We start from the raw sequence: 72,089 nt of genomic DNA, 5'->3' as shown, positions 1-72,089 counted from the left end.
AGCATTCCAGCGACTAATGTACGCGGTGCTGGCCGGACTACTAGGGCTGAGATGTTTCGCCTATATCGACGACATCGTCATATATGGAGCGACACTAATGGAACATATCAAACGAATAATCGCGGTGCTAATCAGACTTCGAAAATACAACTTAAAGTTGAAACCGAGCAAATGTGCATTTCTACGCAAAGAAGTCGTATATCTGGGTCACGTGATTTCTGAAAAAGGGATCTCGCCGGATCCGTCGAAATTAATAGCCGTCAAAGAATTTCCGACCCCTAAAAGAGTGAAAGATATACAGTCATTTATAGGCCTAGCCGGGTACTATCGAAAATTCATAAAAAATTTTTCGAAGATAGCTAAGCCATTGACCAAGCTCACCAGAAAAGGAGAAAAGTTCACTTGGTCAGTAGAGCAACAGAACGCGTTTGAATTATTAAAGGAAAAATTAACAACCGCGCCAGTGTTGAATTATCCCGACTTTAATAAAGAATTTATAGTGACGACCGACGCGTCCGATTTCGCAATCGGAGCTGTCCTATCACAGGGAACAGTCGGCGAAGACCGACCGATAGCGTACGCCAGCCGAGTACTATGTAAAGCGGAACAGAATTACAACACAACGGAAAAAGAACTGCTAGCCATCGTACAGGCAGTAAAGCATTTTCGAAACTAACCTTATAGCGTCAAAGTTAAAATAATAACTGATCATAAGCCATTGATCTGGCTGTTCAATGTCACCGACCCCGGTTCAAGACTAATTAGATGGAGGCTTAAATTAGAAGAGTACGATTATGAAATCATACACAAGTCCGGCAAGAGTAATCTGAACGCCGACGCATTGAGTAGAAACCCGATAACAGAAGCGTCAGCTGTGCATGTGACACAGCAAGAAGAAGAAGATACACCTCGAGAATACTCGGAGGAGGAAAAGAAACAGATATTATATGAGTATCACGACTCGCCTATCGGAGGGCACCAAGGAGTCGTACGAACGTTAGACCGAATCCGACTACAACACGATTGGAAAGGTATAACGAGGGATGTCGAAAATTACATAGGCAGATGCGAACACTGCCAAAAAAACAAGCTAAGTAGAAAAACGAAGATGCCAATGGTAATCACAGACACGCCGGAACGACCGTTTGAAAAATGCGCCCTCGACATCGTCGGTCCGCTTACGGTCACAAATCAAGGAAACAAATATATTCTGACGTTTCAGGATAATTTAACGAAATTTAGTAAGGCGATACCGATCGAAAATCAAGAAGCCAGGACCATCGCCAAAGTATTCGTGACAAAAATCGTGTTAGAACACGGAATTCCAGAAAAGATTCTCACAGATCAGGGCACGAACTTTACAAGCGAAATATTCAAGAACACGTGCAAACTATTGAAAATTGAGAAGATACAAACAACGGCGTATCACCCTGAGAGTAACGGGGCACTGGAAAGATCGCACCGTACTCTAGCCGAATACTTGAGGCATTATATTAACGAAGATCAAACTGATTGGGACGAATGGCTCCCTTACGCGATGTTTACGTATAACACTACGCCACACTCTACTACCGGTTTCACGCCATTCGAATTAGTTTACGGGCACCGACCTGACCTACCAACGGCCCTAACAAAACCGCCGAAACTAACATATTCGTATAACGATTACGTAAAAGAACTACGCGAACGGATCCGCGCAACGAATCAAGTCGCGAGGGAAAATACGAAAGATGAAAAAGCAAAATCGAAATTACATTTCGATAAAAAGATCAATAAAGCAACTTTTAAAGTAGGCGATAAAGTGCTACTTTACGATGAAACAATACGACGAGGACGCTCAAAGAAGCTCGACTCGCAATGGGTAGGACCATATGTTATCTTAGAAAAGCATAACGACGTAAACTACACAATTAAAATCAAGCGAAAAATGCTACGTGTTCACGCGAACCGATTGAAAGCGCTAGTCGAAGAATAAAAGCACACACGGCAAAGCAAAAACAGGATAAGCAAAAAAAAAAAAGAGAGAGACGAAAGTTAACAGTACTCACCTAAGAATTATTCCGCCGCACGAGGGAGACCTCCCTCCGCCCGGTGGCCACGTCTAGGGTTATCCGTAAAAGAAAGATCAGCATGTACCCTTGAACCGCCTCCTCGTAAGTCGGAGGCGGCGAATCTGGCGACGCTGGCTCCTCAGTGGCGCGGGGAGCCTGAGCCACACGCAACCAATATGTGCGTAAACAGGCATCGCACGTGGACGGTGCGAAGAAACGATTGCACCTGAAGCACCTCATTTTAGCACTTATAATTTAACTTCACAATATAGGAGCGTTAGATACTGCACGAAGAATAGCAGTAGACTAACGCAAAAACGCGCTACGTAAAAAAGAAATGACACTTGCTGACAGATAAAGTCAGCATAAAATAAAAGATAAATAGAACACCTCCAGGAACATATTCATATTACAGGCTAGCTATCATCCTACACCTCGCAGAGGAAACGATATCGAAGCATCCACCGTACGAGATGACAGCGTTCACCGCCGAACCCGGCATATATTATGAGAAAATCGGACAACTACAGCAAACGAAGGCAACATGGAAAATGGCAATACGCATAGACGTAACCGCCTTAAACATAAGATATCAACAATTCCAGGAAAATTTAGCGCGCATCGAAGAAATTTGCAACCATGCCATCAGAAGCGTCAAAAACACATGCCAAATCACTCTCCAGACCATTAAACGAGAGAATAGTAAAACGACACGCAACCTAGAGCAACTACGAACCATTTACCGATCACCAGTAATTAAACGAGGCCTGATCGACGTTGTAGGTCAAATAAGTAAAACATTATTTGGCACTATGGACCCTGAAGACGCGAAAGTAATAAACGAACAAATACAATTACTAAATAATCAACAACAAACGTTGCAGCACGCAGCAAAAAATCAATTAAAAATCATTAATGCTACCATAGGTCATATGGAAAAACTAGAACAAACACTTTCATATAATGAAAATTTAATGGCTAACGTTACGAGAAAACTAGAGGAACAGCTCATATACCGAGAGGGAATAGACGAACAACTACTAGTATTAACTGCTATTTTAAATGACCTCACGACAGACATAAATGACATTACAGATTACCTGACTCACGCAAAACACAATATTTTATTAACGCGTCCCTTACAAAAAAGTATTACTGACTAAATACTTAAAATCTCAGTGATTTAATATTGTCAATATTTATTTGGGAAATACTGAGAAAATACTGGTAGTAATAAATATTATAGGTAGTGATTAATACTACACAGAACTACTGGTGCTTAGTATTGAATTACTCACCGATATTTCGATTTCCGATATTTACCCGGCATAAAAAAAATTATTTTTTTTTCGAAATTTTATTGCTATTTTATAACTAAATTTGTTTCTTAAGATGCAGTCTATAATTATAAATATTTTCTCGTATTTAAAAAACACTTACCTTGGTGGGATCGAACTCGGGACCTCTGGATCGTGAGCCAACTGCCTTACGTGGTAGACTACTTCTTAATTTGATGTAAGTGTTATATATAGTCTACATGTGTCATAACCAGCACAAATATATAATTTTTCAAAAATCATCTTAGGAAACAAATTCAGTTTAAAAAAGTAATAANATTTTGAATTGGATATTAAAATGATATCTTTAGTACTATTTCAAAACTTGTACACTTTTATCACGACGAATTAGTACAGACCTTCATATATTATAAAATGTATTTGTGCCTTACTTTTATCTCTTTTCCTTAATATTATCAGGAATTACACCCATTATAATGTTTCTATACAAATTGTAGTACTGGTCAGTGATTAATTTCACATGGAATATTCAGTTCAGTACTTGAGTATTAATATTAAAATACTGGCCAGTGATTTATTACACATGGAATCCTTGGTTCAGTACTTCAGTACTAACATTGAAATACTCATCAGTAATTCAACACAAGTATTTATTACACAAGTATTTTTCACCTAGTATTAAATGCTTTCTCATCAGAAATTTAATACTAAGTATTCAATACTCGTTCTGTATTAAATACTACTTTCATAAATTACTGACCAGTAATAAAATACTATGCAATACTTGGATCACAGTGATTCAAGTACTAATAAATACTTAATTTTAGTATTATTAATACACAGAATAAGTATTTATTACTAACCAGCTAGTAATACTTTTTTGTAAGGGGTGTACTCCCAACCGAAAAAATAATCGTAGAACTAAGAAAAGCGACCTCACACATAGATAGAAGATTAAACTTCCCATTTAAAATACAAGCCGAAAACTGGAACTCTATCCAAAAATATCTAGATGTAAACGCGTATTATGATAATTCGAACATATACACTATCCTAGCGTTCCCATTAATAGCGTATCCAATGTATGAAATAATAAAGATCACACCTGTACCAGTACACAATAGCCACAACGTTTTCACCTTCCTAGAACCCTCTCACACCCTATTAGGGATAAATCGAGAAAATCACAACTATGTAATATTAAAGGAAAACGATTTAAATAAATGTACACAAGAAAATACTAAGTTCACCTGCGCTCAGAACCTCCCTGTCTATTTTATAACGGCGAATGCACCGACCGAAATACAGCTCTTTGTAAAAACGTCTACACATATAGAAAATCGTAAGCAACGTCAGATTATATCAAATGTAACATTCTGGATTGCAGTATCCGAGCCTCAGACATGGTTATTTTCCACCCCAAAGACAATTGACATAGTAATTCAATGTAACGAATTGCCGGAAATTAAAATAAAAATAGAGAAAACCGGAAAAATAACATTACGCGACAGTTGTAAACTAACTACACCAGATATATATTTAGAGACAACAAATCGAGTTTACAATAAATATGTAAAAATGTATTTACCAGAGTTTAATATAACAGACATCATAGAAAAAAGTATAACGGTAAATAATAAAATAGAATCTGATAAAGAAATAAAACTGGAACCAATAATCAAAGATCCAACAGAATTAATGAAAATAAGTTTAAGTTTAGAAGAAATCCAAAAGGAGATGGAAAATAACCAACCCAGCATATTCACGAATAAAAATATTATATATTCCATAGGCTCCACGGTCACAATTGTAATAGTAATAAGTATCATAGCCGTAATCATTTATGTAATAAAAAAAAAAGAAGGGACCATTAAAACTTTGTAACAAAAAAAAAAGATCAAAAAAATCATGTAACAATAGCACATAAGAAAATCAGATTGTAACCTCTCAGGGAAAAAGAAGACGCATAAATAAACGAAAAACTACGTTTTTCTTTTTCCGCGGGGGGAAGGGTGTTGTGAGCGCACAACGCCCTTGGCAACCGAGTTGCCAAGCGTTAAAGAAACTCGACCCCAGCGACGAAACGTAGAGAGCAAAGTCCATCCACGAGGACCAATATCGCTGACGCGAAGGTCAGCGCCGAGCGCTGACCATAGAGGTTAATGCTACCACGGGCGATCCCGAGGTAGCAACCGGAAACCGATGTAAGACCGCCGAATCGAACAATCAGGCAGTCGGTCTGAAACCATCAAGCTGTCGCGTCGAGTCACCTGCGAGTTATCTATAAACGAAGCGCGAAGTGGAACTTGTAATAAGGACACTCGTGTAGGGCAACTCAATTTATTAAAGTGGTTCAATATAACGCCTTCCTTCATCCTTCATATCGCGAACGGAGCACGATCCCTTTTAGCCGACAAACGGCTAACAAAGTGCATTAAAAAATCTCTAACTTGTTAAATATCAGGGTTGGCATGTTTTAAACAATTTGTTTAAAACTGTCTGATTAAAACTGATTTAAAACAGTGGACACTGTTTTAAACATTTTTGTTTTAAACAGTTTTAAACTACTGTTTAAAACTGTTTAAAACACTGCAATTAAAAACATGTGATTATTTAAAAAAAATTGCAAAAAAAATAAAAACTAAACGTTTATTTAGTTTTTTATCTATATTATTTGTGTAGCATATAAATATAAAAATGTATATCAATCAATTAATCTTTATTTCACCCCCCTTCCGGGGTTGAAAAGGCGTTTTTTTCAGTAAAAACGTTTCCAAAAACCTTTACAAATTCTGCTATACAAATAAAATCATATACATTATATATTCAATCATTAATCGTATACATTTTATATCTATAATATAATTTTTCTTTTTCTTATATTGTTTTCCCCGACCTGGTCATTGAGCGACCTCATTGCACATCTCATTTCCCTTCCCTTCGTCTTCCATCCGGCACCCTTCTGGTCATCTTTTTCAGCTTCTTTTAATTCCGCACCCCTCTGACTTTCTCTTTTCTGTCGTTGCTCTTCCCTTTTCTTTCCGGCTTTCTCCCTCTTCTTGTTTGATGCCTTCCTTCTTTCTTATTCTACGTTCACTCTGCAAATAACTGCATTAAAGATTATTCTTACATTCTTACAATCTTACTTCCTTCTTCCCTTCTTCTCTTTTAATGCTTCTCTCTTTATCTCCTTTTATCTCTCTTTTCTATCCTAAATTTCTCCTATTTTTTTTCTTCCTATCTGCTTTGTCTTCGTCCGTATCCATAAAGAGATTCTCCTCCATCTTTTTCGCTCTTTCTTCCTCCATGATCTTTTTTGGCCTCCCGCTTTCCTCTTCTTTCCTCACTTTTCTCCTTTCTTTCTCCTCTCTTTCTCTTACCCTCGTTTCCACCGACTTGTTCTCGTCCATTTTCACCCTCAATCCGCTCTCTTCCTTTTTCTTTGAATCCAATACCTTCCGCTTATCCTCCTCAACAAAAATCATCTGTATTATTCTCTAATCTTTCTGACTAACTTGCCGCTGTATTAGCCTGCCTTCTTCTTCTCTTCTCTCCAGCTCTGCCATCCATTTATCTCCCTCTTCTTTATTATTCAGTATCCTTTTGATCTTTTCGCCAATTCCTTCTGGCTTCTCCTCCTCCTTTCCTCTTGTGCACCGCTCTAACCCACGCTCCCATGTCTCTAGTTCTGCACCACATATTCTACAGCTTTTTTTCTCTATTGGTTCCCAATATCTTCCACCTCTCATCTCATTACCCAGCCTAAATCTCGCTATCCTGATTATTAACTTCTCTTTCCCTTTTTTCTCTAGGTATTCTGGCCTTCTGATTTCTGCTATCTCCCTGTACCACCTGTTATAAATAGACTCTCTTACTCTTTTATTTCTCTCTTGACTCTGAATGTCTTTGTCTCTTCTTGTTATCTCCTCTATACTGCCTCAGCCATTTCCTCTTTTCCTTTCTATCTCCTCAGTTGCGTATCCTCTTTTTTCATATAAAAGCTCCTTCTATCTTTTTCCCAATTTGCCTTTTCCTTCCTGACATTCCCTTTTATTTCTTTCCAGCATTGTCTTGCAATCTCATTTCCCTCTCCCCTTTTCAATTTTTCCTCGTATTTCATCGCCCTTTTACCAGCACTTACTCTCTCATTCTGTCCCTTTTGATTTCCTCCCTTATCATGTATCCGGGTGTGCTCCAGTCTAGCCCTAATGTCCACCTTATATACCTTTCGTGCATTTTTTCTATTTTCTCTCTCTCTTTCCATCCCCACACATCTGCTCCATATAAAGCTATGCTTGTTACCAGTGAATCGTATAACTTAATTCTTCTTATCCAGTCTCCTCCAAATAACCTTTTTCCTATTCTCCAAACCTGTTTCATTGCTATGGTAGCTTTCCTTACTCTTTCGTTTATATGCGCCTTCTGTCCTCCGTTCTTTTGGAATGTGTAGCCTAGATAGCAGAACTCCTTTATCTCCTCTATTTCTTCTTCCATCTATTTCCATTCCATTTTCTTCATTCTACCTACTTCCTTCCTAAATCTCATTACCTTTGTTTTCCCTACATTCACTCTCAGCTTTTTTCTGTCGAAATATTTCTCCAGTCTTTTCATCGTCCTCTTCATCTCCTCTTCGTCCTCTGCTATAGCTACTATATCGTTTGCGTATGCTAACGTCCAAAATTTTATTCTCCCTACTACCACGTCTCCATCTTGCCCCCTCCTCATTGTTTCCTCTAAATCTGCCAGCAGTAGTATGAAGAGCATAGCGCTCAGCGGGCATCCCTGTCTGACTCCTTTGACCATGCAAAAGCATGATCCCTTTTCTCCTTTCACTCTTACCACGCTTCTTGTCTCTTCGTACAGATCTTCTATCCTAGTTCTCAGCTGTTTACTAATCCCTTCTCTTTTCAATGCCTCCCAAATTTTTTCTCTGTTCACGGAGTCGAATGCTGCTTTCAGATCAATAAATGCTGCCACTAGCTTCCCTCTTTTTTTGCTAACAGCCCTTCCAATTACATAATTCAGTGCGTATATATTCTCCATTGTACCCCTTTCTTTCCTGAACCCTGCCTGTGTTTCTGGTAATAATCTTCTTTCTTCCGCCTCTTTCTCCAATCTTTTCGCCAAAATTGCCGCGTATATTTTGTAGCTTGTGTTCATTAATGTCACCTCTCTGTAATCTTGTGCTTCTTTTTCTTCTCTTTTCTTTACTATTGGTACGATTATACCTTCTTTCCAGTCTTCTGCTATTTCTCCTGTCCTCCACGCTGTATCACATATCTCCAATATTTTTTCCTTCAATCTCTCTCCTCCATATATCCATACCTCATTTAGCAATCCATCCGTATCTGCTGCTTTTTTTTCTTTTATTTCTTTAATTATTTCTTCCACTTCTCTCTTCTCGATTCTTATTTCTTCCTGCTCCTCTTTGCTACCCATTCTTTCCTCTCCCTTCCTGTCTTTTTTACGCGGTTTTACAGTTACTCCTTCTAATAGCTCCATGAAGTGTTTATTCCATTGCTCCTCCGTTATTTCTACGCAAACCTCTTTTCTACCCTTCCTTTCTCTGTTTATAAATCTCTATACTTTCTTCTCGCTAGTTGCTTCCTCGCCTTTTTATAACTCTCCCTTTCTATCTTTTTCTTCTCTTTTTTCTCCTCATATTCTTTTTTCTTTAGAATGTACCTCTTTTTATCTACTTCTCCCTTTCTCTATTTAACTAGTTTCTCTCGTGCTTCTCTCCTTAGTCTTACACATTTACTATCCCACCATCTGCTGTTTTTCTTTGATCTCTGGTCTTCTCTTATTTCTTTCCAAACAGCAGCTTGTTTTACTGCGTTCTTTATTCCCTCCAATATTTCTTCTATGTTCGCACCCTCTATTCTTGCCTCTTTCATTCTCTTCTTGTAATTTTCCGTTCCTTCTTTTGACCAATTCATTATTTTTTTTACTCTTTTCTCCCCTTCTCTTTTCTCACCAGTTCCTTTCACCTTCAATATTACGGCTGGTGATTAGAATTAATAACATCTCCAATCATTATTTCCTCAGTTTTCCCCCAAATTTCCTGGTTTACAATTATATAATCTATTACCGATTCACCTCTCCCTCCTATAAAAGTGAACTCTCCGTCTTTGTCTCCATTTGTTCCGTTCATTATTCCTAATTCTTCTATACACAGAGAGGTTAGATTGACATGTAGACTGTGCGTGTGTTTTGCGCTTGCGTTTTGCGAACTGCGGCCTATGTAGACCGGTCTTAACGGCGCGCCTTATTTCTTACAGCCTCCGCCGTTAGCGTTTTCAATTTTTTCAATTTTGGCAACGTTATTTATATATTTACAGTTTAATGCTACGCTAGCGACAAATTTAATTGCCTGAGGTAGCATTTTTCTTTGGCAGAACTGGTGCGCACTCAGTGCACATTAAAGCCGTCGTACACAAATCAACGTAAAGTGTATGTTTAATATAAATGGGTTAAGTCACGAAAGCCTCTTTACTTTATTGTACTATTTGGTAAAATATGTATTGTGTGGGTATTTTATCAATCAAAATATTTGCTTTTCACTTTAAATATTAAAGATTAAATCAGTGTACAACGGCTTTAATGTGCACTGAGTGCGCACTAGTTCTGCCAATGAAAAACCCTTACTTATGGATGCTCCGTACATATTTTATTTTAAATCTTGCATAGATCAAAGCTATCAAGTGTTTTTTTTGCCTGTTTAAAACATGTTTTTTTATACCTTAGTTTAAAACACAAATAAAACATAAAACATTGTTTTAAACAAAAAAAACAATGTTTTTTGTTAAAAATAAAAAAAAACATGTTTTTTATATTCTCCAAAGTTAATCGATGAAAAATCTAAAAAAAAATCTTTACACGCCGATATTATTTATAGAAAGATAGAAAAGAGCTGATGCTTTAAAATTTGTGCAATTCGTAACATTTCTGATTCTCCTTACAACCCGTTTAAGCAAAAATACAGTAAATCATATTTTATCATGTCAGCAATTAAGAAAAAATTTAAAGAACGTAAACATTCATTTAAAAGAACGTAATTTATAAATCATTTAAAAAACGCAAATTTATTTTACATTATGCACTCATAATATTTCCATACATACGATTTTATTAGAGGATAAAAATAATTCTTTTCGTTAGCAAAAGAAGCGGCAGATTATCTCATTATTGTTCACTATTACGTCGTGAAAACATTTCTAAGTAGATGTTTACGATATTGCTGCATTTAAACTCGAAAAGTGCGAGAAGGCACAGTAAGAACTCAATAATTTTCCGAATGTCTTCGAACTTCGGGAAGACGTCGCGTTGGGGCGACCGATGCGGTCTATTTCTCAATGAATCCCCACTTGTTGCTTTCACCGTGTACCAGGTGAATTGCTTTTCTATTTAAAACTAACATTCACGCAATCGGATAGCGCTCTATTACTTGACCGCTTTAAAATTATTCCAGCACGTGAAAGAACAAATAATAACGATTAGAGAATGCAACAAGACAAGAGCGCTTGGTACTGAAAGTCGACCGAAAGACTTTGGTATCTAAATTTCGATGAGTCAAAATTTAGATACATTTAAAAACAAAAATCTAAATCCACCAAAATTATACCAGTATTTTTTGCTGGAGCATTCCTTGGCATCAAAATGTGAAAATGATTTTTATAACATATTTCTGAGCGTAAAAATAGCGAAATGACAATCGACGTAAGCTGCATTTTTCCTGTATCTAACATTAAATTCGGGACCAATCTCTCGGCTTGGTACTCACGTATATTCCTCGGCTTGATTGGTGTACCGTCACTAAATAATATATATATATATATATATATATATATATATAAATAATACACATATATATTAAATAGTTTGTTTCATATTTTTAACTAAATTTCACAGCTTTCCAGCATGTGTGCAGTCTTGATTTCCGGTTAATCTGAAAAAGCACATAAAAAATACAAATTAGTTTCTATCGCGTAAATAATACGTTAATTTTAGTCCAAATTAAATATAGCATTATAATTGAGATGTCTGGTTAATATTAGACGCTGCGCCTAGAAAGTCCTCACAGCGAGAATTTGATTGCTAATATGATCTAACATGTTTGTACAATGACAAACACAAATATTATACGAAAGTTATATTCATGACATCAAAATCTTAACAAGAATTAGCTTTGATAATTCATTATAGTTCTCAACAATATAATTGTAAATTCGGTATAGTTAAACGGCCTGACTGGCAAGTTTTATTAGTATATCACAACGCAATTTTTATATAATTGACGCACAATGATCCATGTAAGTCGTATTTATTGTTATTATCGTAAATCCGTTCAACGAGTAATGTTGTTTTTTTAAATTTCTTATATATTCTTTCATTCTCGTATTCTAGCATTGTTAAAATAACTTGAAAAGGACCCAAATTAGTGGTCGAAACGTCGTTGTGATATACTAATAAAACTTGCCAGTCAGGCCGTTTAACTATACCGAATTATTTCATCACTGGCGAATAATTCTTATTAAATAATTGTAAATTATATATTTTTCGATAACTTATAGTGTGTGTTCTTCTTCTCCACTATTTTCATAAGATTCTTCCGCGTTTTCATCGTTTATTGCATCGTTTATCGTTTCCGAATTGGATTCATTATTTTCGCTTCTGTTCAACGAATCGTCATCGCGGTTTTTTTCTGCCATATCCAATTGTTCGTGATCGCCATCTTTATCTGCCAATAGGTCAGTTTCACAGTAGTTGATGGCAACGCTACCGTCAGTAACACCTACTGATAATTAAAAATATAAGTAAAATGTTAACATTATTAAATTATTTCATAAGAATTTGGTATGTATTACCTTCTGTTACGTTTGGATGATCATGCACTGCGTTTTTATTACCACATATTCTATTTAATTCATGTATTTTATATGGCTTATATATATATATATATATATATATATATATATATATATATATGTGCGTGCCAACTTGTTGCAATTCGAATTCAATGGCTACCTCGTCATAACCCTTTTCATTGGTTAGCCAATATCGAAGAGTGTCTAATATGCAAATATATTTATTTTGTATATTTGTATAATATATAGTAAATGGATCATAATAAAATATACATATAAATAAAACGCAGGTTGCACCTTTTTTATTTATAATTGTAACAAGAATTTTTAGGACTGAATTTTATATTTATGACCTTTTATTAATAAGCGTATTAATATTATGTATACTAAAAAAATTACGAAAAAGATTATATTACCTTTTACAGCCAATAATTTAGCTGGATCAAGTTTTGGTCGGGGTTCTTTCTTCGTTTTGTTTTTTATCCTATTGGACTGTGTCCCTGTCACCGAACTGCATTTTAATACGGCTGTTCCAAAAACAGCAATTGCCATGTTTTTTACGAACATTGCACATGACTTACTGATTGCAGCAATGCTATCATATTGACAGTTTGTTATCCAAACTTCGTGACCGAGATACATCTAAACAAATGCAATAAACATAAAAATATGTTAATGGATTACCAGATAAAGTTTACTGAAAATAGATGTTGACGAAAAGGCATTGTTAAAGTACCAAATTTTTTTCTGCATTTCTGTACCCTACAGGTAGTTCACCGGGATTCGTATGTCCCTTCTCAGCATTTTTTTTGCATAAATCTACTACGATAGCTGCAATGTATACATATATACAAATAGAACTTGAAAGGCATAAATTTTTTTTATTATCACTAAAATAATAAACAATCTAGTATATGAATTTACCTTTTAGTTCGCCAAAATCGTCTATTATATGTTTCTGTGAGGACACATTTAATTGCATTACGTCATTTAAGACGTTTTCCTTATCTTTAATGTTTCTTTTCAATTTATTGTTTTCCGAGCGCAGTAAATTCATTTCAACGGTAAATGATCCAACTTCGCAATAGTCATGATTAAGAGTCATAAATAAAATATTTAATAATTTACCTGTTTCTTTAAATCTTCGACATGCAATTGATTTTCCTTTATTGTATTATTCTTATCGATCACTTTAGAACCCGTTACTTTCGTATAGTCTCGTTACATTTGTTTGTCTGTTACAAAAAAACATACAAACATAAGAATATAAACGTACATGTACGCGATATCTCTCATTTTAAGGTGGCTCTAAAGTGACATCGTTAGTCAATAATACAACTTACATAAAACTTGATAAAATACATTATGATATTTTTCCTAAACATCTTATCTAAATGAAAATTATTAATATTGATAATGTTTCCATTGATTTTTATAAGTAGTTTATAAATTTATAATAACTATAAAAGGTCGATTGATTATATGTTGTCTTGATTTTTTCGCGTCAGTGCGCAAGTACTGTGTAGATAGTGTAAATCTAGCAGCCGACTCGCCGTCTCCCCGCTGGCGTATATAACCTATAACCTCTTAGCGTGTCTATGACATTTTACTTCCGTGACACGCACATGCATCATCACTTTCTCGATCAAATATTTCTTAAAAATTTATGGCAACACACAACCTTTCATATACCACTGGTAAGCTTGTGATTTCATCTTTCAGTGTTCAGTTTTTTATTAACATCTCTAGTTTTTCTTAAAAGATATCATATCATTTCCGGTAAAAATTCAATAACCATAAGAGCTATGTTAAAAAGTGATTTTTTATATTGCTCGCTTGCAATAATTTACATGGCAACAGGGTCTCAAATTTTAAGAGATGGTTTATTATATGTTAAAGAACAACCTCCCAAAGTTTTATTTATATGGCTAGTCTTTTAGTTTACCTTAGAGCCACCTTAAATAATACACGCAGATATCTCGAGAAGTATGCAAGTAGTCTAATCGGCAAAATATTTGAGCTGGAATAAATTGTTATCTGACCATTTTTTCTGTCAACCTCTTCATCTTGACACTAGAAGTAACATACTTTCTTATCTCAGGCAAGGTGTGCTAGAAGTAGGAAAAATGTTTAAATGTGCGATTTTTTAAGTTATTCTAATATATCGCATCGTGTCGCTCGGATCAGAAAATATATCAAATAAAAGTTGTGCATAATTGCATTGTCATTTTGTGTTGCATATTTTAGAGAAAAATTGAGCCGATTTTCAACTTTATCATCAATTTTTAATGATTTTACTCATTTTTTTACAATTTCAAATATTTGTGTTTGTTTTTAATTTTGCAAGTTAACTATTCGATGTAAAATTAAGTTACAACTTAAGTAAGTTACAAATCAACTTTTGTAGACAATGCAATTATGCACAATTTTTATTTGACACATTCTTCGACCCGAGCGATATGTGTGTGATATATGCGATATATTAATTATAAAGTAAAAAGTCAAACCTTTAAACAATTTTCCTATCTCTAGCATACGTAGCTTGAGGTAAAAAACTTAATATATAGTATTTTAGTGCTAAAATAGTTAACAAAAAGAGGAGATTAAGACATGCAGGACTCCTGATGACCTTAATAATCACACAATAGTCTTGTATAAGGTTATCTTCAAAGAGCTTAAAAAGTTCCAAATTGTAAAATATAGTCACCAAATAATCTATTAAAAAAAAAAAAAAAAAAAAAAAAAAAAAAATTACTCGAAAGAGATATTAAACTGGTAATGACACTTGCTATCGGAATAAAGCCAAATCCGATCTAAAGAATGAGAAAGAAACATTTTTCCACCTCTGATTCAGTTTTAAGGCTCCTGAATACTTGCCGCGACCATTTTACATTATGACGTCAGAGGCGAAAAATGACACGTTGAAAATTTTTGCCATTTTTAAATAAAAAGATATCTGGATGAAAATACACTACGAGCCATCACTAGGTTAACACATTAACCATAAATTATGATAATGTTTCTGTACCACGAGTCGCAATGAAGCATTCAGAATCAGATTCGAATGATGAAACATTTCAGCTTTTATTTGCTGTCAATAAGTGCCTGATGTCTCGGAAAACTCGAGATCCCAAAAACCTTTAAAAAGATTATATTTATTATATATAATATATATAAAAAATGAGATAAAATATAAAGTATACCTGGTGGTGTATTTGGTCGCTCATATTTGTATCGATGTCGCGAGATTTGATTCTTTTGTTTTTGCAATTGTTCTTCCGACAATCCCAATTTGTTATAATACTAAAAATCGAATATCACGAATTACTTTTTTATGAAAAAAATATTTATTTATATTTATATTTATAATTTATTTATTTATATTTATTTATTTATATTTCTTTATTTATATCTTATATAACTATACACTGTTAATATTGTATTACTTCTTTGCATTCCCAGCATTCCGAACCTTTAACTTTTGCTCTGTCAGCTTTACATCGCATATTAAGATTTTTTGTAATGATCTTTCTTTTTGACCGTCTGTAAATAATGTTTTTATTAGATATGTAAAAGTAACTTACATTACCACAATTGTTAAATGATATTTACACATTAAACTTATTTAATAACATCTTCTTTTCAGGTAGCTTGTTTTCTGTGTCATCCATATCATTTATATTTGCAACTTGCTCTGCAGGCAGATAAAAAGTTTCGTCTTCGCAGGCAAAGTCATTTATATTACAACTTATGTTACTTTTATCTTTCAATGTATTAACTGCAGTATTAATCAAGGATTTATCACCTTCCATTTGCGTAGAAATATGTTTAGGCGAAGGACATCCAATATCTAAATGCTTTACAGGAATTTTCCTCTTGAGTTTTAGATACTCTTTCATTATTGACGCACGACTTATTTGCGTAGGACTGGCTTCTATCACATCTTTATCGGCACTGGTGTTGTTCACTAGTGTTGTAGCATTATTTTCAGCAACAGTTGCATTTGCTGCAGAAACGTATTGAATAAAAATATGTTCTACACTACGCAATATATTAGCTGCCTTCCCGGGAAAAAATATTCATATCTGACAATATATGAACATATATAAACATATATGATATATATATGATCATATATAAATGAGATATAAACATATATAAGTTTTACATGCCCATATATAAAGCATATATAATCATATATGGTTATCTATCGCCATATATGATCAGATCGTACATTATACATGACACAAGATCTGATCATATAAGTTCATATATGGTCAGACATATTATTATGTGTAGCAGATATGACACTATACATAATCGTATCTGGCCTCACATGGTCGTATATAAAGAATGTTCGGCCATGTATTATCAGATATAATTATATGTGGCCATACATAACTGTATCGACATTGTATATGATCATATATGACAAGACACGATGCTGTATATGATTGTATATATGTTCATATACGGCCGGAAATGATATGAAACATGATCAGATCTGTCTATATATGACGAGATTGGGATATAATGATATAAAATGTCCGGGAAAAATATTCTTATCTGACGGTATATGAACATATATAAATGAAATATGAACAGATATAAATTTTACATGCCCATGTATAGAGCATATATAATCATATATGGTTATCTATCGCCATATATGATCACATCGTACATTATACATGACACAAGATCTGATCATATATGGCGATAGATAATCATATATGATTATATATGCTCTATACATGGGCATGTAAAACTTATATCTGTTCATATCTCATTTATATGTATATGTTGATATACTGTCAGATATGAATATTTTTCCCGGACTTTTATATCCGCGAATAAAATATCCGGGAAAAATATTCATATCTGACAGTATATCAACATATATAAATGAGATATGAACAGATATAAGTTTTACATACCCATATATAGAGCATATATAATCATATATGGAACTATATAGTCATATAAGATTATATATGATCAGATCAGATGTCGCATCTCAAAAGTATTCGATAGATGGCATTCAATGGGACCTGTTTCTCGTATTTAAAATTTGACAAACAGTGTTATAAGAACGGTATCAATAGACACGACACTAGCTGTTTCGCACTATGGAGCGGCACAATTTTTGTATTAGTTGTATCGTGGAGTCTACCTTTATAATAAAGTGGCACACTTTTAAAAAATAATTTTTGAAAATATATATAACAATTTTTTGAAATTTAACTTACTCAAAAATATACCTGATAAATATATAGTTCGTACCTGATCATACCTGATCAGATATTAACATATACAATAATACCAGATCATATATCCTCAGATCTGGCCAATTTCCATATCTGACCATATATGGCCATTCATATATGATCATATATGATCAGATATGAATATTTTTTCCCGTATTTTGTCTACACTTGAGGACAGTACCTTTCTTTTCATTATTTTTGAATGCAAGTCTAGATTGTTTCAATCTCTTCCTTAGACTAAAATCGAGTAACGATGGACTTTTTGGGCAATTATTTTCTTCGATATTTTTGTGCAAAGATTCATCGAAATTATAATTAATATGACTTATATCTTGTGTATCTAATTCCAATATATTATTGCTTTCTTGCACATTTATTGCGTTATTCATCGCTTTATCCTTTGGTTTCGTACACGGTGAATTAACAGCAGTCATTTTTTGGGATGAAAAATGGAAACGAAATTACATATACATATATAATAATTAATCGCGATGTATTAAAATATGTTTACGCATAAATAATACCGAATTTTGCTTGTATTCCAAGGGGTCGATTGTGTATTTCAAAACTTTGTGAAAATTACAAAAGTGAGCGAATTCACCGGGTAAACCAATAAAATTATTAATATTCTAGTAAATTCGCTCACTTTTGTAATTTTCACTAAGTTTTTGTAGTACACAATCGACCCCCATGTAGAACAGAAAAAGTGATGATAGGTAAACGGTTTTGACATCATTTTGACTCTGTTTTCACTGGGCGTATCACATTCATATTACGGCTGTTTATTAACTGTCAAGGGAAAAGATTAATTTTCCGACTATTTTACAAGTGTGTGTTAAATTTGAAGTGTATTTTCATCCAAATATCTTTTTATTTAAAAATGACACGCAAGAATTTTCAGCGTATCATTTCTTGCCTCTGACGTCATAATCTAACATGGCCGCGGCGAGTACTCAGGAGCCTTAAAGATGAATTGAATATACAATACCAGCTAAAAGTGATCGAAATTTGAACTGCAGAAAACGACAAAAATCAAACAATCAACGACGAAAACTTTTGTCGTGAATACGCTCTGAAACCAACTTCAAATCAATGAAACGACGAAATGATACAGTAAAATTTACGGTCATTTCGTCGTTTCATTGATTTGAAGTTGGTTTCAGAGCGTATTCACGACAAAATTTTTTGTCGTTGATCGTTTGATTTTTGTCGTTTTCTGCAGTTTACATTTTGATCACTTTTAGCTTTTAGCTGGTATTGTATAGCCAATACATCCTTGAAGATATTCGCGAGTATTATATAAAATTGGATAGTTTACGTATATATACACTACCATCGCGAGAAGAGTTTTTTGATAGTTTTAAAACAATGTTTTTTCTAATTTAATGACGCGACTCACACACGATTGTGGTGATATTTATTTTGTATATAAATATATATATATATATATATATATATATATATATATAAATATATATGTGTGTATAGTGTCTGAGATGACAGAACAATCGGACAGAACAATGACAGAATTCTTCTCGCAACACTATATAATGTTTAAAATGATTTGAGAAAAATAGTGTAAGGTAGAAAAGTGTGGGTAACTTACGGTAATGTTCTTTTTTTCAATTGATGCAGCGGCTTTTGTTGCAGCAGGAACTTTCTGTGGAGAGAGAGAATAAACATATAACATTTAATATAGAAGTTATTTTGGATCAGAAAGGAATTTAAGGATGTATAGGTCGTACAGTCCTTGATAAAAGTTAATTTTTCAATAAAAGAAGACTTCGCATGTATGTCAAACTTTTACAGAGTATTTTTAATTTAATTTAAAAACTATTTAAAGCACTTTCTGAATATATTTGAAATACTTCCAATACATCCTTAATTACAATAACTTTTAAACCAGTAAGAGAATTGTGCTGAAATTTTACACAGATACTTAGACGTAATAATAGAACAATCTATGAAGTTTTTAGATTTTTGGTAATGCTTTGAGATGTCACCCATACATTCTTAAAAGTGTTAAAAGTAGAAATATGTATGTATGTACAATATATTGACATAACGTAATATATTGACTAGTATATTTATATACCTTCTTAGACTCATTTTTTTCTTCGATATTTTGATCCATCGGTCGCAAGATGTTATGACTATTATGACTATTATTTGTTTGTAAATAAATCCAAAATTATTATAATTATTATAAAAATATTGGTTCGTTATTAATGGTTAGTTCATCAGAAATGATATGGTGAGTGCCGTCAAAAAAATGTACATTCAACTATAATTATTGTCTATGTTTAAGGAATACATTTTGCTCTATAAAATGATTTTCAAAAACACTTTTCAAAATTCTTATAATGGAATATGTTAAAAAACATTCATTTTGACATGCTTCGCTATGCGGATTTCGGTTTGCAATATATATTCATCGTATACATTCCATATTTTAACGTTTTATTGAGTTACCTTATTAAACTTACAAGATGATCGTGTTTTTAAAGATTTCTTGGATGTCAGAGTTCCTATCAACACTGATGCACACATCTACTTTCAAAAACTATTTAACGGGATAGAGATGAGCTTCAAAATGTATGCTCCAAACATAAACAATAATTACGGTTCAATATCACTTTTTTTTTTAATTTGACGGCAGTTGTCATAAGATTGTCTAATAGAGTGATCTATTAATGACTTGCAACAACTGAAGGAGATTCAATCGCTACAACGAATTAACAGATAAAACAGATAAGATCCTTTTTCTTCGCCAGTGAGTAATAAAATGAACAAAATCCTTTACTTCGACTGAACTGGCAGTCTTTATTTAATAAGCACAACGCGTTTCAACCGAGATTCCGGTCCTTATCAAGTGCGTACATTACATTTAAACGCTTGCCAAACACTTCATTGTACACAATGTGGCAGCAATGAGTCTACAAACTAAAATACAAAAAGAGTATAATAATTAATGAATTTACGAAATAAAGTATAATACGGAAAGAGTATAATAAGAAGAATTGTAATAAAAAAGCAAAGAGAACACCGCTTACATGTTTTGTATGTCGAATGGTAATAAACTATAGAAGAGTCATATTAACAATGTGGTGTCCGGTGGTGCGTTCACTTCAGATGACAACGGACGACTGAGTGAGAAAAAAAGGCAAAGGTAACCGAAAGCGCTTACATTAAATTTATTATTTTGTCATATATAACCGGAAGGTTGTCGGTGTCCTTCTGTAAATTAATAGTGTTCTTTTTTAATAAGCACCGTTTATTACCATTCGACATACAAAACGTTGTGCCGGAGTGTTTACATTTATTCAAATCATCTTCTTTTAGTGTTACATAATTTCGGTTTTCTTTATCAATAGCTAGTAGGTCGTACGTAGTTTTCGGTATTACAAATATATTTTTACGGTCGTGTACCGGCAGGGGGTTTATTCTTATAATTTCGTACTTTGGATATGTGACAATAGGGAAGGTCAGGATTGTGTATACGTTGGGGTTATCGTAGTAAGCATTTATTTCCATAAACTCCTGAATTTTATTCCAATTTTTGGTTTGTATTTTAAAAGGAAAGTGAGCTCCTTGGGATAGGTGAGTTGTCGCTTCTCTCAGTTCGGTTATAATATTTTCGAGGGGAAGTAGTCGTACGAGTACTATTCCGCTCTTAGAGTAGGTGAGGTACGCAAAACGTCTTCTACATCGTTTATTAATTTGTTCATTATCGCAGTTATTGCTAACAGGTGTTCATCTATTTCCTCGCGGTGCGCTAAATTCGACACTCGTTCCTGTACTAGTCTGGTTACATTCGCTAGCAGGTTTTCGTTTTTGTTAATAGTTTGCTCTAGCGCTTCCATGTGTCCTAACGTCGCATTTATAATATTAATCTGACTTTTCGCCGCGTGTCGCATGACATTTTGTTGGTTTTGCATTAATTCTAACTGTTCTTGTATGTGTTTCTCATCGTCGGCGTCCATCGTTCCAAATAATGTTTTACTTATGGTTCCTATCGCGTCGTACTTTGTAAATAGTTTGCAGTCGTATATCAGTTGCGTCAGTTTCGTATTGTCGTCCTCGGTTATGCGGAGTATGTTATTACATATGACTCGGTTAGCGTCCTTTACGCGATCGCATAAATTTTTTATTCGTCCGAGGTAATGTTGAAGCTGGTGGTATCTTATTGCAAACGCCGCTACCTCGATTCGGATAGCAAATTTCCATGTATTTTCTTGTAGTTGCATTGTCCCGACTTTCTCAAAATAAATTCCTGGTTCGTCGCTAAATGACGTCACCTCGTACGGGGGCATCGGTTCGGATGACATTTCGCCTGCTAGGTGAAAGACGATGATCGGTGTCCTGTAACGGGAATACTATTTTGGACTTGGTATTATTTTTCGTCGCATTTTCTGCTGACTATATCTGTCCACGGATTTCTACTTTTATTGCTTTACGAGTCGCTTCAGTCTGAGTCTGTCACCGGTCTCGTCAATTTTTCAATTTTTTCGATATGCCCCCGCTTGAATATGTGCCGGTTCGGGCTGGCGCTGTGGACTCGAGTGAGATTCAGGATGGTGAGGAGGCTGAGGAAACCGGTGGTCCGGCTTTGGTGGTTTCCGACAGGTCGGGGGTTCCGGATCTTGTTCACGCTCGTGTGCGTTATGATGTTGGTACACGTGAATTCCTGGTGGGGCGTGATCAACGAACACCGCCTGATACCATGGTGTTATTCCTGACGCTGGTTGCGCTTCGTTCCCGCATGCTGGCTGATCTGGAGCGTGGTACCCCTCGCCATGATTAATTGTACGTTTTGTTTATATTCATTGTTCTCATGAAGTAGTATAAGGAGACATGGCACCGTAGTCACGAAGTGGTCACAAAAAATGTTCCGTATGGAGGAATGTTCGCTAAATGGAATAACTTGCAACATTTCGTCGCCATCTTGAAATTGTGACAGCTGTTGAGACACGAAAAGGTTAGAAACACATGATCACACGTGTATACGGTAATAAATGTAAAATATATCAGAAATGTGTTTTATAAAAGTAAATATAATATTTTATAAACGTATAAAAACGTTTTTCATTGGGCCTATACTAAAATAAATAATAATACGCGTAAGTATATATTATATAATTATAAATAAGCAAAAATAAATGTTAAAATTAAAATGAAATATATAATTTACATACGTTTACCTTAATTAAAATTAATATAATTAAATATATTTCAGAAAGACGAATCCCGGATACAAGTAGAGAAACATAAGGAACTTAAGAATAAAACACAATGAAACATAAGAATAGACATATATATTTTAAATATTTGCAAGATAATTTAAAGTTGATAACTCTTCCGTCTACAGAGTGGAGTTATTCAAGAGGAAATGAAAAGTTTTTTGGTTTCCAAAAAGTAGAAAGTGATTATAGTGTAAAAAAAAGAATTGCTTTTTTATCAAATAGACAGGTTAATATTTATATAAATGATGAAATTCATTCTCTTTCAAAATTTATTGTAATTGTAAATATTGAAGAATTAAATGAATTGTTACAAGTTGTTGATAAATTATAAGAAAAAAGAAACAATCGTGAAATTAAGATAGCTTAAATGTAAATTTAATTGTAATATGTAATATTTATTTCGATAGTTCAATTCATATTAGATACTGAAATTGTTATATTTGTACGATCATGAAAGATCAAAGAGTATCATATCAGGTATTATGTTATTTTAATGTAAATTATGTATACATATTTACGTGTATGTATATAATTATGTATATATATATATATCTTTATGGTTTGACACATACTAGGACCAACTATAAGTAACATATACATAAGTATACATTGATATACGTCAACATCTTAATGAACATTTTGTAATTATTTTTCATATGTATAAGCTATAAACAAAGATATATCAAAATTTAGTCCTTTTTTATGCTTTGTTATTTATCGGTACCACTAAAAAATGCATTAAAAACTGATTATACATGATATACATAACTCAAAATGCAGTATACATAGTTTTGTGATACTCATATACATTGTATTTCGTAATTAATTGTGGTTTGTATACATTATATTAAACATTACATCAAAAAAAGGAAGTTTCTTTTGTATGGTAATTTAATGGGACCGTAAAAATTCTAGTTTACTTCTTTAAACTGTGGATACGTAACGTAAAGAAATTACAAGTGAATTGCATTCCAAGATTTCTCTATGTGCTAAAGATATTCTTAAAATTATTTGTAAAATTCTACAATTCTTCTAAAAATTGTACAAGAAGAAAGTCGTCAAATGTATATTAGGATATTTGAAGAGCTTGTTGTTATAATGGGCTAACCCAAAGTTTGTGAAAACGGAGAAAATGAACTCTAAAGATACATTAAGAAGATAGACTAGATGATAGCATATATTCTAATAGGTACCGGTTATTGATACACTACAAATCCAAGTGTGTTATTTTTTCTGTCTAAAAATGACATATGAGACAGAAGTTCCTCTTTTATGTGTTTCTTTACATATTAAATTACGTCATTTAATACATTTAATCGTGTTGGATTAATTTTTTGTTTCGTATTTAGATGTATTTTTGACATATAATTTTAGACATAGTATTTGTAGTTATTAGATATGGAGATTAAAATAACACAATGCTCATATATTTATTGTTTTAATATATTTATGAATCCTTGTTTCCAAGCATAGATATAAACATTTGAAACGTTGTCTTCGATAATATTTAATTAGCCTATGAGGAGCTGGTGAATGTTTTAATTTACATAATAAAAATAATATGCCAATAAAACTTATAAATTTTGTTAAAAATTATTTAAAAATAACAGTGTAATCTGCCGGTTCTGCTTTTTGTCGTTACATCTAAGATATCGGACCCCATATTTGACGTTACGTTGATTGATAAAAATGCTTTACTTTTTTATACATGCTATACAAATATATATTTGTAAATCCTAGCTTCTGCAAAGGTATAGGATATATAAAAAAAAGCAAAACATTTTCATCAATCACATAATATCAAATATAGGATCCGACTTCTTTGATGTAACGACGAAAAGCAGATTCGGCAGATTAAACTATGGTTATTAGATAATTTTTAATAAAATGTATAAGATTCATTGGTATATCATTTTTATTATGTAAATTAAATTACAACATCCATCAGCTCTTTGTAGGCTAATTAAATATTATCGAAGACAACGTTTCAAATGATTATTTACGCTAAGAAGATAGAATTCACAAATATAATAAAACAATGAACAAATAATCATTGTATTATTTTAATCTCCATATCTGAATACTACAAATACTACGTTTAAAAGTATATGTGAGAATACATCATAAATACGGATGTAAGAAATTAATTCAAAATTTTCCATCAACGGCGTAACGTCATATATGGGGTCCAATTTCTTCGATGTAATGACAAAAATCAGGACCGGCCAATTAAACTATTACTATTATTAAATCTTGCCAAGATTTATGCGGTTCACATACATGAGCATACAGTTCTCATTATATAAATTAAAGAGTTTATCCTTTGGTCGTAGGCTAGTTAAAAATTTGAAGATAAGATTTTAAAAATTTGCACGAAAAATGTTGACTCCGCAAATTCTTAACTAGCCTACGGACAGACAATGAACGCTTCAGTTTATATAATGAGAACGAGACGTTCATGAGACGCATAAATCTTGGTCAAATTTAATAAAAATAATAATTCAATTAGTCGGTCCTGATTTTTGTCACTACATCGAAGAAATTGGATCCTATATATGGACGTTATGTCGTTGATGAAAATTTTTGAATTAGTTTCTTACATCCGTATTTATGATATATTCTCACATATACATTTAGACATAGTATTTGTACTATTCAGATATGGAGATTAAAATAATACAATGCTTATATGTTCATTGTTTTATTATATTTGTGAATTCTAGCTTCCAAGCATAGATAAATCATTTGAAACGTTGTATTCGATAACATTTAATTAGCGTATGAGAAGCTGATGAATGCTTTAATTTACATAATAAAAATAATATGCCAATAAAACTTATAAATTTTGTTAAAAATCATTTAAAAATAATAGTGTAATTTGCCGGTTCTGCTTTTTATCGTTACATCGAAGATATCGGACCTCACATTTAACGTTACGTGATTGATAAAAATGCTTTACTTTTTTATACATGCTATACAAATATATATTTGTGAATCCTAGCTTCTGCAAAGGTATAGCATATATAAAAAAAGCAAAACATTTTCATCAATCACATAATATCAAATATAGGATCCGATTTCTTTGATGTAACGACGAAAAGCAGATCCGGCAGATTAAACTATGGTTATTAGATAATTTTTAATAAAATGTATAAGTTTCATTGGCATATCATTTTTATTATGTAAATTAAAGCATTCATTAGCTTCGTAGGCTAATTAAATATTATTGAAGTTAACGATTCAAATGATTATTTACGCTTGGAAGTTAGAATTCACAAATATAATAAAACAATGAACATATAAGCATTGTATTATTTTAATCTCCATATCTGAATAGTACAAATACTATGTCTAAAAGTATATGTGAGAATACATCATAAATACGGATGTAAGAAATTAATTCAAAATTTTCCATCAACGACGTAACGTCATATATGGGGTCCGATTTCTTCGATGTAATGACAAAAATCAGGACCGGCCAATTAAATTATTGCTTTTATTAAATTTGACCGAGATTTATGCGTCTCATGAACGAATCGTTCTCATTATATGAATTGAAGCGTTCATTGTCTATTCGTAGGCTAGTTAAAAATTTGCAGTCAACATTTTTCATGTAAATTTTTAAAATCTTATCTTCAAATTTTTAACTAGCCTACCACCGGATAATGAACTCTTTAATTTATATAATAAGAACAATATGCTCATATGTGTAAACCACATAAATTTTGGCAAGATTTAAAATAGTAATAGTTTAATTGCCCGGTCCTGATTTTTGTTATTCGGAGAAATTGGACCCCATATATGACGTTACGTCGTTGATGGAAATTTTTGAATTAATATTCTTGCTTTCGTATTTATGATATATTCTGACATATACTTTTAGACAAAGTATATGTAGTATTTTTAGATATGGAAATTGAAATAATACAATTCTCATATATTCATTATTTTATTATATTTGTAAATTCTAGCTTCCAAGCGCGTAGATAATTCTTTGAAACATTGGGCGCGTTCAGCAGACACAACTGTTGAGTTTGTCTTATTGGTCACGTTCAGCAAACCAAGCCGCTGAGTAGCAGTCGAACGTGATTGGCTCTTACTTTTAGAACCAACCAATCAACACTTTGCGTTGGTTGGGTCGAAAATAAAACGACTTATTTTGATTAGTTGGTTCTAAAAGTAAGAGCCAATCACGTTCGACTGCTACTGAGCGGCTTGGTCTGCCGAAAGCGTCTAATGTTCTCTCTCTTTCTCTGTTAAATTAGGCGGTCCTACTATTTACCATTGCACCGATATAATCAGTTCTCGCATGTAATGATACATCTTAAAGTAAAAGTTTTGATTTATCTGTAGTCTTTTAATATTTCGCGGACAAACATTTTTACGTGTGAATCTCTAAATAATGCACCAAATAAAATATTGCCAGTAATTGACAATACAGATGAAATCAATCAACAAATAGTTTAATTGGGCGGTCCTACTATTTACAAATTGCAATGAGGAAAGTTCTTAAATGTAATGATGACACTGAGAAAAAAATTTTCTGCATTTTAATAAATATTAGTTTGCATACAACTGTTACTCTATTTATTAAAATAAAAAAAATTTTCCTTTTTATTTTAGTATGCTTTTCTCTCAGTAAATACACGTGTACTAATGTAAAAAAGGAAAATTTTCTTTATTTTAGTAAATGGGGTCACAATTGTATGCAAACCAATATTTACTAAAATGCAGAACATTTCTTTTCTCACAATCAGTGTATGTTGTACAGTAAAGGTTTGATTTGGCTGTAATCTGTCAGTATTTCGTGGGCCAACATTTTCGTGTGTTAATTCCTAAATAATGCACCGAGTAGAATATTGCAAGTTCTCAAATAATAACCAAACGTATAGATGAAATTAATTAAGAAATAGTTAAACTGGGCGGTCCTGCTATTTACCATTGCACCGAAGAAATCGGTCCTCGCATGTAACAATACGTCCTAGAGTAAAAGTTTTGATTTGGCTGTAGTTTGCCCGTATTTCGTGGGCCAACATTTTCGTGTGTTAATCCTTAAATAATGCACCGAGTAGAATATTGCAAGTTTTCAAATAATAACCGAACGTATAGATGAAATTAATTAAGAAATAGTTAAACTAGGCGGTCCTGCTATTTACCATTGCACCGAAAAAATCGGTCCTCGCATGTAACAATACGTCCTAAAGTAAAAGTTTTGATTTGGCTGTAGTTTGCCCGTATTTCGTGGGCCAACATTTTCGTGTGTTAATCCTTAAATAATGCACCGAGTAGAATATTGCAAGTTCTCAAATAATAACTGAATGTATAGATGAAATTAATTAAGAAATAGTTAAACCGGGCGGTCCTGCTATTTACCATTGCACCGAAGAAATCGGTCCTCGCATGTAACAATACGTCCTAGAATAAAAATTTTGATTTGGCTGTAGTTTGCCCGTATTTCGTGGGCCAACATCTTTCGTGTGTTAATCCTTAAATAATGCACCGAGTAGAATATTGCAAGTTTTCAAATAATAACCGAACGTATAGATGAAATTAATTAAGAAATAGTTAAACTAGGCGGTCCTGCTATTTACCATTGCACCGAAAAAATCGGTCCTCGCATGTAACAATACGTCCTAAAGTAAAGTTTTGATTTGGCTGTAGTTTGCCCGTATTTCGTGGGTTAACATTTTCGTGTGTTAATCCTTAAATAATGCACCGAGTAGAATATTGCAAGTTCTCAAATAATAACCGAACGTATAGATGAAATTAATTAAGAAATAGTTAAACCGGGCGGTCCTGCTATTTACCATTGCACCGAAGAAATCGGTCCTCGCATGTAACAATACGTCCTAGAATAAAAATTTTGATTTGGCTGATGTAGTTTGCCCGTATTTCGTGGGCCAACATTTTCGTGTGTTAATCCCTAAATAATGCACCGAGTAGAATATTGCAAGTTCTCAGATAATAACCGAACGTATAGATGAAATTAATTAAGAAATAGTTAATCTAGGCGGTCCTGCTATTTACCATTGCACCGAAGAAATCGGTCCTCGCATGTAACAATACGTCCTAGAGTAAAAATTCTAATTTGTCTGTAGTCTATCCGTATTTCGTGGGCCAACATTTTCGTGTGTTAAACCTTAAATAATGCACCAAGTAAAATATCGCAAGTTCTCGAGCAACTGAACGTACAGATGAAATTAATTGAGAAATATTTAAACTGAGCGGTCCTGCTATTTACCATTGCACCGAGGAAATCGGTCCTTGCATATAACAATACGTCCTAGAGTAAAAATTTTGATTTGGCTGTAGTTTGCCCGTATTTCATGGACCAACATTTTCGTGTGTTATTCCTTAAATAATGCACCGAGTAGATAATTGCAAGTTCTCAAATAATAACCGAACGTACAGATGAAATTAATTAAGAAATAGTTAAACTAGGCGGTCCTGTTTATCATTTTACCGAGGAAATCCGTCCTCGTATGTAACGATACGTCGTAGATTTGGCTGTAAGTTTTTGGTATTTCGCGGTGCATCGCGAAATATAAAAACTTACAGAGCCAAATCAAAATTTATACTCTACGATCTATCGTTACATGCGAGGACCGATTTCCTCGGTGCAATGATAAATAGCAGGACCGCGCAGTTTAAACATTTCCTAATTAATTTTATCTGTATGTTCGGTTACTTACAATATTTTACTCGGTGCATTATTTAAAGATTGAAACCGAATAAGTAACATTTACTATACCAATCAATAACTAACCTAATTAAGACTTTAATCGACTATACTGGCAACGATTATAATTGTCGTGTCACCTCGTTTCGACCATGGATTCTGCTCCTTCTAAAATTGATGCAATTGAGATGCTTATATTATAAGCATCCTATCTGAATAAATAAATTTAGGATGCTTATAATATATGCATCTAAATTACGTCTATTTTACAAGATCCAGAATTCATAGTCGAAACGGGGTGACGATTTGTCATGACGATTATAATCGTTGCCACGATTATGATCATTGCCATAGTATAGTCGATTAAAGTCTTAATAATTTAAGGATTAACTCGCGAAAATGTTGCATCGCGAAATATCAAGAACTTAGCCAGCCAAATCAAAATTTTTACTCTATATACGACGTATCGTTACATACAAGGACCAATTTCCTCGGTGCAATGGTAAATAGCAGGACCGCCCAGTTTAAATATTTTCTAAATATTTTCTAATTAATTTTATCTGCACGTACGGTTACTTGCAATATTTTATTTGGTGCATTATTTAAGGATTAACTCGCGAAAATATTGCACCGCAAAATACCAAAAACTAACAGCCAAATCAAAATTGTACTCTACGACGTATCGTTACATGTGAGGACTGATTTCCTCGGTGCAATGGTAAATAGCAGGACCGCCCAGTTTAAATATTTCCCATTAATTTCATCTGTACGTACGGTTACTTACTTGCAATATTTTACTCGGTGCATTATTTAAGGTTTAACTCGCGACAATGTTGCACTGCAAAATACCAAAAACTTACAGCCAAATCAAAATGTACACTCTACGACGTATGTAACGATACGTCCTAGAATAAGTTTTGATTTGGCTGTAATCTGTCGGTATTTTGTGGGCCAACATCGTGTGTTAATCCTTAAATAATGCACCGAGTAGAATATTGCAAGTTCTCAAATAATAACCGAACGTATAGATGAAATTAATTAAAAAATAGTTAAACTGGGCGGTCCTGCTATTTATCATTGCACCGATAAATACGCTCCTCGCATGTAACGATACGTCGTGTAACGATACGAGTATAACTTTTGATTTGGCTGTAATCTCTTGGTATCTCGCAGTCCATCATTTTCGCTTTTTAATCCCTAAATTATGTGTTGTATAAAATATTGCTTATGCGAAGTATACGTAAAATTTGTCGAAGAATAATTTAATTGGTCGGTCCTGCTATTATCCATTATATCGTGGAAATTGGTCCTTGCATGTGACGATACGTCTAGTAAAAGTTTCTTTTCAGTTATAATTTTTACTTATGTTTTCATTATTTTCGTGAGTTTTTTCTTAAATAATGCACTAAATATAATATTTGAAAATTTCAAGTAACCGAACATGAAATTATTCGAAAAGTATAACTGGTCTGAGTCCTGCTATTTGCTATTATATCAATGAAATCAGTGAAGAAAACTTTTTTCTGCAATGTATCATCGTAGAAGATTGTATGGAAATCAATTTCTTTACTGTAACAACAAAAAGTAGGACCTCGTAACATTTTAATTGTTTAGTTTATTTATTGATGTTAATTATTTAAATTCTAATTTTAATTAAATTGATTAATTTAAATTTATAATTACAACTTTATGAAGCAACACAGTAACAATGATTTAATTATTTTTAACATAATTTTTAGTAAAAGATAGCGTTTTAGAAAGCACACTGTACATTTAGTAGCTTGATGTATATTTCTTTTTAAATAGTAAAATATTGGTAGATGTTCTTTATTATGAATAAATAATTCATTATGTGCTAAATATACATAAATAAGTATATAAACAGCTTGATTGGACTCTCTAAACATTATGGATTTTATATATAAAAAAGAATACGCTCGAAGAATGATGTTACAACTTAATTCAGTAAAATTGTTCAGATAAAAAGGTCCCAGTATTTTACATTGCATGTATCTAATTACCGGTACCGGTCCTTATAATTCACAATGGTTAGGAAAGAAACACGGTCCTACTTTGTTACGTTTCATATCTTTGTATAAACTAGTACCGGGCCTGATAAGTTACCCTTCATATAGAAAATTACTGGGTCGGACCCAGCATGTGCCAAAAGTCCTGGTATGTGTTATTGCACCTCCGAAATGGTCCCGACATTATACAAACCATAAAGATATATATATATATATATATATACATATGATTTTTATAAAGAAATTGGAAATTAAATAAATGTTAAACAAATTATATGTATAATCGAAAATCTTTTCAATGCGTAAAGATTTCCTGGTTTCGAATACTGGAACGGTGCGAAATAAAAAGTCGTATTTTTGAGCCAAGGGAAATGATCCTTTATTGGCTCATGGGGAAAAGCCTGTTACGGCATAAAAACCCCTGAGAACGTGTACAATAACAATCAGGACACAGATTGATAACAAGACGAATACGTGTAATTATGGTGACACTCGGTGTCGTTAACGGGGCCCCGTATATTGAGACTCGGCTCAATAGCGCGTTAGGAAAAGAGACTCGGCTCTCTCGCGTGCTCGAGACTCGGCTCGATCGCGTGTACGAGGCACAGCTCGATCGTGTATTTGAGACTCGGCTCAATAGCGCGTTAGGAAAAGAGACTCGGCTCTCTCGCGTGCTCGAGACTCGGCTCGATCGCGTGTACGAGGCACAGCTCGATCGTGTATTCGAGGCTCGGCTCGATAATGTAATACCACGTCACTATATCACTATCACTTCGTCATTATAACGATAATATTATAATATACACAATACATTTGTAAGACCGAACATCTCCGCGTCGTTTCCAAGACTAATTAAACTTCGCCTTTTTTTTGACAAATACATCGCGCACGGCAATCTTGAAGCCGCTCGAAAAATGCCACTTCTTCTCCCTTCTCTTTTCTTGACGGTAACGCTGAATGCTGAAGTATGCGAAATTACGCGCGAATACAATATGTTGCGATCAATAAATTTACACATATTAATCCTTTCTTAAAAATAAAATGCAATAAATAAGTCCGCCTTTGATCCACGGAACATTATATTATAAAATAATTGTATTATAAAATAAAATTGTGTTTTTGTTTTTAAAATAAACATTTTGTTTAACTTGGTATTAAACTTACAAAAAAATATAGGTATAAAATATATGTATATTATAATTATAAACAATTAATGTTTTCAAAAAACAAGTTTTTATTATTTTTTTAGTTATATATTCTTTTTGTAAAAATGCATCTTTCTTAATAATATCTTCGGACTTGAAGTGCAACTCACAAATTCTACTACTTTTTTTTATTTGTACATTTTTTGTACATATAATATTGTACCATGAGATAAACATATCATTCTATTAAAAAAATTAAATTTTTGTTTTGAAATAAAATAAATAACATAAAAGGCATGTTTGTTTATTACTGACAGTTCATTGCCAGTACTGTAAATCTATAGTTTATGTCATGCACATTATAGATTTTCAGTACTGACAGTGTACTGTCAGTAATAAACGAATATGCTTAAAGTAAATATACTTTTAAGCTTACAGCACACAATGCTATTTTGTGTGCTTTATTACTTGCCGGCTCCTGTGCTAGCGAATCAATAGACAGAGTTGATAATCATTTTGTCTTCCAATTCGCTAGCACAAGAGCTTGCAAGCAATTTAGCAGGCAAAAAAGCATCGTGTGTGCTATATAGGCTTCACTGTGTTTTATTCTAACTGTAAAAAAAACTTGAAACAAAGTACTTTTTTGAATATAAATACTTACTGTACGAGGTGTAAACAAACTTTTCTTTTCGTCTCCTTTTCTGCCTCCTCTGCTGCTGCATCCTTTAACGCAACAGGCCATTTTTTTTCAGAATTTACTTTATCTATAATGTAATCAAAATTAAGAGCATTAAACTTGAGACATCTAAAGTAAAACATCTATTATGAGTAAAAAGTTGAAAATATTAATACAGAAAAAATATACTATTTATATTAATGTGTGTTTGGACTTAGAAAATATACAAAATCTAATTATTAATAACAAAAAAAAAATATTGCTCAAAATTAAATATTAATAAAACTTAATTTAATTTACATGAAAATAATTTTAGGTTATAAAAGCTTCTTCTTCCTTACCTCTTAACGAAGCTGGCACTTGATTTCTGTCACACAAGATGACACAATACGGCCTGATACGGCCACAATTTTTAAGTCCTTTTGGGACGAATTGACCAAATGCGATTGCATCAGAAACCTTTACAAATCAACAGATTCACACATTGCACATTGCACATTGCACATATAAAACCTGTTCGTTTTCGTTACACTTTTGAACTAGTGCAAGCAAGTGCAAGTGCAATAAGTTAGAATGAAACAAATATACTTTTCTCTCGTTCTAACTTATTGGTGGAAAGATGGCGACGAAATGTTGCAAGTTATTCCGTTCAGCGAACCTCCCCTCTACATGGAACATTTTTCGTGACCATCTTTTGCTTCTCGACACTATCTAGTCATGTCTCCTTATACTACTTCAAGATTGTTCTTATGCTACGTCTTTTGCTTATGCTTCCTATCTCTGCCTTTTATTTTTCGATAAGGGTTTCAAACGGTTAGCGTGGACGCGTAACGTTCTTTGTTTTATCGTATATATATATATTCTTTCATCGGATTGCGTTTTTGTTTGAAAGTCAGTTTTGCTGACGTCTGTCCGTGTCGGATTCTTTCGTTCGTTCTTTCGAGCAATTCTTTTGAGTTTGTTGCTACTTTCGAGCAATGTTGGGTGCATTTTATTTGCTGCTTTTTACTATGCGGTGCTTTTGGTGTACGCAACATTTTACACCCTCCTTCTGCGATGCTTGTCAGCGCGAGTATTGGAGAAGGGCTTTTCGGGCGGCGGCTGCTGCGGATCGCGAGGCGAGGGAGAGCGAGAGGGACGAGGCGCGTCCATCGCCCCCTCCTTCTTATGATGAGGTGGCCCGCCCTGTCACTGTGGTGCTCTTCCCCCCGTTGCGGGTGACGCTACACTCCGCAACAGGACAGAGGGACGCGGGCCAGGTTCGTCTTCGCCGGGAGTAAATCCTACTACTATATGACTGCTCTATATATTTTTTTTCTATTGCTTAGTTTTCTGTTGTGCGTGAGCCTTATTCCTCGATGAACGCTTTTAGCCTATTTGCATGTACGCGTATCGTCTTGCGTTTTACTTTAATGGTGTAGTTTACGTCGCTGTGTTTTTCCACGATCACGTACGGTCCTACCCATTGCGAATCGAGTTTTTTAGATCGTCCCCTTCGTACTGTTTCGTCGTGTAACAGTACCTTGTCTCCTATTTTGAATGTTTCCTTATTGCATTTTTGTCGAATTGTTGCTTTGCTTTTTCTTTCTCTTCTTTGGTATGCTTTCTCGCGACTTGATTCGTGGCGCTTATTCGTTCTCGTAATTCTTTCGCGTAATCTTCGTACGAATATGTTAGTTTTGGGGGCCTTGTTAGGGCTGTCGGTAGGTTCGCTTGGTGTCCGTAGACAAGTTCGAACGGTGTGAGTCCTGATGTCGTCGTATGAGGCGTCGTATTATACGTGAACATTGCGTAGGGTATCCACTCATCCTAGTCGGTTTGGTCCTTATTTATGTAATATCTTAGGTACTCTGCCAGAGTACGATGCGATCTTTCCAGCGCTCCATTATTTTCGGGATGATATGCTGTTGTCTGTACTTTTTCGATTTTCAGTAGCTTGCACATGTTCTTAAATATCTCGCTTGTGAAATTTGTTTCTTGGTCCGTGAAAATTTTCTCCGGTATTCCGTGTTCTAGGACTACTTTTGTTACAAAGGCTTTTGCTACTGTATTTGCCTCCTGATTTTCTACGGGTACTGCCTTGCTGAACTTCGTTAGATTGTCTTGGAACGTGAGGAGGTATTTATTTCCGCTATTCGTGACTGTTAGTGGGCCTACTATGTCGAGCGCGCATTTTTCGATCGCTCGGGCGTATCTGTAATAGTCATTGTCATTTTCGTCTTCCTACTCAATTTGTTCTTCTGGCAATACTCGCATTTATTTATGTAATCTTCTACATACGCCGTAATTCCACGCCAGCTGTGCTGTAATCGGATACGGTTTAGTGTCTGCGTGACTCCTTGGTGCCCCCCCGTAGGCGAGTCATGATACTCGTAGAGTATTTTCCGCTTTTCCTCCTCCGAGTACTCTCTCGGGGGGTCGTCGTCCTGTTGCGTTACATTTATCGCTGATGTTTCGGCTATCGGATTTCGGCTCAATGCATCGGCATTCACGTTGTTTTTTCCTGCTTTATGTACAATTTCGTAATCGTATTCCTCTAGTTTTAGCCTCCATCTTATTAGTTTGTAGCCGGGGTCGTTTACATTAAATAGCCAGATCAATGGTTTGTGATCGGTTATGATTTTAAATCTAACGCCATATAAATAGGGACGGAAATGTTTTACCGCCCAGACAATTGCTAATAGCTCTTTTTCTGTGGTATTATAATTTTGCTCTGCCTTGCATAATACTCGGCTGGCGTACGCTATCGGTCGGTCTTGGCCTACTGTTCCTTGTGAGAGCACGGCTCCGATGGCGTAATCTGACGCGTCGGTAGTCACCAAGAACTCTTTGCTAAAGTCAGGGTAGTTCAATACCGGAGCTGTCGTTAATTTCTCTTTAAGTAGATCAAACGCGTTCTGTTGTTTGATTGACCAATTGAATTTTTCTCCTTTCTTTGTGAACTTTGTTAGAAGCTTGGCTATCTTTGAGAAATTTTCGATAAATTTTCTGTAGTATCCGGCTAACCCGATAAAAGATTGTATATCTTTCACTTTTCTCGGGGTCGGAAATTCTTTTACTGCTTGTAATTTAGACGGGTCTGCACCTCAATGCGGTTTTTCATATGATCTGATTAATTAAGAGATGCGGGAGTCTTATTCGGAAATACGAGATGTGTATGGTAAATCTCACATAAGAAACGATAGACTCTATTGTGAAACTTTGATTCAAATACATAAGTATTAGGATTCGACTAAAGTTTGAAAAAAATGCCATACTTCATATTTTTAGATGAGAAAAGAAAAGCACCTCAAAGCGGTTTTTCATATGATCTGATTAATTAAGAGGGGAGTCTTATTCGGAAATACGAGATGTGTATGGTAAATCTCACATAAGAAACGATAGACTCTATCGTGAAACTTTGATTCAAATACATAAGTATCAAGATTCGACTAAAGTCTGCAAAAATATTCTAAACTTCATATTTTTCGGATAGAAAACGAAAGCACCTCAATGCGGTTTTTTCATATAATCTGATTAATTAAGAGATGCGGGAGTCTTATTCGGAAATACGAGATGTGTATGGTAAATCTCACATAAGAAACGATAGACTCTATCGTGAAACTTTGATTCAAATACATAAGTATCAGGATTCGACTGAAGTCTGCAAAAAAATTCTAAACTTCATATTTTTCTGATAGAAAACGAAAGCACCTGAATGCGATCTTTTTCATATAATCCGATTAATCTAGAGATGCGGGAGTCCTATTCGAAAATACGAGATGTGTATGGTAAATCTCACATAAGAAACGATAGACTCTATCGTGAAACTTTGATTCAAATACATAAGTATCAGGATTTGACTAAAGTCTGCAAAAAATTCTATATTTCATATTTTTTGGATAGAAAACGAAAGCACCTGAATGCGTTCTTTTTCATATAATCCGATTAATCCAGAGATGCGGGAGTCCTATTCGGAAATACGAGATGTGTATGGCAAATCTCACATAAGAAACGATAGACTCTATTGTGAAATTTTGATTCAAATACATAAGTATCAGGATTCGACTGAAATCTGCAAAAATATTCTAAACTTCATATTTTTCGGATAGAAAACGAAAGCACTTCAATACGTTCTTTTTCATATGAGCCGATTAATTAAGAGAAGCGAGATTCCTATCCGAAAGTACGCCATGTACATGATGAAACTCACATTAGAAACGATAGACTTTAATATTTGACATAACTATGATAGAATTTTATAAATAATCTTTGGGTAATTCTGTTTAAAATTAATCTTTGTATTTTTCACATGAAAAATGATAGCTCATCTATACATAATACTGCAAGCTATCCGATTATTATACAAGTATGTGATTCATATTTGGACACATAAAATGAGAATTATATTACATGTCTCGTTCTCGATGATAATATTGTAGTCATGCTTGTCATGCCTAACTTCACAACGTTTAACGCTAGTAACTTTTGAACAAGTGGCGCCCTCCTGCCATCTAGTTCCTGTTACTTAGCCCTCTAGGTTCATATTGTTTCGTTGTGCCGAAGCATCGAGACGTTTTTTCGCATAGCTTTAAAAAATAAAGTGTATTTTAATAATTGTATCGAGTAGAATTGATAATGTCAGGACACAGGAAGAAAAAGAGGTCGAGGTCGCGATCGAGAGAGGATCATCGTTCTAAACGTAGAAGTGATGAAAAATTCGACCAATTGCAGAAACGAATGGATAACCTAACAAAGGTTGTAGAGACGCTGGTGAATGTTCAAAAAGAGCAGGTCTCACCAATTCCGTCTACAAAAGAAAGACCATTTGATGACAAAATGATTGGTAAGATAAATCACTAACATAATTGTCCTTGATCAGTGAAAAATTCTCATCTTTCCACACGAAAGTTGAGAGGTAATGCCCACACGGCCTTACCATTGTCCATACGACTTAGATAGAGTATCATTGTGATTGAGTTCAATAAGAACGTGAATATCACAAACTGCACAATAAGTGCCACTCTCTATTCCAATACTGAAAAGTAATGCCCACACGGCGTTGTTAGAGTCCATACGACTTCAATAGGTTATTGTGATTGATTTCAACAAGAATATGAATATCACAAACGACATAATAAATGCCATTCTCTAATTTTTCCACTTTATATTTCATCAGATAACGAGGAAAATAAGGAGAATAATCCAGATCCAGAAAAAATCCCGGATACCGGAAATAAAGACGAAGAATTACCAAAAGATACCCCTGATCAAAAAACAGCGAAAGACAGTGTCCTAAAGGTATTGGGAATGGATCCTAATGACTGTAAATTTAAAGAGGTTAAATACCATCCAGAACTGAGCAATACTTGGCTGAAATGGAAAAATGAAGGCCTTCCAGAAAAGAATAAAAAAGAGATTCTGGAATCATACAACAGAAAAGGCGATTTCTACACCGAAACTCCTAAGTTGAATTTAGAAATAGTACCACTGCTTTCGGACATTGCCAAAAAGAGAGACCAACATTTTGTGGACACACAAAATTGTGTTGGTACAGCCATAGCTGCTCTGGGTGCTGCAGTCTCCATGTTAATAGACCCTCCAGAAGAAGGTTTGGATGAGGATGTATTTACGGATTATATAAGCCATTCAGGTCAGATTCTGACTGACGTCTTCTATCAACAGTCAATAGCAAGGAAATCTTTCATCACTCCACAGTTAAATAAGGGTATTAAACCAATAGTAGATACAATGATTTCTAAGGAATGGCTATATGGAGATGATCTCAAGGAAAAAGTTAAAGATGTGAAAGAAATTGAGAAGACCTGTGCAAACATCAAGGACAAGGCTCCACAAAGGCATAATATTAAATTTCGAGAACAGGGAAACTCGAAATACCCACCTGCGGCCTACCGTCGGGTGGGTCAACAGCAGAGACATCGACAGATGAAATTCAAGCCAAGATCGTACAAAACTCCTCAGAGCTCATCCAAGACAACATCTCAGACGACGAACCAGTCATCGTCGAAGAAATAGCCCGGGTACATAAACCATCAGGTCGTCTCCGCCACTTTGTGGAGAGATGGAAAAATATTACTTCAGACAAGTATATTTTAAGTTGTTTAAATGGATATAGAATTCCATTTACGGAAACACCGATTCAAAAAACTCCCTCTAAGGAAAGAATCTTTTCCATGGAAGAAACTGAAAAAATACAACTAGAAATTAATGAACTCTTTAGAAAAGGTGTTATCGAGGAATGTAGTGAATGTGAAGGACAGTTTATCTCTTCCTACTTCCTTGTTCCAAAACCTGATGGTACAAATCGTTTTATTTTGAATCTTAAAAAATTAAATAAGTTTATTAACCCTCCACATTTTAAATTAGAGGACATTCGATCCGCACTAAGTTTAGTATCGCGAGGGGATTTTCTGGGCTCCTTAGATCTTAAAGATGCTTATTTTCTGATTCCAATCTATGAAGGTCACAGAAAATTTCTAAGATTTGAGTTCAAAGGAAAAATTTTCCAATTTTTATGCCTACCTTTTGGTTTATGCACTAGCCCATACATTTTCACGAAGATAATGAAACCTGTTGTTAATAAACTGAGACTACAGGGAATAGTATTAGTGCTATACTTAGATGATTTTTTATTTATCCACAAGTTAAAGGTCGTATGTGAAGGAAATATAACAAAAACAGTAAAATTTTTGGAACATTTAGGTTTTATTATAAACTACCGAAAGAGTTCTCTAATTGCTAACCAAATATGTAAATATTTAGGTTTTATTATTAACACAGTTAATTTTTCCTTAGATTTGACAGAGAAAAAGAAAGATCAAATAGTAGGGCTCGTGAATGAGTTTAAAATCGGGAAAACATACAAAATCAGAAGATTTGCTGAATTCCTAGGTGTTTTGACATCAGCCTGCCCAGCAGTTGCTTATGGATTTATCCATTGCAAACGATTAGAAAGACAGAAGTTTCTAGCACTGAAATTTAACGGTGGAAATTATGAGGGTAACATTTTTATAATTGAATCTATGTTAGAAGATCTTAACTGGTGGAAACTAAATGCTGTCATTGGATCAAATCCTATCAGAACTCAAGTTTTTGCTATGGAAATCTTTTCTGATTCTTCCTTATCAGGTTGGGGCTGTTATTGCAATGGTTCGAGAGCCTTTGGGTTTTGGAACAAACAAGAAAGGAAAAATCATATTATATACCTTGAGCTACTGGCTGCTTTTTTCGCGGTAAAATGTTTTGCATCAGAGTTATCACAATGTGAGGTGTTACTTAGACTAGATAACAATACTGCGATCGCATATATTAATAGAGCTGGTGGTGTACAATTTCCACATCTGAGTGAACTTTCGAGAAAAATTTGGGAATGGTGCGAAGAAAGGGAAATATGGTTAAAAGCATCATATATTCATCAGCTGAAAATATAGAGGCCGACAGAGCATCGCGTAACGTTAATGCGGATTCTGAGTGGGAACTTTCTCAGACTATTTTTAAACAAATTGAGAAACATTTTGGTCCCTTTTCAGTAGATTTATTCGCATCTAGATTAAATACAAAATGTAGGAAATTCTATTCTAGATTTCCAGATCCAGAGGCAAGAGCTGTTGATGCTTTCACTATATCGTGGAAAAACGAAAATTTCTATGCCTTTCCTCCCTTCGCACTCATTCTGCGAACATTAAGAAAAATAATTAATGATAAAGCTATAGGTATTATCGTAGTACCATTATGGCCTACTCAACTGTGGTATCCGCTTTTTACATCACTCCTCATCGAACCCACCATCACATTCAAACCTAATAGTACTCTATTAACATCTCCCTACAGGAACAGGAGCCATCCACTAGCGTCCCACCTTTCATTTGTGGCAGGCAGGTTATTAGGTCAGCATATTTGAAAAGAGGATTAACAGAAGAAGCTGTGGAGGTGATGGTTAACTCCATTGCAAAAGCGACGTTGAGACAATATGAATGTAGTCTAAAACGCTGGTGGGAGTTCACTCATTTGAAGAAAGTAGATATGTTTAATCCAAATACGACATATATTATTAGTTTTTTGAATAATCTTTTTAAAAAAGGCGCAAGTTATAATACATTAAATACTGCTCGTTCCGCAATTTCCTTAATTTCAGTATATAATATTAATAAGGATAATTTGATTTCTCGTTTTTTAAAAGGAGTATTTAAGCAAAGACCAACTAAACCAAAATACTCCACAACATGGGATGTTACTCCAGTACTTAATTACCTTGAAAAGTTACATCCACTTAAACAACTGAAATTAAAGGATGCTGTGGAAAAAGTAGCAACTTTGTTAGCTCTAACAACGGCCCAGAGGTTACAAACCTTAGCGTTAATAAATATCGATAATATAGTAAGGTCTGACACGGGAATAAATATTAAGATTACGGAACTAATTAAAACATCAAAGCCTGGAGCTTTTCAACCAGAATTAATATTACCGTTTTTTAAAGAGAAGCCAGGTCTATGTGTAGCATCTGCGGTCTTAGATTATATAGATTACACCAAAGAATTGAGAGATAACGATACCAAAAATTTGTTTATTGCAACAATGAATCCTTTTGACGCAGTATCGTCACAAACTATTGGTCATTGGGTCAAAGCATTATTAGGTAAAGCTGGTATTGATATCAACCAGTTTACAGTGTATAGCACACGACACGCAGCGGTATCTATGGCTCATAAACGAGGAATAGATATCGCCACTATAAGACGAAGTGCTGGATGGGCGCCGGGTTCTCAAACCTTTTTTAAGTTCTATAACAAACCCATTCAGGCCCTCAATGACCAATTTGCGCGTGCAATCTTAGAATAAAAATAAAATAAATTAGAAATAAAAAAGAGAATTATCACTCAATCTCTAAAAACCTACAATATTATCATCGAGAACGAGACATGTAATATAATTGTACGATCAAACGAGAACGCCGAAGGCGGGCGAAGTTTGATCGAGATTATATGAAATGTCTCGTTCGAAGATGATAATCTCCCTCCCTTTTCTGACCCAATGAAAAGCACATAAAGAACAATTGATGAATACATAAAACTGAAAATATACCCATTATCATCTTCAAAAATACCGCGTGATAATTCTATGCACATTACACAAAACAATATGAACCTATATAGAGGGCTAAGTAACAGGAACTAGATGGCAGGAGGGCGCCACTTGTTCAAAAGTTACTAGCGTTAAACGTTGTGAAGTTAGGCATGACAAGCATGACTACAATATTATCATCTTCGAACGAGACATTTCATATAATCTCGATCAAACTTCGGCGGGCTCGTTTGATCGTACAATTATGTAAGTCACACAAGAAACGATAAACTCTGTCTTGAATTTCCGATTTAATGTCATAAGTATTAATGTTAAACAGAACTACGATAGAACATTATAAATAATCTTTTGTTAATGTCTTATAAAACAAAATGTCGTTTTTTTCAGATAGATAAGGTTAGCTCCCGATAGCACTATGAAACATTTAAAATCATAAGTGTTGGAAGTTATTATATAAAACTATTGATTCTCTGTCGTTTTATTTACATTAGGAAAATTTTTATAAGATTACATTTGTTATTATAAATATTCTTTCGTTATGAAAACACCCTTCACATAAGCCATATAGATTATCATACAATTTTTCGATAATCTTTATAATTTTTATTCGTTGTCTATCTGACTTTTTAAGCAGGGAATTGACTTGTCGATTCCTTCAACCGACATTGGGTCGCAGATGTCATAATGAATGAGCTCGGCAAGTTTTTTTGCTCGTTTAGTCGACTCCTTGAATGGCTTTCGCGACATCTTGCTCAACACGCAACCTTCGCACACTGAGTTGCTTCCACTCTTTGAATTCGAGTAACTTTTATACCGGTGACAGCGTCACTTCGAATCAATTTATTTATCATTCGGTAATTAGTGTGCCCGAAACGCTCGTGCCATACGATGGCCGGAACCGTTTTTGAGCTTGCGATGTTGGCTTCTGCACTCCAGAGCGCTCGCATTCTCATTCGATAAATGCTACTTCCCTGTCGATGACCCGTCGCGAGAACCCGATGTCCTTTCTTGAGCGTTATTTCAAATTTGCCGAATGTCGCGACCGCCCCGCGATCCGTCGACGAGCCGATACCGAACAAGTTCTTCCCTAGGTCAGGGACGTACAACACGTTAGCGAGTGTGTGTGTCATCGTCTCGTTACCGACATCGAAATCAGCGACGATCACTCCGCGTCCGCGCGCGTACACTTTGTACCACTTAGTTACCGACCGTGATTGGTACTGAGTCATCCGACTTGAGCGTTGGACACTCGGCCTTACGACGGCCAGTCTTGCCGCAATTGAAGCATTCACTACTAAACGGCTTCTTCTCGTTCTTCGATTTTGGTTTCTTCGATTTTTGCTTTCCGTCGCTCTTCTTTGCTGTTGTCTTTGCTTGCTGACTTTCGGTCTTTTTATAATACAGCGCCGCCGGCGCCGCACTGTCATCGATTGACGATCTTGACATTGAAGCCGACAATGCCTCAAACTTGAGCAAACGCGGGATGAGGTTTGTCATCGTCTGGCTTTCAGTACCCATCGAATCCCATGCCGCTATGACGTGCAAGTACTGCGGCGGCAGACTGTGCAACGTCTTCGTGACTAACGACGCGTCGTTCTGTTTTTCACCGAGATCTTCGAGCTGCCTTGCCATTTCTTCGATTCGCGCCACGTGCTGTCCGATGGTCGAATCTTCCGGCATTCTATAGTCGAAAAATCGCTGTAACGCTAAGTGCTTCGTGGTGGCGTCCTTGAGCTCGAATAGCGCCGACAACCGAGACCACACTTCGTGTGAGGTCTTAAAACTCATGACTTGACAAACAATATTCATTTCGAGGGCGCTGATAATGAAGAGTCGAGCCTTGCGATCTAATTTTGTTTAATCGGCGATCTTCTTCGCGTCTTCCTCGGGACACTTCAACGTTCCGTCCACGATCTGCACCAGATCGTGATACGCTAGATACGTTTCGATCTGACATCGCCACACGGCGAAATCATCACCACCGAACTTCGGTAGCACAGTCTTTTCCATTATTTCGATTTATTCGCGACACGAGTGATCACACTTCGCGAATGTCACACGAAATTAAGACTTGCTCGACACAATCACGTACGAACGGCCTGGGCCCATAACCTGTGGCAGAATTCGTAACGCAAGTGAAATTCGTGGTTAATTGAATCGTACCAAAAAAGACTCGTTCTTGCACGCATGCAAAGCCAAACGTAAGACTTGAACTGGTACGCGACGCGCGACAAACGACGAGCGTCGAGACAAAAGAGTTTTATCTAATATAAATAGGCTGATAATGGCGACAACTGTTTATAGTGTAAGGTCAGGAGCGCAACAACCAAGAAAAATCCCGACAAGTTTGTTAGCAGTTGTTTGCAAAACTTGTTTAGAAAAAAGACTAGAACTCGGTGGGGTAATTATAGTTTCTTGCGAGTTAGAGCCGTTTTTCTCTTCTTGGTCTTCCTAGATTGGATTACCCAATCATATTGTCCCTTAGGAGCTTCGGATTTCTCCTTCCGTGAGGTTGTGAATTCTTTCTCATCCGTGTGGTAAGACCCTCCTCCTGTTTCTCTAGGTTTGCAAGTCTAGCCTCGAGAGATTTCATTCTGTTATGCAATGTTTGGTTTTTTCAGTGAGCAGTGAGCATTTATTTCTAAAGTTCTCCAGCTCATTAAACGAGCTTATAAACAATCCCCCCAGAATACTGCGAATGTATCGCCAATGTTACGTGCCAATAAGTACACGGTATTGCGTATGCATTAGAAGTGTATTGGCCAACATTTCCCAATACAATGTGAATATTGATTGCAGAATAAGTGCGAATGTATCACCAATGTTACGTGCCAATAAGTACACGGAATTGCGTATACATTAATTGGAAGTGTATTGGCCAAGATTTGCCAATACAATGTGAATATTAATTTCAGATAAGTGCAAACGTATAGCCAATGTTACGTGCCAATGGCTGAATATTGGTTATATTGAATGTCTTAAATGGCTAATATATTTCCCAATGCAAAGCTAATATTGGTTATTAATGAAATGCAAGTGTACACTGCCAATATTGCAGTGCCCATGACAATACCATTTTAAAAAGACAGCGAGCGTTAGTAACGCGCACTGCCGCGACGCAGCTACATACACTAGTATCTTTTTCTAAGTAAAAATCCTCATGCGTTAGGATAAAAAGCGAGCATGTGATACACTTAGTCAGTTGCTGCGGATCAGCTTAAGTGATATCTTTGGTATTACACAGTGCATAAATTGCAAAATTTTGCAAAATATTGGCTTAACAAGAGAAGACATGTACTTTACAATACCGGTTTCACATTAGAATGCAATTAATATCCAATATAAGAACCTGTGTAAATATTATTACTTAACATTGGTTCCATGCAATTGGACCAATATTGATACTTAGACATTGGCTATGTAAGAGAAGGCGTCCACCTTACAATATCGGTTCAATATGGGAATCAATTCAGACCCAATATATAATATTGCATTTACATTATTTGCTAATATTGCGCCAATGCACTGTGCTACTAGGGAAGTGATTTCATCCAGAGATTTATTAGGTTTTGGTATTGTTATTACTTCGACTATTTTCCATTGTTTAAGAAAATATCTCAATCGTAAAGACTGTCGTGCCGCGCCGTGAATTAGGTCTCAAACCGGCACCGGGTTTTGTCGATCCGCCGGGATGGTGAAAGAACAACACTCGCGAGATTTGTTATCAGTGGTTTTTTAATAATAAAGATGAATCTCAGATACACTTGTTCCACTTAATTTAAATACCCTGACTTGCGGGTGGATTAACGAAGTAATATTACTAAACGGAATAACAATACGGACGACTCGCCGTGCGCGCTTTGATCTTAGACTGCCCGCCGCTTATCGGAACCCACGCAACAATCCGACGTCCCGTCTATCATGCATGGATATATCCACATGACGTACCGAACATGTTCCAAAGACGATGTTATTGGCCACATTGGTATTGAGATTCTGTAAACATCTGCGGAATTTGGCGTCGCAATCGCAATGCGAGGTAGTATATTGTGAATTATTGCATATGTGTGAATTATTGCCATATATGTATTGTTTCGGCGCTATCGTGAATGAGCAGTGGTCGTGTTCCCTGCAGCAAGCATCCTTAGTCGAAAATAGGCCCAAATCGTCGTAGGAATTGGCCACGTTGCCTGATCCACACCACTTGGTGCCCGGTAATATTAAACCACTGCTAGGCGCTTGATTCTGAAAAAAGGATTGTTGTAGTTGTAGTTGTAGAAATTTTTATCTATCGATTATCCCACACACATAAATTATCTTTCAGGAGGAAAAAACTTCAGGAGGAAGCCTTTTAAAAGAAATTAGTCCTTCTTTCTTTTTCTTTTTTTCTAAAAATGTCACATGATATTTTGTATCATAGAAGGGCGGGCTTTTTATTGCGCTCGGAATCATTTCCGCGTTGCCAACTCAACTGTCAGCGCTTTTGTTTCCGGGATTGGGTCAGTATAGTGATTTGGTGATGCTCCGAATGCTACCTCAGGCATATTTAGCAATTACTGAAACTTGCGCTGGCAGTTTGATGTTGCAATTAGGCCATTTCGACTTCCGCCTCACAACAAGACGCATTAAATAAGTGAGTCATTTTCATAATTTCTTTGTGCGGTAATTCCTTTAACATTTGAATAGTGATGAGATCGAAGCCGGGGGCTTTTTTTTCTCTGCGTGTGTGCGTGCGTGCGACCGTGCGTGCGTGCATACCATATAACGCCTCTATCCGAATATCTCGAAACTAATCTCCTGCTATTTTTCGCTCTACACTTATCCACAATACACGCATAATTACGTGTCGATCACGCGAGACTTTAACTGTACCAGTTAATCGGTCGTCGATCTGATGTCAATGAACGGGGGAGGGGGGGTACGAGACATATGTATATAATTTCTGCTCTTCACAACTATCAATCGCGCGCAACTAACAATTAGCAAAATATTTTATTTAAAAAGAAGCAGAAGAGAAAGAAAATAGATGAGATCTAATGATCCAAATGTACAAAGTCATAAATGGTATAAAGATATAAAAACAAAAGTCTTTTAACGATGTAATATACTTATATAGCTTAAAACAACTGATTTATGTAAATACATGTTATTCTATAATTATATTCATCAGTTGTTTTAATAGGCTTAATACTGGCGGGCGAACGATCGCTTTTTGCAGGCAGTCCTCGGGCGTACGGTGTGTGTGCGTTTGTTGACAGATAAAAGATGCCACGTGCTCTGTTAATTTTTTACATACACGCATCAACATTTTTTTCGACTTTGATAAAGTTAAACGTTATACATATTTGATATATAATCTCAATGCGTGTAATTTTCTTATTTTAAAATTAAAATTTAACATCAATTTATTGAGAATGAAAAGTGCACTTACAACACGTTACGCAATTTTGTAGCGAAATTTCGTAGCGGAATAACATTCTATCGTCTATCTCTATATCCTAATATTCTTAATTTTAATATATGGAATTCACTTACGTATGAGGTGTATCCTCCTCCATCAGGATGTATTTTTCTCTCTTGGAGTTGCACCATCCGATCAGGTAAAAGAATAGATTTGCGCAAGGGGCCACCCAAAATCCCTTCTTTGTCGTGATTGATTCTATGTAGTACGGCGTCACTCTTGTGTGATCGCACGAGATCGTTTCTACAGCTGAGGAAATTTTCAGTTTGCCGTCGGAAGAAAAAATTTATCACGCTTATATGTATATACGCGCACGGTATGACATGAAAGCAAAATATCTTTAGTTGCAATATTGCATTTTGCCATTGCATCTTGCCCCTGCCACCAATTCTCACTCGTTATACTTATGGAGTATAGAAAAAGTGGCGCACCCGGGCTGACTAAAGTCACCGTTTACGTAGAAATCCAGTCGTAAGTATGTTGGTTGCTGACATAATCTTAAAGCCTTTAATTACCAAGTCTGAAACTATGGCTCTCGGGTCTGTGGCAGGATCAAGTCCTTTTGCCATTACTTTGAAGGAGCGAGTATTTTTATCAGCAAAAGTGTGCCATTCAGTTTGTTGCCCAGATTCTTTTCTTTCATTTTTATTTTGGCAATTGATTATTTATATCACTAGACGGTAGGGTTGTTATTTTCCCTTTAAATCCTAGTTTTTGTAGTTTTGTTGTGCCCTTTTTGGAACACTAGGATTTTTTCGGTTTACAGGGGAGCGAGATGGAATCGATTAACGACACTTTTTAAATAAAACAACTTTTAATAACTTCTGTTTGACAATTGCTAATTATACGAAATCCCCGTCACTGCCTGACTCCAATTGCCCTCTCGGTTCTTCCTCTCGTTCTTTTTTATCGGCTCGTTCGTCCTTCATTACTGCTGAGATGCTCGACCGGATGTATGTTGAGTCACGCTGTCGAATTTTATGAACAAGGAGCTGGATGGATTGAGGATTGAGACAATGTCGGATATTCAAGTCGATGCACGTGTTATATTGAAGAGAACAATTTATTGACCGACTGTGCACATTGAATCGATCGACGAGACTGCTCGATACTGAAAATTGCTGGCGCCCCTGGCGGATAGAAGTAAAGCTCCGTCAGTGGCGTGGCAGTCTTTCCTGCGCGCACGATAGGTACGCGCTAAACTTGAATAGTACAGAAAGTACGAAAACCTTTATTTTACTCAACACTCTCACTGTTTGAGTACACTCTGTACATTCTTAAACTCAACATTTTACAAAGCTTACAAAAACGCTCGCCAGGCATAGCCTTGGTAAATATGTCAGTTCTTTGAGCTTCGATGGGTACGAACACTACTGAGATTTCGTGGCTCTTTACTTTTTCGCGTATGTAATTGTTAAGTTAAGAGTCCAGGATCGAAAGAAAAAATGTCCAAAGCACTGCAGTTTATATTCCGTAACAATACTTATATATGACTTTACTTATGCTTTGCTTTACATCTCCACGAACACGTCTGTATTTAGCTCTTATACTATTGGCACACGCTTTGGGTGGATGTATTGAGTCTTCTGTGTGCTTCTCGCTGTACGCAGCTCGGCTCTACCTGCTCACACTCTCCCGTCGTGCTGCGCACGCACACACACACGGCTTACATACGTGCTGCTCAGCAGCTAATCACGTGTAGCATGAGAATTATCTACATACTTTAACACACCTCCTTAATTTTCATATGCTACACATTTCAATACATTTGTTTTTATTCATTTGTCGTACCTACATTTTCAGAGTTTTCTTATAACCTAATTCCTTAATTCTGTTCGTTTCATTTTGTAGTAGATCAATATTTTTTTAGCTTTTACTTAAATTATTTTCAAGAGTAGTCTTAATTTCTCAAATTTATTTTTTTCCAAGGGTTTTCGTTAGAATATCTGCTAGATTAATTTCTGAGTCTACTTTTACAATTTTTATAATACCCTTTTCATAACATTCATTCACAAAATGATAATGTACTTCAATGTACTTTGAATTTTTTGTCAGATTTCCAAATTTTGCGATTGAAATGGCTCCAGAATTATCTTCGTAAATATTTACCGGCTTTTCAATTTTCACGTTAAAATTTTTCAACAAATTTATTACAACCTTAATTTCACTCACTAATTCTGATAAAATTCAGCGGCTGTTGACGATTTTGTCACACTGCCCTGTTTTTTCGATTTCCAATAAATCACATTTTCAAATATTCTTATAACATATCCAGTCGTGGATTTCCTATCTATCTTGTCGCCCGCCCAGTCAGCGTCAACGAAACAATCCATAATTTTTCCATTTAATTTCCTTTTGTATGTTAATTTAAGATTCATCGTTTGGTACAAATATTTTAAGATTCTTAAAGCGTATTTAAAGTGTGTTTCATCGTAACTGTTTTGAAATCGGCTTAAGTGATTTACACTGTAACTCACATCTAATCTGGTACATGTGCTTATGTACAACAGAGCTCCAATTAAATTTCTGTATTTAATATCACTTAAAGCTGACTGTGCGGGCTCTAAACTTAAGTTTTGTTCCATCGGTGTACAATATAATTTCAGTTGTTCAATACCATATTTTCTCGCTAACGACTCGATATAATCGCTTTGGTCTAATGTCATTGTAACTTTCTTATAATCATATTCAATATTTATTCCCAGATACGTTTTTACTTCACCTAAATCTTTCATAGAAAATTTACTCGACAATTTAATCTTGATTTCATCAATTTCTTTTTTATTTTTCCCGCAGATCAATAAATCATCTACAAATAAAATTAAATAGATCGTGTCACTCTTCTTATGTTTTATGTATAGACAATAATCATTTTTACTTCTTTCAAACCCTAATTTTTGTATGAAATCATCAAAACATTTGTACCAAGCTCTCGGGCTTTCTCTCAATCCATATAATGCCTTTTCTAATTTGTACACTTTTCCTGAGCTATCGTCATATCCTAGTGGTTGCTTCACAAATACTTCTGATTTTACAGCTCCATTTAGAAATGCTATTTCTACGTCCATCTGTATGATCATTAATCCAAATTGACAACAAAATGACAATAACAACTTTAATGTTTGAATTCTAGCCACTGGAGAATACAATCAAGTCTTCCAGTACTTCTTTTTGTTGGAAACCTCGTACTACTAATCTTGCTTTTTTTTTATTATTAGATTTATTTGTGAACACTCATTTTAAATCTAGAACTTTTTTATTTTGCGGCTTCTCAACCTATTTCCAAGTTTTATTTTTATTTAAGCAATCTATTTCTCTGTTCATTGCTTCATTCCATAAATCATAATCACTACTTTTCAAAGCTTCTTCATAAGTTAAAAGACTATCTGCACTAACCACGTTTACATAGATGCAATTAGAATTTACAAAATCACTATATCTCTCGGTTTTTTTTCTTTCTCTAGCTGACCTTCTTAGTTCATTTTTCTAATTCATCAACCGTATCATCTGATCTATTAACTCAAGTTTCTAGTCTTTTTACATTTATTCATTTTCCTTGTTTTGAATCTTAATATTACCATTCTCAATATTTTCACCTGATTCAAAGCTTTCATTAAAACATTTTTCAGATTCATCGTCACTTTCATCTATACCTTTAAATCCGATTAAATTTTCATGTTCTTCAACTATATCCACATGTCTTGTTACAATTATTTTGTTGTTAATCAAAACTCTGTATATCCAGCGTTTTCATATCCTAGAAGTATTCCTACATCAGCTTTTCTATCCCACTTTGAATTTCTTTTTATTTTGGGTACTCGTGCAAAAACTTTACTTCCATACAATCTTAAGTTTTTAATATTCGGTTTTTCTCTAAAGAAAATCTTAAAAGGTGTTTTATTTTTTACTGTGTTTGTTATTGTCCTATTTTTCAAATAAGCTGGCTTTAATAACTTCTGGCCAATATCTATTATGTACTTTAGATTCTGACAACAAACATCTAGCTGAATTCATAATTGATCTGTTGTATCTCTCAGCCGTTCCGTTCAGCTCATGTGTATAAGGTGGACACGGTTTCAAGAAAATTCCTTTATCTCTAACTAAGTTATACATTTCATTGTTCATATACTCTTTGCCGTTATCGTATCTCGGTCTTTTAATTCTTTTGCCAGTTAAATTTTCTACTCTATTCATGTAATCAACAAAGCAATTAGGAACTTTAGATTTAGCTTTTATAGTATACACTAACGCACATTTACTATAGTCATCAATAAACGTTAAGAAGTATTTTGATCCATCAAAACCTGTCGTATAATGTGGCCCATTTAAATCAGTATGAATTAGTTCTAAGACTTCTTTTGCTTTATTTCTGTTATTTTTAAATTTTAAATTGTGCATTTTATTTTGTAAGCAAGTTCCACACTTTAAAAATACTGGTTCTAATTCAGCTGGCATTCCCTCTACTAATTTATTTTTACACATATTATCCAAATATTGAAAATTTACATGTCCTAACAGTCTATGAAATCTCTCCTTTTGTGTCATTTTTTCTACATTTCCCGCGTAAGACTCCTTTCTTTCTATTAGACTACTTATTTTGTAAAGACCATTCTCTTTAAACGCAATCTCTATCAATTTTCCAAACTCATTATATATTTTTGATGTTTTTCCTATTGAGATAATTTTATTCACATCTGTTACTTTGGCATAACTAATTAAATTTTTATCCATCTCTTTGACATAAAATACATTGGATATTGTTATTTGTTTTCTTACTCCATTTACTATAAAATAAGTCAAGACTTTACCAACTTTTGTGCCCTTTAAAATTCTACCATCTCCTACTTTTACATTTATCGGTTTCTTTAGATCCATGTATTCGTAAAAGAATGAATCATTGTTTATAATGTGGTCCGAACAACCACTATCCAATATCCAATCAATTTTACCTGTGTCACTCGTGTAAACTATCGCATCGCTCGTAGTGAAATCATCTCGTTTTACTTGTGCCAAGAAGGTTCCGAAGTCGTCGTTGCGCTCGCTGTATGCATAGCGCGCATCGTAGTAGCCCGCTCCGTCGCTGTGCTGCTGCCATCCTCTGCCTCTGCCATGGCCTCGTCCATAGCCTCTGCCTCGGCCTCGAAACTGCTGCGGCTGCTGGCGGCGGTTGTCGCGCACCTCCTGGCCCTTGCGCTCCTCCGCCGGCTCCGCTCCTGCCGTATCCGGTCCGCCACGTGGTCCGACAATTTTTCACAAAATGTCCCGGCTTTCCGCATCCTCGGCATGTCATGTCCTTTTTTTCGGCCTTAAACACACTCGGCTTTTTCTTGCCACTGTCATTCTGGCTTCGCACTTCCCACATTATTATTTTATTTTTTAAAAATTCACAAGTGCGATCACTTTCTTTTACCGAGTCGATCAAATCTCCTACGTAGCTTAATGATTTTGGCAGCGTTCTCAGCATGTAGTCTAGTTTTTCTCGTTCAGTCACTTTTGCACCTGCGTTTTTCAGTTCATTTGTAACTTTTTCAAATTTATTAAAGAATGTACTTGAATTATCAAAGTTTTTTAGTTTCATTCGTTCCAGATTGTTTCAAATGCATATTTGTAGAGCTGTTGATTCTTTCGTGTATATTTGGTCAAATTTCGCTATTATTTTGAGAGCGGTATCTTGTTCACTCACAAATTCCAATTGTTCATTTGTTATACTACAGTAAGGCTGCGTTCGGGGAGCGCGCTATTAGCGCTATTTGCTTATTCTATCCTTGTTCTACACTTGATGAGCGATAAAGATAGAATGATGCAATAGCGCTAATAGCGCGCTCCCCGAACGCACCCTAAATGTAGTTCATAGCTTTCAGATTTTTTTCATCCCAATCGGCTTGTGCTTCTGTGGCCAACTTTTCTCGTACCGCCGGCTCATCGCACTTTTTCCATTTTAAATACAGCAGTATTCTCCTTTTCCACAATCTGTAATCTCGACCATCGAATACTTGAATTTTGACTTCCTCTTTTTTTGGCATTTTGTCTTTCTTTCTTTGTTCCTCAAAAATTACTTGCTTCAAAATCATTAATTTTTCGATCTCCTTCACAAATAACTTCCGTAAAGATCAATTTGATCGTCACAATAAAGTATATCATGCTTTATGTGAATTCTATCGTATACATGTTCTATATCTTATTGCGTTTCCTGCACTCGCGTAGTTATCATATTATATACGAGACGATCTATAGCAGTTCTATTGTTTTCTACCCGGACAATGCTACGCTCGTTTCTATAACGGTTTCCGGAACAATTACCTATTACATTCGATGAGAGCACAGTCAAACCTTAGTACCTATGTAAACGAATCACAACTTCACGATAAAGTCTATCGTTCCTTATATGAGACTTATCATACACATATACTATATTCTATTTTACTATATTTATATACGAGTCGACCTATATATACAGAGGTTCTATCGTTTTCTACCCGGACAATGCTACGCTCGTTTCTATAACGGTTTCCGGAACGATTACCTTTTACCTCCAAATTGTATTAAATCATTTTCACATTGTTTGAAATTTTTCTCTAAAATATTTTGAGAAAATAGAATATAAACACTTTGTACTCTAAACGTGTAAACGAAGCTAAGGCTTTATCATTTAGGATTTCTGTAAGACATGGCACACTATAAAATAAAAGCCAAGACCGCCATTCACTTGCTTTCAGTTTGCCTTCATTAAATGATCTAGGCAATATGTATTTCTTGTGTGGAGGCTTTATATTTAATAATCTTTTATCAATTTTTTGTCTTTGTTTTCGCGACAAATAAAACGGAGGACTGGGACAGTTCCACTCAGTCCACAGTTGGCGAACAACTAATATACAACGCAGGTAGTTTACAGGAAATCCCCATACGCAATCGAAATGTTTAAATTGTCGTGCCGCGCCTGGGGTTGCAGGGTCGGCACGGAGTTCTTTGGGATCCGCCGGGAGAGAGAAGACACACGAATCCAGATTCTTGTAGAATAGCTTTTAATAAACTTAGATATCTTATTACACAGGTGTTCTTAATCTACTGCCCTGACTTGCGGGCGTTCGTGTAGTCGATTACATTTGGTTGCGCGTGATCTAGTCTTTCGTTCCAGACTGCCCGCCGCTTCTCGAAAGGGCGGGCTTTTATCTCTCTCGCGTTAGCTTCCGCGGTGCTGACTTAGCTGTCAGCGCTTTTGCTTCTGGGCGAGTGACCTGGATGCCACTTGCGAAACCCGGAATGCCATCTCAGGTGAGTTTGGCAAGATCCGGAAGCAACGCTGACAGCTAGGTGTCGCAATTCGGGGTCGTTGACCTTTGCCGCACAACATCCCTCCCCCCGTGGAAAAAGAAAACTGAGGTATGAAGTTTTCGTTAGTGCTATCTTTTCCCATAGAGGTTACATTCTGTTTCAGCTTAATTTATACTATATTCGTTGTGCGTTGTCGGCGTCCATTGTCCCGAATAAGGTCTTACCTATTGGGCTTGTCGTTATTTTATACACGGTTCGTAGTCGTAGTAGCAGTTACGTTAGTTTTGTATTATCTTCGTCTGTCATCCGGAGAATGTTGTCATATGCGTCTTGGCTGTCATCGTCTGCGTCTTTTGCTTATGCTTCCTCTTCTTTGGTATGCTCTTTTGCGACTTGGTGTTATTTTTATCGCATTTTTTTGCTGATTATGACTGTTAGCTCTTATATAATTTAGCGAGTCGCTTTAGTTCGAGACTGTTTCTCTGTCGCGTAACGTCTTGCAATTTGTACGATTATGACTCCTCTCGAGCGGTTTGTACCCGTTAGAGGTGTCGTGACCCCGGAGGAACTCCGGGCTGTCGATGCGGGGGAGGAAACCACCCCTCCTGCGCTAGTAGTGCCCGACTGGTCGGAACCTGGGGCTTTACTTACGCGTCGGTCAGCACGAATTTTTGACGGGTCGTGATCGGCGTGGCCCGCCGAATACTAGACGTTGTTTCTGCTGTTGGCTGATTTCCGTTTCCGTCTGTTGACGGGTCGGGGGTATACTCTTCCCCGTGATGATTAATTGTAAGTTTTATTAATTTATATTACTGTTGTTATTATATTTTGGTCCTTGGTCGGGTACTCGCCGACCTGCGTCGATTTTTTGCTGACGCTTCTTCGCTTCAAGTTGCTTTTTTTACTTTTTCTGCGCGATCTCGTGTCAGTCGCTTGCTACCTCTGCTCAGGTGCTTTCGAATATTCCTGTGCTTTGATTAATTATGCGGTGCTTCCGTTGTGATCGTTATTTTGCACCCTCTACGTGTGATGGGTGTCAGCGTGTGTATTGGCTGGGGGGTGCGCGGCCAGCGGCTGCTGCTGATCGTGAGGCATCGCCCCCTCCCTCTTCCGAGGAAGCGGTCCGTCCTGGCGTTGTAACGCTTATCTTCCCGTTGCGAGTGACGCTACACACCGCAACGGGACAAATGGACGTAGTTTTATTCGTCCTCGTCAGGATTAGTATTTTGGTGAGTCGCTATCATTTTTATTATCTCTTGCTTATTTCTAATGCTTAATGTTCTGTTGCGCGTGAGCCTTATTCCTCGATGAATGCTTTTAGCCGATTTGCATGTACGCGTATCGTCTTGCGTTTTATTCGTATGGTGTAGTTTACGTCGCTGTATTTTTCCACGATCACGTACGGTCCTACTCATTTCGAATCGAGTTTTTTAGATCGTCCCCGTCGCACTGTTTCGTCGTGTAACAGTACCTTGTCTCCTACTTTGAATGTTTCCTTATTGCGTTTTTTGTCGAATTGCTGCTTTTCGTTGTTTAATTTCTCGAGCTGTAATTGATCGCGTAATTTCTCGCGTCGCCCGGTTTTTTCAGTGTCTTCTGTTTCACGTTGATATTGCGTTTTGGCTTAGTTGGCGTAGGTGTTTTATCGGAATCTTCAATTACAATTTTTTTTGTCTTTTGTTTGACTTTTCCATTTTTCATCAGAGCTAGATGTGTCTGTATAACCTTAAATATGATAAACAAAAGTTAAAAACATGAAGTAGTATAAGGAGACATGACTCCGTAGTCACGAAGTGGTCACAAAAAATGTTCCGTATGGAGGAATGTTCGCTAAATGGAATAACTTGCAACATTTCGTCGCCATCTTGAAATTGTGACAGCTGTTGAGACACGAAAAGGTTAGAAACACATGATCACACGTGTATACGGTAATAAATGTAAAATATATCAGAAATGTGTTTCATAAGTAAATATAATATTTTATAAACGTATAAAAACGTTTTTCATTGGGCCTATACTAAAATAAATAATAATACGCGTAAGTATATATTATATAATTATAAATAAGCAAAAATAAATGTTAAAATTAAAATGAAATATATAATTTACATACGTTTACCTTAATTAAAATTAATATAATTAAATATATTTCAGAAAGACGAATCCCGGATACAAGTAGAGAAACATAAGGAACTTAAGAATAAAACACAATGAAACATAAGAATAGACATATATATTTTAAATATTTGCAAGATAATTTAAAGTTGATAACTCTTCCGTCTACAGAGTGGAGTTATTCAAGAGGAAATGAAAAGTTTTTTGGTTTCCAAAAAGTAGAAAGTGATTATAGTGTAAAAAAAATTGCTTTTTTATCAAATGGACAGGTTAATATTTATATAAATGATGAAATTCATTCTCTTTCAAAATTTATTGTAATTGTAAATATTGAAGAATTAAATGAATTGTTACAAGTTGTTGATAAATTATAAGAAAAAAGAAACAATCGTGAAATTAAGATAGCTTAAATGTAAATTTAATTGTAATATGTAATATTTATTTCGATAGTTCAGTTCATATTAGATACTGAAATTGTTATATTTGTACGATCATGAAAGATCAAAGAGTATCATATCAGGTATTATGTTATTTTAATGTAAATTATGTATACATATTTACACGTGTATGTATATAATTATGTATATATATATATATATATATATATATATATACACATATGATTTTTATAAAGAAATTGGAAATTAAATAAATGTTAAACAAATTATATTATAAAATAATTGTATTATAAAATAAAATTGTGTTTTTGTTTTTAAAATAAACATTTTGTTTAACTTGGTATTAAACTTACAAAAAAATATAGGTATAAAATATATGTATATTATAATTATAAACAATTAATGTTTTCAAAAAACAAGTTTTTATTATTTTTTTAGTTTTATATTCTTTTTGTAAAAATGCATCTTCTTTAATAATATCTTTGGACTTGAAGTGCAACTCACAAATTCTACTACTTTTTTTTTATTTGTACATTTTTTGTACACAAAATATTGTACCATGAGATAAACATATTATTCTATAAAAAAAATTAAATTTTTGTTTTGAAATAAAATAAATAACATAAAAGGCATGTTTGTTTATTACTGACAGTTTATTGCCAGTACTGTAAATCTATAGTTTATGTCATGCACATTATAGATTTTCAGTACTGACAGTGAACTGTCAGTAATAAACGAATATGCTTAAAGTAAATATACTCTTAAGCTTACAGCACACAATGCTATTTTGTGTGCTTTATTACTTGCCGGCTCCTGTGCTAGCGAATCAATAGACAGAGTTGATAATCATTTTGTCTGCCAATTCGCTAGCACAAGAGCTTGCAAGCAATTTAGCAGGCAAAAAAGCATCGTGTGTGCTATAGGCTTCACTGTTTTTTATTCTAACTGTAGAAAAAACTTGAAACAAAGTACTTCTTTGAATATAAATACTTACTGTACGAGGTGTAAACAAACTTTTCTTTTCGTCTCCTTTTCTGCCTCCTCTGCTGCTGCATCCTTTAACGCAACAGGCCATTTTTTTCAGAATTTATTTTATCTATAATGTAATCAAAATTAAGAGCATTAAACTTGAGACATCTAAAGTAAAACATCTATTATGAGTGAAAAGTTGAAAATATTAATACAGAAAAAATATACTATTCATATTAATGTGTGTTTGGACTTAAAAAATATACAAAATCTAATTATTAATAACAAAAAAAATATTGCTCAAAATTAAATATTAATAAATATTTAATTTAACACAAAGAATTACAGAAGTAACAGTACAAAATAAAAATATTTTATTAAAATACATAAATTTTTCTTGTAAAAAAACTTGGCGCTGCTAGACCTCGAAATTTTAAATAAATAAATAAACTTATTTTATACTTAATTATAAGCCGCATTATCCGCCGTCCGCGTAGTCACGCACACCGATATCACTCACTCCCACATCCACGCTGATAATCATTTAATATTACTCCCATTGTATTCTTCTCTGTTTTATTTTTATTTATTGTTGTCCTTATTTGTTTAAAAGGTCTAGCAGCGCCAAGTTTTTTTACAAGAAAAATTTATGTATTTTAATAAAATATTTTTATTTTGTACTGTTACTTCTGTAATTCTTTGTGGCCATTAAAAAATACACATGTAAATAACTTTGTATTTAAATATCTTGTATTCCCTTGTTAAATTTAAATAAAATTTTTTAATCTTATAAAATTGTTATTATACATTTTTTTCTAATTGACACAATGTAAAGATTTTTCAATGTAGTGCAACAATTATTTTTTGAGGCAATATACATGTTCTCTCTGTAATTGGCGCTCTAACTTAAAGAGATATCATTTCTTTTTTGTAATTGTAATAGATCACTTGAAGCGCGACTCTTCTTTTTGATAAGGTAACATAATTTTGTGACGTGTATCACTTGGGTTATAATTTTTCGAAAATAAAGATACTACTGCTTAGATTTTTTCGAGATTTTTCGAGATATAAAGATCTACCACTTGTACCAACATATACACTACTATACGTGTACTTGGCGCCTTTTTTTACCTTTTTTTAAAAAAGTTTAATTTACATGAAAATAATTTTAGGTTATAAAAACTTCTTCTTCCTTACCTCTTAACGAAGCTGGCACTTGATTTCTGTCACACAAGATGACACAATACGGCCTGATACGGCCACAATTTTTAAGTCCTTTTGGGACGAATTGACCAAATGCGATTGCATCAGTAACCTTTACAAATCAACAGATTCACACATTGCACATTGCACATATAAAACCTGTTCGTTTTCGTTACACTTTTGAACTAGTGCAAGCAAGTGCAAGTGCAATAGGTTAGAATGAAACAAATATACTTTTCTCTCGTTCTAACTTATTGGTGGAAAGATGGCGACGAAATGTTGCAAGTTATTCCGTTCAGCGAACCTCCCCTCTACACGGAACATTTTTTGTGACCATCTTTTGCTTCTCGACACTATCTAGTCATGTCTCCTTATACTACTTCAAGGTTTAAAATATCATTAATACTTTTCTGCTAATTAATAATAGATCTATCTTCATTTTCCAAGTACTTGATTCAGATGATGACTCATTATTCTCTTTAGACAGCATTTTTTCAACATCTGCGCGAGATTTCAAACTTTCTATTGCTTTTTGAGCCTTCTCTATCCCTCGTGATTCAGAATCTGTCGTGTATGGTTGGACTTGAAGAATATTTAACTTACTCATTCCTTCTTTATATGAATCTGTAAACAAATTTCCTTTGTAGTTAATTCTGCAATCGTATACATGGGTCGTTTGCAAAAAACATTGAATGGTTATAAAACACTAAAAATATACAATATTTTAATATAACAAAATATTATTATTTTTTCATTTTTCTCATTTTTAAGTATTTATATTATACAAATTTTAAAAAAATTATTTATAATATTTTTTACGGATATTTCTGATAGATTGACTTAAAGCTTCTCTGCCTACTCGCCTCTTCTATCCTTGTTGGATGACGTCAGAAGCGAGAAATCGCATGCCAAAATTTCTTGCGGTTTTACGTTGAAATAAAAGGATATATTTATAAAACCCAATTGTAATTAATTTGCACATTTGTAAAATATACCGAACACTTTCCTTTGGCTTTAATAATCACTAAATAGCCGTAAAATTAATGCGACATGCAATCTACCTTTTTAACACAGTCTTTTTTCATTTTTTATTTTACAGCTATTTATTGATTATCAAAGCCAAAGGAAAGTGTTCGGTATATTTTACAAATGTGTTGAATCAATTACAATTGCGTTTTATGAATATATCTCTTTTTATTTCAACGTAAAACCGCAAGAATTTTTAGCATGCGAATTCTCGCTTCTGATGTCATCAAACAAGTATAGAAGAGGTGAGTAAGAGACAGAATCCTTAATATTAATAAAAATTAATTAACTCTTCATGAAATAAAGATAGAATTAAGTACGTGATATTACTGTTGTGCGGCGAAGGTCAACGACCCCGAAATGCGACACCTAGCTGTCAGCGTTGCTTCCGGATCTTGCCAAACTCACCTGAGGTGGCATTCCGGGTTTCGCAAGTGGCATCCAGGTCACTCGCCCGGAAGCAAAAGCGCTGACAGCTAAGTCAGCACCGCGGAAGCTAACGCAAGAGAGATAAAAGCCCGCCCTTCCGAGAGACGGCGGGCAGTCTGGAACGAAAGACTAGATCACGCGCAACCAAATGTAATCCACTACACGAACGCCCGCAAGTCAGGGCAGTAGATTAAGAAACACCTGTGTAATAAGATATCGAAGTTTATTAAAAGGCTATTCTACAAGAATCTGGATTCGTGTGTCTTCTCTTTCCCGGCGGATCCCAAAGAATTCCGTGCCGACCCTGCAACCCCAGGCGCGGCACGACAATTGGTGGCAGCGGTGGAATATCTGCCAACCGGACGAGAAGACATCCTGCCAGATCTACGGCATCCTGCAAAAGGGAACGGATCATAAAACTGCGGCAAAACACCCCGGAGAGAAACAGCCAGCCGGATCCCGAGTGAGCAACACGTGAGACAACGGTAGCAGCCGCCGAGTGTTATCAGCGACACCGGAGAGGCCCCGACCTACCGCACGGACTCGCCAGCCCGAGACAACGCCACAGGGACGCACCGAGCCAGCGAAGCAGCGCAGCAGGGATACAGCGAAGCAGAGACGACACAAAGCAGTGGAACGGCCCTGCAGGACTCCGACACAGCAGAAAGCGGACACCATGCGTTGCGCGACAGTACTGTAAGTCCGAAGCAATTTGTAAGCCGACTACGGCACGCACCGAGCGTAGAAACAGCGAACGTCCCTCGCGATCGAAAGTCGAAAGAAACTTCGCGATTACAGCAGCTACAACCGCGAAAGCCAAGGGAAGCTTCGCGATTACAAGAGACAAGTGTTAAGCGCTAATAGATGTCGGACGGCGTGTCCCGGCATCCCCCTATTAGTAACGCGTCTTTTGTGTTGAGCGAGCGCGCACAACAAGCAATCGAGAATAGCATCCAAAATCGTTTTCGCGCCGCACGACGTACAGACCACGACGAATTAGATCGCGTGCGAAGAAATTTAGACGCACAACTCGATGACGCGAGCTCGCCGGTGATCGAGCTACATCCTAACGTCATCGTAGAACGCGAATTTGAAATCTTAGACTTTTGTTGTGCCTCTTTTTTAGAAGAGGGACACCGCGGGGATCTTTTATTCCACGGAGGAGGCGGGAAGGATTATAACACACGACACGTTCAATAAACGATACTTTACTTAGATTCGTTTTACAGTTATTGCGTACTAGAATGCCCGTTACTGATCTGCTCCCTGACTCCGATTGCCCTCTCGTCTCCTGTTGTCGCTTCCTTTTGAATCCTCGTCCTGTCCTTCGATATTGCTGAGTTGCTCGATCGTATGTAGGCCGATCGCGCAACTTATATATCTCTTGCTGATTCGGCTTTGCGTAATTCTTACGAACTTTCGCGGTCGCGTTCCCTATTGTTATTCTCGGTCTTTCTTAATATTATTCTTATTTTATTATTACATTAATTGAGGCCGCAACATCCCTTCCCTTTTGAGAAAAGGAAACTACGGTCTGTAGTTTTCGCTACAATTTTTTGCTGCTTATCCTATTTCTATTTTTATTAGGGTGGTTTATTTTCTTTGTTTGTTTCGGAGGTTACATTCCTCTTATGTTCTAGTATAGTATCGCTGAGTCGCCCTGTACGTGCGGTCGGGCGCTTGCTGGTTTCTTATGTCTTTTTATTACATAGATGATTATTCCTACTATGCTTAATATAATTATTAACGTAAGTGTCGATCCTACGGGATATATGACATAGGGATTTTTTATTAGGGTGTCTTGGGGTTTTTCCAATTCTTTATTTATGTCGCTTATTTCTAGACTTAATTCCATTAATTCGTTCGGATTCCTAATTACAGGTTCTAATCTAATTTCTTTTTTCGCTTGTTCGTTAATTTTTTTTATTTTTGTTTGTTAGCGTTAAGTTGAAATCGGCTAAGTGCATTTCTATTTGTCACATAGTTGTTTGTCTTTTTGTTTTTATAATAATGTCGGATGTGGTTAGTTTACAATTTTCGAATATACTTAGTTTCCCTGTTCTTTCTATTTCTATTTTTTGTTCTGCCTGTTCATTACATTGAAAGCTGTTATTTTTTCGGCGTTGAGAATAGCCACGTTTGTGGTTCGCTTAATGTTATCCATGAGGTTACGTTTGACATTATTTGACGTTTCTCGCAGGTGTTTACATATCCTGGCGTTTTTACGTAAACTTGTACTTCGCATGGTGCGTCGGCTTTTACAAAATATACCGGGTAGTTTCGGTTACATACATATTTTACTCCGTTTCGTTTACAGTCGTTTAAATCGCGTTCCTCTAGCGTTATGTAATTACGATTCTCGCTAATATGTTGTGAGTACTTCTTAGGAATGTGAAAATATTCGCGTGGTTATGGACAGCCCGGACAGGTAATGGTGTCGCTCTTATTATTTCATACACGGGGTATGTTACCACGGGAAATTTGATTATCGTATAAATGTTCGGTTTATCATAATACGCGTTAATTTCTACATAGCTTTGTATCTCGTTCCAATTTTCTAATCTAGTTTTAAAAGGAAAGTGGAATCCATGCGTCAATTGTGACGTTGCCTCTTTTAGTTCGGTTATTATTTTTTCTATTGGTAATAGGCGGGTGAGTATGACTCCTTCTCGCAAATATGTGAGGTAGTCTATCGTGTCTTTCACGTCTTCTATTAGATCCTCTGTAATTGTGGTTAGTATTAATAACTGTTCATTTATTTCTTCTCTTCTAGCGTACAGTGCTGTCTCCAGCTGTATCCGTCTCGTGACGTTCGTCATCAGTTGTTCGTTATAGTATAACGATTTTTCTAAGGCCTCCATGTGGCCTATTGTTGCATTTATCACCTTTAATTGACTTCTTGCGGTGTGCCGTAGAGTCTGTTGCTGATTTTGTATCAGTTCAAGCTGCTCTTGTATGTGTTTTGCGTCGTCGGCATCCATAGTGCCAAACAGCGTTTTGCTGATCGTGCCGATCGCGTCTATTAACCCTCGTTTATTATTATTTGTTTTATATATAGTCTATAATTGCATTAATAGTTGCGTTAATTTTTTGTTATTTTTCTCTATCGTATGGAGAATGTTTTTGCACGTCTGCTGCGTGTCCTTTCCGATTATCGTTTCGCATACTTCTTCGGTTTGCTGTAGAAATTCCTGAAGTTGGTGATATCGGTTTCCTAGGGCTGCTACGTCGATTTTAATCGCTAGTTTCCATGTAGCTTCTACCTGTTGCAATTGTCCGGTTCTCTCAAAGTATATTCCTGGCTCGCTGCTGAATTGTTGTATTTCGTACGATGGTGCTGTCTCAGGTTTCACTTTTTTCGCGAAGTGCTGGACGACGATCAGCGTCCTGTAAGATAAGGACTCATGTTATCTTTCTTCGAATTTTTACCTTGGCTTGATACTGCATTTTCCTCGCGTTTTTTTTTCTCTCCTCGCGCGTTTAGTTGCTCTTGAGGCTTAGATCTGAGCACATATTGTAAATTGTAAGGCTAATTGTAAAATGAGGTGCAGGATGTGCAACCGCTTTTTTGTTCCGTCGACGTGCGACGCATGTTGGCGCACGTACTGGTTACGCGCTGCTCGTGCGGGTGCCGTGAGTGGGGGTGCCGCGCTTATTAGTGCGCGGGTGGCGGCGAATTTGGGTGCAGGATCGACGTCGCCCCCTCCCTCCTACGCGGAAGTATTACTAACACCCCGGGTACATGGATGCATCTTCTCTACCCCCTGGAGGTCACGTTGGACGTGGCCACCGGACGCCGTGTGGTGCAACGTGTTTGATGTTTGGTAAGTACTTATTATCTTATTTTCCTTAGTTTTTACTATCGCCTACTTTCTATTGCTTGTTTTTGTTCTTTTGCGCTGTTTTTACTGTTCTATAAAGGGCTTTAATCGGTTTACGTGTACTCGCGTGGTTTTCCCTCCCTTTTTGATTGTGTAATTGACGTCTGAATATTTTTCAATTACTTCATACGGTCCTATCCACGGGGATTCTAATTTTTTTGATCTCCCTCTACGCATTGTTTCGTCGTGCAAGAGAACTTTGTCTCCCACTCGGAAATTAATTTCTTTTGTCTTCTTATCATACGTCTCCTTGGCTTTAGATTTTTCGTTTCGCAAATGTTCTTTTGCAACTCGTTGTGTCACTCTTAATTTTTCTTTTAGCTCTTGCGCGTAATCGTCATACGTATACGTTGGTTTCGGTGGTTGCGACAGTGCCGTCGGTAGTGTCGTTCGGTGCCCGTATACTAATTCAAAAGGTGTAAACCCGGTCGTTGTGTGTGGCGTCGTGTTATACGCGAACATTGCGTATGGCGTCCATTCGTCCCAGTCTGTCTGGTCCGCGTTAATATAATGTCGCAAATATTCGGCTAATGTTCTATGAGAGCGTTCCAATGCTCCATTACTTTCGGGATGGTAGGCCGTTGTTTGAATTTTTTCTATCTTCAGTAATTTACACGTGCTTTTAAATATCTTGCTAAGGAAATACGTTCCTCTATCCGTCAGTATTTTGTCGGGGATACCGTATTCAAAGATAATTTTTGTGACAAATTCTTTCGCGATTGTCTTCGCTTCTTGATTAGGTACGGGTATCGCTTTACTGAATTTTGATAAATTATCCTGAAACGTGAGGATATATTTATTTCCGTTTTCGGTCACCGTCAGTGGTCCTACTGTATCTAGAGCACATTTTTTGAACGGTTTGTCCGCGGTGTCTGTTATTACTAAGGGTGCTTTATTTTTTCGCGATAACTTGTTCTTCTGACATAGTTCGCATTTATTAATGTAATCTTCGACGTCTCGAGTTAATCCTCTCCAGTTATGCGTCAACCTTATTCTGTTTATGGTGCGTTCCACACCCTGATGTCCTCCTACAGGTGCATCATGGTATTCGTATAATATACGTTGCTTCTCTTCTTCTGTATATTTTCTTTCGCTCTCCTCTTCGTTATTCTCTTCCTTCTCTATCTTGTTGATGTTTGTCGGCACATGTCGACTCAGCGCATCCGCGTTTCTATTCTCTTGACCGGCCTTGTGTACGATAGTGTAATCGTATTCTTCTAATTTCAGTCTCCATCGGATTAATCGTGATCCGGGGTCCTTTACGTTAAATAGCCAAACCAATGATTTATGGTCTGTCACTATGGTAAATTTTGTTCCATAAACGTATGGTCGGAAGTGTTTCACCGCCCATACTATCGCTAGTAATTCTTTCTCGGTAGTATTATAATTTTGCTCGGCTTTAGATAGTACTCTGCTCGCATACGCCACGTGTTGATCTTGACCTATCTTTCCCTGTGACAGTATGGCTCCTATTGCGTAATCTGACGCGTCGGTCGTTACTACAAATTCTTGGGAGAAATCCGGGTATTTCAATACCGGTGCTGTGGTTAGTTTTTCTTTAAGTATTGCAAATGCGTTTTGTTGTTCTGCGTTCCACTCGAATTTGATATCTTTTCTGGTCATTTTTGTGAGTGGCTTGGCGATTGCTAAAAAATCTTTAATAAATCTTTGATAATATCCGGCTAGTCCTACGAAAGCCTGGATGTTCTTTACTTTTGTTGGTCTCGGGAAACTTTTTACTGCTTCTAATTTTAAAGGGTCTGGCAAGATTCCGTTTTCTGTTATTACATGTCCGAGATACGTCACTTCTTTCCGAAGGAATTCGCACTTATCGGGCTGTAATTTCAAATTATAGTTTCTCAGTCTTTTTAGCACTTCAATTAATCTCTTATTGTGCTCTTGTAAACTTGCTCCGTATACTATTATATCGTCTAGATAGACTAAGCATTGTAATCCTACTAGTCCTGCTAAAACGGCTATTATTGCTCGTTGAAATGTCGCTGGGGCATTTTTCAGTCCAAAAATCATTCGATTATACTCGTAATGTCCGTATTGTGTCGAGAACGCTGTTTTTTCTTTATCTTCTTCTTCCATTGGGATTTGATGATATCCCGAGGCGAGGTCTAGCGTGGTAAAATATTTTGCTTTTTCCAGTTGGTCTAGGATATCGGTTATGTTTGGCAATGGGAAGGAATCTCTCTCCGTTAGGTTGTTCACAAACCGAAAAACTATTACCACTTTCAGTTTTAATTTTTCTGATGCGTCTCTTTTCTTCGGTACTACTAGCAACGGCGCATTTTACGGGCTCGTGCTAGGTCTAATAATTCCGTTTTTTAACATCTCTTTCACCAGTCTCTTTCACCATAGGATTTATGTTTTTTATTGCATATGACGCGGCGCTTAAGAATTCTTGTAATTTACTCGAGGCTCCGTCGAACTCGGGTATCATGTCTCGTGCCTCATTTAAACGTAGATATCCGATTGCGCGTTCCGCTTGGTTCCGAATATCGTATGACGTTTTTCCGTACGTTACTTCGAACGGGAGGTTACTTGGCTCGCGTCTCGCGTGAAATTCGCGGCGTTCAGTATTCGCCGTTTCTAGTTGATTTACGCGATCTTGTAAGTTGCGGATTCCGTTTAATATCTCGTCGAGAATGGAATCTCTATCGTCCCGCGGCGGTCCGGCCCGTGCGAGTATCCGGTTACGGTGATTCGCCGGGGTGCCTTTTTGTGATAGCACTCGATTAATAGCGTTTTCGATTTGGTGACTCGACCCGACTCAGGGTCGGGTCGAGTCAGATCTCAAGTTCGATTTAAAACTCGATATCTTTAAGAACGCACTCAGTATCATGGCGGAAGGTGTGTCTCCTAACCCATAGTGGAAGTAATAAGGTGTGCCTATGCGCACGTTTCTTGCAATATCCAATCACAGAACGTGACAGAAGTCCGCCATGTTTTTTTAATTTTGGAAGGAGATTTAAACGGAAACACACCGACACAAGAATCTGTTAGTATGAGTTCAAAATGGACGATTTTTGTCACGATGCGCAGAACAGACGAAAATGTGTCCGCAATACGAGCACACCTCATTACTTCCACCATGTCCTAACCTATTACTGACAGTTCAGCACGAAAGCTCCAGCACTATTGGCACATGCGGAACTTCATACTTCAAAAGATCTCGCGAAAGTTTTTCAGCTCGTATTAAGTAAATGTAATAAAAAACAAATGTACATATATGTACATTTGTTCTTTTTTATAATTAACAGTAATTACTAACATAGTACAAATTTCTTACCTAATCCACTCATTGTTATATTTATTACATTTACTTAATACGAGCTGAAAAATTTTCTCGAGATCTATTAAAGTATGAAGTTCCGCATGTGCTAATAGTGCTAGAGCCATAGAGCTTCCGTGAACTATCAGTAATAGGTTAGGAGACACACCTTCCGTCATGATACTGAGTGCGTTCCTAAAGATATCGAGTTTTAAATCGAACTTGAGATCTGACCCTGGGTCGGGTCGAGTCACCAAATCGAAAACGCTATAAGACGGTTTATTTCTTCGTCTATTTCCTCTGGGGTTATCGGCGCGTTGTCATTTACGTTATTCGTCGTGGTTGCTATTTGTTGCTTCCGCCATCTCGATTACGTTCACGTATCTCGGAGCAGAATAATACTCTTGCGGGTCAAATACGCTGCTGTCATACGAAGTCAATGAGAACTCTCGTCTGTGTGTTCGCCTACTGGTCGTACTGTCCGCGTCTTCGGATTGTGCGTGCGCGTGTGAGGGGTGGAGTTTATTTTCGTCGGGGCAGTTATTTTGTTCTATTACTCTCGCGTCTAGAATTATAACGGAATCGTCGAATTGGGATTCGCGTTCGATTACGCTGTTCGGGTGTAATTCCGGTTCTGATTTGCTTTCGCTTGAGTAGTACGCGTCTAAATTTCTACGCACGGTTTTGCGATTGTCGCTTACGATTTCTTCGGTCGTTTGCACGAGGCTTAACGGTCTATTTTTACGCGCTCGTCGTGACGTCTCGCTATGGAGCCACGATTGGTTTAATTCCGCAGGTAGATTTTCGTTTCCCGACATCTACGGTGATTGCGCTTTACATAATTTGCTTAGTCGACTTACATTACGGTCGCTAGTCGCATGTTGCTGGTCGGTGCTTGTGCCGCCTTATCTGTCAGTGAGCCTCCGTTGAGGTAAGTCGGTGCCTTCTCGGGTTACGCTGCTCGCTTGTCCCTCGTCGGCCGCTACCGTGTTGTCCGTTGCTTTTGAATCTGGCTGCCGTGTCTCCGTTGAGGATGTTGCACTGCCTCACTGATTCACTTATTTTTCTGTTTCAGCTGCTGTTCCCGTCTTCCTGCCACTGGATCCCTCACGCTGCCATCATTTTGTTGTGCCCCTTTTTTAGAAGAGGGACACCGGGTATCTTTTATTCCACGGAGGAGGCGGGATGGATTATAACACACGACACGTTCAATAAACGATACTTTACTTAGATCCGTTTTACAGTTATTACGTACAAAAATGCCCGTTACTGATCTGCTCCCTGACTCCGATTGCCCTCTCGTCTTCTCTGGTCGCTTCCTTTTGAGTCCTCGTCCTGTCCTTCGATATCGCTGAGTTGCTCGATTGTATGTAGGCCGATCGCGCAACTTATCTCTTGCTGATTTGGCTTTGCGTAATTTTTTCGGGCTTTCGCGGTCGCGTTCCCTATTGTTATTCTCGGTCTTTCTTAATACTATTCTTATTTTATTATTACATTAATTGGGGCCGCAACACCAGTAATTGGTTCTAGTTTACTTTCACCAAGAAACAAAGAAACTAAAAATGGCTCATACTGATATCGTTTATCAATAACATAGCAAAGTATTGGCCAAAATTGCTTTGAGGAACTTTTATATATAGGTATTCCATCACATTGAAGCGTCGTCTACAATACACGGAGTAAGCGTGGAATAAGGAGTAAGACTAGGCGTAAGAGGGCTATTTTTGGTTTAAAAGAGCTGGCGCGCGTAAGGGCCTAAGCTAAATAAATTAATTTTATTTCTTACTTCTATTCTCTTACTCTTACACTTACGCTCGGCCAATCAGGACGCAACAGGTTATAATGCTTTACACCTGCCTACTCTTACTTCTTACTTTACGCTTACTCCGTGTGTTGTAGACGACGCTTAAAAGACAATTATGAATAGTGTCGCTATAATATTTATGCTTTATTTGTAGATTGGGAGTGATGCCGATATAATGCAAAACACCACTATTGCCTAATTTTTTTACAAGTGCTTGTTTATTTGTTTTTAATAAAGTGCATCACTGGGAATGTTTTCAATATTTGTGTGCACTTTCAGAATTTTTAATAAGTTATCTATCGATGAATGCTTAATATTTTCTTCTATACACCATTTTTGTATTTTACTATTTATAGGTGTATCACTGCTACTCTGTGACATATTATCATCTGAAGATGATGCAGACTCATTATCAAAATTACTACTACAATCTTCACAATAGTCATTAATATCCTCACAATCACTACTTTTTGAATCATTCACACTATCTTCATATAAATGAAAATTATTATTATTTATATTTTTATTATTATTATCAGTGTCACTTTCTGTCAAAGTTAAGTTAATTCGTCCGTTTTTTGGTCAAAACATTTAAGTAATTTACCCGGGATTTGGACCAGGTTACGTGATTAATCCAGTTCAAAAAGATATCGAATTTTATATGTTTTAAAACAAGGGTCAGATTTGTTTATTAAATTAAAATTTGGAAAATCTACTATTAAATTCAAGGAGGTTAATTTATATGGAATAAAGGTTTTAGTTTTATTATCTCGAATTTCAATTTCTAATTTCTTTAATTTGAGAAATAATGGAAAAAGATCTTGATTTAGTTGTATAGTTTGTTTAATTTGATATTTAATTTTTTTTAGTTGGAATCTTTTGCCCTCTTTTCTGGGCATAAATAAGGACAGGTAAAGGAAGGAAATTTCCTGTTGCCACACTTTTTGGCAGCCACAAGTATATCAGAAAATTACTGTTGCCACGTTGTTTGGCCGCGACAGTTAAGGGTTGTGAAATTTAAGAATTTTAGAGTAAAATTAGTTTGAGAATTAAAATTAAAATTACCTTTATTCAGGGAGAATTTGTTACAACTGTTGTTTAAAATCTGGTTTAATTGATATGATTTTAATTCTTGTTTAAAATTATAGTTAAGATCCTGTTTAAAAGATTTGCTGAAGTTAAAGTGTATAAGTCAGAATTTAATATATTAGCTCGTATAAAGACTCGGTAGATTGACAACTAATTGACTGACAACTAACAACAACTGACTTCCAACAACTAACTCTGTACGATGATTTTTCGCGCTTATTTATACTCAAGTGGCAGAACCCCCCGCGCGAGCTTCTCACTACTTCTTTGTCTTTTGTACAATAACTTAAAGGAGGAGGGTCTTATCACTAGGTGTAATTCTATGCCCTGCGAACTGAGAATCATCTCCCCATCAGAAAATCGGATAATTAATCAATATCGATATCTCTCTTTCAACATTCCTGGCTATTTTAAGACTGAGTTAAATTTTGCTCGCACGTAACACCTTCCCCCTTAAGTCATACGTGGTACGTTTGTTACCGCGTATGAATTATTATAAAAAAAAAATTGTGTCAAAAATTGTACGTTATTTATTCTGGATAATGATCTTAATGCAGAATATATAAATAAATCATGTGTTTAATAAATTCATTTTAATTAATGTCATAAATGTGTATTTAAAAAAATGCCGTAAATAAGTGTACAATAAATGCGTACAATAATGCGTATAATAATGCATATAATAATGCGTATAATAATGCGTACAATAATGCGTATAATAATGCGTATAATAATGTTTATTCAAATTTTATTTCTAAATTTACTCGTTTTAAATAGAGTAAAGAAAAAATATAAGCTAAAATAATTTAGGTAAACACAGAAAAATAT

General features: G+C 35.7%; 2 protein-coding genes and 1 long non-coding RNA gene across 4 annotated transcripts; 1 reads left to right on the top strand and 2 right to left on the bottom strand.

Annotated features, from left to right (window-relative positions):
- Nucleotides 1–14,586: 14,586 nt before the first annotated feature.
- LOC143894903 (uncharacterized) lies at nucleotides 14,587–17,157 on the bottom strand. Its single transcript, XM_077401580.1, has 5 exons — nucleotides 17,154–17,157; nucleotides 15,829–16,222; nucleotides 15,663–15,759; nucleotides 15,420–15,519; nucleotides 14,587–15,354 (listed from the first exon to the last, which is right to left on the bottom strand). The coding sequence occupies exons 1-5, from the start codon at nucleotides 17,155–17,157 to the stop codon at nucleotides 15,311–15,313; spliced, it is 639 nt and encodes a 212-aa protein (XP_077257706.1). The 3' UTR covers nucleotides 14,587–15,310.
- A 15,566-nt stretch (nucleotides 17,158–32,723) lies between these two features.
- On the bottom strand, nucleotides 32,724–33,744 carry LOC143894899 (uncharacterized). Its single transcript, XR_013256199.1, has 3 exons — nucleotides 33,595–33,744; nucleotides 33,239–33,341; nucleotides 32,724–32,820 (listed from the first exon to the last, which is right to left on the bottom strand). It is a non-coding gene; the product is annotated as an uncharacterized LOC143894899 (long non-coding RNA).
- Nucleotides 33,745–37,703: 3,959 nt separating this feature from the next.
- On the top strand, nucleotides 37,704–42,163 carry LOC143894900 (uncharacterized). 2 transcript variants are annotated; one of them, XM_077401577.1, is made up of 3 exons: nucleotides 37,704–38,078; nucleotides 38,412–39,273; nucleotides 41,084–42,163. In XM_077401577.1, exons 1-2 carry the CDS (start codon nucleotides 37,871–37,873, stop codon nucleotides 39,266–39,268), a joined length of 1,065 nt encoding a protein of 354 aa, XP_077257703.1. In that variant the 5' UTR covers nucleotides 37,704–37,870; the 3' UTR covers nucleotides 39,269–39,273; nucleotides 41,084–42,163. The 2 variants fall into 2 exon arrangements, with proteins under 2 accessions (XP_077257703.1, XP_077257702.1); XM_077401576.1 differs by lacking the exon at nucleotides 41,084–42,163 and having other exon boundaries at nucleotides 38,412–39,533.
- Nucleotides 42,164–72,089: the final 29,926 nt, after the last annotated feature.

Source organism: Temnothorax americanus, unplaced genomic scaffold, assembly GCF_048541705.1.
Source record: "Temnothorax americanus isolate GAGA-0224 unplaced genomic scaffold, ASM4854170v1 Scaffold147, whole genome shotgun sequence".
Classification (NCBI taxonomy): domain Eukaryota; kingdom Metazoa; phylum Arthropoda; class Insecta; order Hymenoptera; family Formicidae; genus Temnothorax; species Temnothorax americanus.
The sequence above is the reverse complement of the archived record's forward strand: the minus strand, read 5'-3'. Positions and strand labels throughout refer to the sequence as shown.

Coding starts and splice junctions, on each gene's coding strand:
- LOC143894900 (XM_077401577.1), top strand. CDS start 37,871: ATGTCAGGACACAGGAAGAAAAAGAGGTCGAGGTCGCGATCGAGAGAG. Junction 38,079..38,411: donor ATTTGATGACAAAATGATTG/GTAAGATAAATC, acceptor ATATTTCATCAG/ATAACGAGGAAAATAAGGAG.
- LOC143894903 (XM_077401580.1), bottom strand. Junction 15,520..15,662: donor AATGCTGGGAATGCAAAGAA/GTAATACAATAT, acceptor TTCGATTTTTAG/TATTATAACAAATTGGGATT. Junction 15,355..15,419: donor GCGACCAAATACACCACCAG/GTATACTTTATA, acceptor ATCTTTTTAAAG/GTTTTTGGGATCTCGAGTTT.